This window comes from Nicotiana sylvestris, chromosome 2 (genome assembly GCF_000393655.2).
Source record: "Nicotiana sylvestris chromosome 2, ASM39365v2, whole genome shotgun sequence".
Lineage (NCBI taxonomy): Eukaryota > Viridiplantae > Streptophyta > Magnoliopsida > Solanales > Solanaceae > Nicotiana > Nicotiana sylvestris.
In genome coordinates this window covers 62,870,960-62,943,048 of record NC_091058.1, presented here as the reverse complement: position 1 = coordinate 62,943,048, position 72,089 = coordinate 62,870,960, and the positions used below count along the sequence as shown (strand labels likewise).

The following is a 72,089-nucleotide window of genomic DNA, read 5'->3' as shown; positions in this document are numbered from 1 at the left end:
TTGCTTGTGTATTTTTAATGATGCCAAAAGGGGGAAGTATAATTGAAACAGAGATCTGATTAAGGGAGAAGCATAGAGTCAGGGGGAACTTGTGAAGTTCATGTTGCTTCATCTGGTTAATTTTTCTCTAAACATGGGTTATCAATTTCTAAGTTTGTCATCATCAAAAAGGGGGAAATTGATGAGTTTATAATGTCTTAGCTTTATGTTTTGATGATCTAACAAACTTACTATCAAAGAACCAGATAAGGAACCTAACACACTTGGTACACATCACAAATTAACTGACTCTGGCTAATCTGAACTGCTACAACTTCAGAAGATAAAGAACCAACACAAGGACCTAATATCCTTGTATTTCCCTGATAGCAGTACGAAGTCAACCGTGTACAACTGGAAAGTGACTGCATGCATTGTACACAGAAACAGTGCAGCACAGTTCTACAGTCACTTGTCCTTTGACCAACTAAGTGATTACATCATTCAAGTGATGTCATCCAAGTTGTATTAACAAGAGTATTACAACAAAACATCACTTGAACACTTGAGAATTCACTTCAAGCATTCAAGCCATCTGATATTCGTGATTCAATTCTCAAGTGCATCAAGAACAAAGTTTAACACTACTACGGACCAGTTCCTAAATCTAGTATCTTGTTGTCCTTAGTTGAGTTGTAACTTTGTAATTGTTCTTCATTGTAATTCCTAATTTTCTTAGCTAGAAGCGTTGCTTAGGAACTCCCTTGTAAAACCATAAACCCTTAGTGTCTGTGTCGTGACTAGAGTTAGTCATGAGTTGAAATCTTTGTAATAGGTGTATTGCAAAGTGACTTGTAATAGGTGTATTACAAGTTAGTAAGGGATTAAGAGTTTAATTCTTAGATTGCATAGGTTGTAATCTAAAGGTTGCTCATAGTGAAATTGAAATCCTACCAGTGTAGGTCATGTTTTTTTTATCCCCTTGAGCAGGGATTTTTCCACGTAAAACTCTTTGTCTTATTTACTTACTGTTTCATTAGCTTTCTCAGTAGAAACTCATAGAGGACCTGGTCTCTCTATAGTTTGGTGGACTCATATAAACTATCAGATACATTCATAGTAATAATTTTGTCTTCTTTCAGACTTATTATATATTGCTATCACATTCTCTTAAGGGAATGAGAATGAAGCAAATTCAATGAGATAAGTTTCCACTTCTTTTGCTCATAATCATACATGAATTTGATCATGACAAGACAGAAAAATTTTACTACTTTGGTGGTTATAATTTCTTACAAACTCTGTTAGAGTTATAATCAAAATTTATTGTATTTGCTTGTATTTAAAATCAAATTATAGAATTTCAAGAATTTAAAAGAGAAAAATAAAATAAAATACTTACCTTAAATCCAGAATTTAATTATGAAGGAAGTTCATAGAACAATTGACAATCATTATGCTCAATCTCAATTGATTAGAGTCTCGTGTTGATAATGTATTATGAAATAGTAAAAGAAGAAGAGCATTGCATAGAAAAGTAGGAAGAGAGAATTCTTATTGATTTGGAGTCAATTACAATGGAATAGAACCCTTTATTTATAGGAAAATAGTGACTTAGCTACCAAGTAACAAATACTAAAATCTCTCTAAAATATAGACATTCACCATAAATAAAATACTAGTTATAACAATAATATATTTATCGTCTCATCAATTCTATTTTTCTTTCTTTCTTTTTTCATATTTTTTACTATTTTACTTTCTAATTTCAACTCAAATTCTCTAAATTAGCTATTTCTTTTTGTCACATTTGATTGATCCACACATCAGAAAGCAAGTTCTTTTGTGTCTTTTTTTTTATTAAGAAATTCCTGAGACAAATATCGTAATGTTCAAAATACGATCGATAATAGGCTCAACCCTTTTACCATTTCACTTAATGTTATATTTTTATATAGTGAGAGTTCAATACCATATAACATGTGCCTAACCCACAAATTATACATTGTTCTCTTACAATTTTTTGTATCAATATTATATAAATTTTATGAAAGAAATTTAAGGATCTTTTAGTATATTTTAATTTTAAGCCACTAGATACGTTGAGCCGCCCAGATTAATTATTAACAAGTATTTATATATCACTGTCCCATGAACGTGTTATTCAACAAGCTTCATTCACATTTGGTAACTAAATAACACATTCACTAATTGTTATCTTATCTTAATTGAGACTCTATAATTTCTTGAGAATATCAGGGTGGACATGTGGCTCAAGTAGGAGACTAGTAAATTTTTTATTTAGGTTCCCAAAATTTCTTAATAATGAATTTTATGATTTTATTTCAAGTTAGATAATATTAAAGTTTGCAAAAAAAAAAAGTAGAAGAAACTTTGGACAAAAGAAAAAAAGAAAGATTATCTACTCTTTAACACTAAAAATATTTTAGAATTTTGAATTAAATTACTTAAATCTTCATATTAGTAAATATATTCTTTTACAACAATATCAAAGTAACATATTGAAAATACATATCTAACATCTTATTTATTTAAGTTACCCCTTACTAATATAAATAATAATAATACTATGTGAAATTAAAGGTTTTATCATTTAAGAATGTTATACTATAAATAACAAGTATAAAAAATCGCAACACTAACTGTTTTTGTGCATATATGTGTATATATATACTAATAAAAAAAGTACAAGGTCTCTTATTAAAGCTTAGCTTTAGGCCATACATTTTATGGAGACGCCCATGTGAACAATGAGAATCAAAGTAGAAGGACTTTACTAGAGTTTTAGCTAAAAGGGCACTACCATTTCTTTTGTGTTTACTCAACTCCATTGAATTTTCTAATTAGTCCTGCAAAAGTTAGTTAGGCAATTTCGCCTCACTAGATTTTGTTATCTCGTGTACCTTCTTGTTACTTTCATTTTCCTTTAGTTTTTTTTTGTTTAGATTAAGAAAATGATGAGTGAAGTTGGCTCTACTAGTAAAGTATGCCGATCGTTAATTGGTGGAAAAAATTTGAGCCAGGTGGAGGAAGAGGAACACTATTGATTAGGTTTATAAAGCAAGACAAAAAAAACATAAATTTTCACATAATTTAACGTCTTTATAATTTAATATCATTAAACAAATATTGCGTAAAATTATGCATGAATTATTATAATGGCCAACCAGAAGTTCTCTCAAATAAAACATAGTATTCTTTTGTACATATTATATGTCATGATCATTTTTCTTTCCTTCCAACAAAACAACCAAATACATAGAACCTAAATTCAAAAAGAAAAATCAAAGACTAATAATTAAAGTTGAAACTGAGAGAAAAAGAATAAAGACGAAAGACTTGCGTCATAATAATTTACACTCTATTTAGATCATTGTTCCCCATCGTTTTATAATGTATTGTATTGTATTGTATCGTTTTATGAATACAATGTTTGGATAGATTGTATTGTTTGTTATTGTTAAATAATATTTTGCTGTTTGGTTTGACTGTATCATACTGTACTGTAACTGATAAGTTTATTAAAATACCCTCAATTGTTTAAATATCAAATTTATCATAAATTATGCATAAAAATAATTTAAAAAATAAAACAGAAGAAGGCAAAACACTTTAAGAAAGCAGAACAAAGGAGCGAGACGGAAGAAGGCAAAACAAAGGAGCCTAATTAGAATTGAGTTAAAGCAAATTACGAGAAAAAAATAAAACAGAAGGCGGCAAAACACCTTTAACGTTAGCGGCAGAAATTCTGGAAGAAAAAAGTAGGTTATAGGTTGGAGAACCATACCAAATTGGTTGTTTCAAAAAAGGGTACTTTTCATTATTCCGAAACAATGGATTTAACAATACAATACAACCAGTTTTAATGAAACAATCAAAACAAATATTGTTTTGGGATAACAACACAATACGATACAATGGGGAACAACCATCCAAACAAACTCTTATGGCATGTAGAATATCTTCTTCGTAACAAGATTTTTAATACCTTAGGTCGTCTGGCACAATATTTGTCGATACTCCATCGTGTGAGTTAGCTATCCCACCTTCCAGTTTAGTGTAAAATTTATCCCGAAATTAGTTTAAACTTGTAACTAAGTATAGAATAAAACAATCTCAACTTTTATCCCCGATTATTTTCTTTATCCCATGTACCAAACAATCTCTAATGGATTTGAGCGTTAACGGGAAAAAACATAAATAAAACAATAAATGGATTTAGCAAGAAGGTAAAGAAACATAGTTAGAGGAAATAAAAAGATAAATGAAAAATACATCATTTTCATAAAGAAAAATGTACAAGTCTAGCCTTTTTTTGCAGTCTACTTGTGTTCTAATCTATCCATAGGACTTGAGACCTCTTCGAGTGTTGTAGTATGCAAGTTTACCAATTTACTGTAAAAGAGTCAAAACCTAACCTAAATCAACTCTATGAAATTTGAATTTGTTTAAGAGGAATTTTCAGAAATCACTATTATTTAGTGGTTATTAATATCTTATAGCTATCATATACATAATTACTTCCTATAACTACTATTCAGTTATTCCGGTAGTGTATTCGTTGTATTCGCGCTGCTGTATTCATGAATACAGCAGCAAAAAGCGCCTAAAATCAGGGTAATTCAGTTGTATAAGCATGTATTTGCGCCTTGTATTCATGAATATAACAGCGAAAAGCACCTAAAATCAGGCAAGTCCAGTTGTACATGCATGTATTCACATGTATTCGCGTTGTTGTAATTCAGGGCAGTCCAGCTGTACGCGCATGTATTCGCGCCATGTACCCATGAATATAGCAACATAAAGTGCCCAAAATCAGGGCAGTCCAACTGTGCGTGCATGTATTCACATATATTCACGTTGTTGTATTCATGAATACAATAGTAAAAAGCGCCTTTCTAGAGGAATTTTCAGAAATCACTATTGTTTAGTGGCTATTAACGTCCTATAGCTATCATATACATAATTACTTCCTATAACTACTATTCAGTTATTACGGTAGTGTATTCGCGGTAGTGTATTTGCTGTATTCGCGCTAAGGGTGTCTAACGGGTCGGGTTGACCCGTAACTAGATCGGCCCAGACTGAAAAAAACCGGAACCGGACCGGCCCGGTACATAGAGGTCGGGTGGGGCTGGGTAGGAGGGGTAGAGAGGTTGGTCTGTTTATTTTTTTTTGAACGGTTAATCGGACCAGTCAAACCCGGTCCACGTGAACAATACCGTGTACCGGTTTAACCGGCCCGGACCGGGCTGGTACAATGGCTAAATATTTTTTATTTGTTTTTTAAATTTTTTTGAAATCTGTGGGGTCCATTAACCATTGGCAACGGTCACCCCTGGCAGGGATCCGTTGCTTAACACCCTTAATTGCATAAATAGCATCTTTTTTCATTAAAATTTAACCTTTTTCAATTTACAAAATTAACCTTCTCTAAAACTATAAATACCCCCCCCCTCCTCTTCCTCATTTCTTCACTCATCTCTCAATTCTCATTTCTCAATCTCAATTCTCAAATCTCAATTCAAGTTAAATCATGTCTCATACTTCTAGAGTGCGCTCATATGTTTGGCAACACTTTGAGGTGGTAGAAGAAAGTGAAGAAGGTCAGAAAGTAAAGTGCAAGAACTTTGGTCAAGTCTTAAATCATCGTTCAGGGTTTGGCACAGGTAGTTTAAGGAGGCATATAAAGTATTGTCTTGAGCGTCCTCCGGAAAATTCGTATTTAAGATATTAAGACAATTTGTGTTATTTTAAAATTATTAGACGTATTTATGCTTAATGTTTTAGTTTGTTAGATTTATATGAAGTATTATTAATTTATGCATGAAAATTTAGTTTTACTATTTTTGTTAATTCACTTTTTAAATGCAAACTTTAATTTTGTAATTTTGAAATAAATGTAGCACTCGCAATTTATAAGTGCAATTTTTTCCCATCTTCCTTGTATTCTTTATGTTAATACTTTATGTTAATATAACTTACAATAGTTAGACAAAATACAAAAAAAAATTAAAAAATACACTAAACCCGGCCGGCCCCCTCAACCGGTAACCCTTACAGTTCAATTTTTATCCGGATGAACCCGAATCTGTTAAACCCGGTAAGCCCCAACCCGTAACCGGCCCGGACCATAACCCGTACGTGTAAGGCCCCAGAAAATTTTGCTAAGTAATTTAGGATTTTGGGGTGCCACGTAGGCTAATTATAATATTTTATATGCTATTAACATGGTGGACATCAATTGAATTTGATAAATAAATGTACAAGTCTTATGGTAAGTAATTTGGGGCCCAAGAAAATGCCTAAGCCTAAGTCACATTGGAAAATTTCATAATAGGCTAAGATTCCAACTGACTTTGCACAAGACCACACTTTGAATAAGCACATATAAATATGTGTAAGGTTTTATGTGATGAACAACCTATCAAATGAAAGGTCTTTGAGTCTAGTTTCCAACGCTTCAAACCGTTTGTCATTTAGACATTCCTACACAAAGTTATGATCAAATTACCAAAGGTTGGAAAAATGCGATCCTGCGTCAATTCTGCGATCATAAAAACCATTATGCGGTCCGCATACTTGATCTGCGATCGCAAATCTGGTCGCAAATCGGACCAATGTAGCCCAGTTTTGGTCACTGATTCTGCGATGCATTTTGCGACCCGCATTCATGTTTTGCGGTCCATTCTGCGATCGCAAACCCAACTTCGGAGGGTTAATCTTCCTATTTTTATAACCCGGCCCCATTTTAATATATAGGCTTTGGGGTTCATTTTGGGGTCATTTCTTACTGATTTTAGAGAGAGATGAGAGTTAGAGAGATAAAGAGGAACCCAACATTCAATCATCCAATCTTGCATCAATTTTCAAGAATAAAGAACCCAATCACAAGTTCTTCATCTAAGAGGTAAGGTTCTATATCCTAGAATTTAATTTCGAGTTTGGGGTATAAGATGGGGTATTGAGGTATGATTCTTAGGTGTAATACTACTATGTATACATGCATGTACAAATTAGGTTTGTGAAAAGATTGTTGAACATAAATAAGTAAAGATTGGGTTGGGGAATGAGGAAACCTTGTAAAAGAGATTTGAAATCAAGATGCCCAACTACTATTTGATAAAATGCTCAAATAAGCTGAAACCATGAATACCTTCCTAATTTGTGCTCAATTGTGTTATGTCTCAAAGTAGATTGAGATTGCTAGAATTTTCGGAACGTTGTAGTAACTTAAGGAAAGCTTAAACAAGGTATGTATGGCTAAAACCCCGTCTTTTAGAAATTGAGCTTCATCGTTGGTTGTGTGAGTATGGTAAGATTAAATTGAATTGTTGTATTGATTGCTTTTCACTTGAATTGGTGTTGCAACCTTATATGCGTGGAAACTGTGTCTCAAATTGATCAACATGCTATTCTTGATAATTTGAAAAGGTGCAAGGACTATGAATCATGTATCGAAATGCTTAGACCTTAGATTGAAATTGAAGTGCGTTGTTGTGCCATTTACATGAAGTCTCATCTACGCCTACAACCTTATTTGCTCTTGTGTGCCATACTCTCTTGAATTACAAACCCAATCTTAAAAATGGGAACAATGTGAAACGTGAATTGTGGAATGTGAAAATTGTGGCCCCAAGTGCCGGTAAACTAATACATGTGTAACCAAAGATTGGAGTGAGATGAATAATAGAAAATGGTAACGCCTCGGTAATTCGGCCTAGCCGATCGGGCCGTGATCGGACATCATGACATATATACATGGCGGTTATACTTTAATGATTGAAACTGGAAAGTGTGAATAGAATATTGGTAACGTCTCCGGGAGACGGCCTAGCCGATCGGGTCGAGATCGGACTCCGCTCAAGATAGCGGTGGTAATGTGAACAAGATGGAATAGTATGACATGCCCAACTAAAGGCTATGGAAACATGATGTGAAGGTTGTGTAATTCTTTCATATTGATAATTTTGTGATCGTTTAAAGCTTTGGAGTGATACCTGTGATTTCTTTATTTGAATATGAATATTCTTTCTAATTTGATGGTGTTTAGTTATACATACTAGTGCTATTCGATGGCACTAACGTCTATTTTTTCGAGGGCGCTACGTCTTTAAATGGATGTAGGTGTTTCTATAGCAGGCAGTGTTGGTCGCAACTAGTGCCGCATCATCCTTTTAGCTGACTTGGGAGCCCCACTTCGTTTCGGGGTCCTGTTTCATCTGTTCATCATGTACTTTGTATTTGAGGTATAGCCGGAGCCTTGTTACCGGCATTTCCATATTACATTACTCTTCAGTTGTGTTTAAAGGCTCCGTAGACAGGTTTTGAGTAGTGTCGGGTATTGGAATTAAAGTAGAAATATTGATGTTTAGCAAAAAAATTTAAAACTTGTAATATCTTTTTTATAATTATGATTTAAGCTGCTATTGGAAATGAAATGGGAGTTGTTAATGCAATACTTACTAAGATGATTAATAGAGTCCATATCCTATTAATTTATGAATTAGTTTGGGTAGAATGAAACCTAACAGGCTTGCTCAGTCGGGTTTACTCGGTTGAGCGCCGGTCGCGCTCCTCGAATTTTGGGGCGTGATAAACTTGGTATCAGAGCCTAAGGTTTTAAAGTGTCCTAGGATGTCTCGGAGCTGTGTCTAGTAGAGTCCTTCTTATCGGTGTGTAGTCGACCACATCTATAAATTGGAGGCTATTCAGACATTTAGGAATTTCACCCTTCCTTGATACTCCAATCGTGTGATAGAGCTCAAGTTAGGGAGTTAGTTTTCTCTCCAAGCCTTACTCTCAAAATGAGTAATCATGATACCATAATCCGCGAATTTGAAGTCATGAAAGAGTAGTGATCCCACCATTGAGTTTGAGTGGACTGCCCAAGGACTTGTTAGGAGAATGTATTGAGCTGTGGAGGGATTGGTAGAACCTATCGCTAAGAGGGGAGTGCCCTTATTCCTATTAATCTCACTGTACCACCAGATAATGTAGTATATTGGTATGTTACCGACGTGTGTTAGGGATGTGGAGTCGAGGGGAATCGATTAAGTTATTGCCCTATCAACCTAAAGTCACCAAGTAAGTCACTCCCTAGTACATCATTATGAACAACCCAAAAATTTTACTCATTGCATGTGTACATCCTTATTGAAGAATTCTCATAAACAAGGTCTTAACAAGGTGTTGAATAACAAAACATTGCATGTATCGACTCTTTGAACGAGACGCATTATTCGTGAATCCACTCTATTACAAATCCTCTTATTTACATTCTCGTGGAACTAAGTTCTATAATTGTGTCCTTGAATGGAGTTATGACTCTAGGATTAGCACTTCCGACTTGCTTTCCTAAATTCTCAACAAGGGACTATACCCGATGAATTTCTTACAAAATCTTTTTTATGGACAACGTCTGCTCATTTGTGCCTATGCCTGCACCGTCGTAAAGTTTACCTATGTGGTGTCAAGTTCCATGTAAAGCATCTCAGTGTTGTGATCTTTCACAAGTCACTCTTTTACTCAGTTGTGTATATGGCTTATATGGTTGGAACAGTCAATCTACTCTCTTGCGAGTATCATCATAAAACCTTTTCACTGTCTAGTAACATAAGATCATAACTTAACACCTATCACATGAGTGCATGTCAATCGAATTGGTCACCGTGTGCATAAAGTCTCTCTAAAAATTGAGATCCTCACATCCCCTGCATAGGAAGATCTTGTGTCACCATCTTAGTATAACTTTTGTGACCACTTGGGACATCTCGCAGTAAGTAGATCACTTGGTCCTAGTATTGTGGTTTCTCGTGGCGTAGTCGTATATTGCATTTGGGGGTTGATATAGCAGAAACATGTCCAGCTTATAACAAATGTTTATTTTCTCTTTACATCTCCACAACATGTGTTAATTGTGTTCTTTAGTTAGTGAATTCATTGTGCTAGTTTCCCAACACTTATTCGATAACCATGAGAGAACATATCCTTCTATGTGTCATTGTAATACTTCCTTTCTCGTAAGGACCCTTACTACGCTCCCCATCAAGACCAAGAGCACCTTTGGAGGTTATCTTATCGTAGCGCAACGTCTATTTCTCTTGTCTTTCTATCTTTAATTAGTGTCTAGGTATTCCTCAAGTCCAAACCTATGGGGAACTCATTATGAACATCTGCAAATCTTCCGTGATCATTTTACACTATCTCGTTGGATTCCCACCTCACTTCAAGTTCATCAAGGGTTGATAGCATGCCGCAACTGCTGAGATTGAATAATCTCCTTTCGATAATGGATTATCTACATATGTGCTAGTCCAACGATCTGCTTATCAATCTAACTCTCGCCTTTTGGGTTTTGGGCTGACCAAGGAGAAATACACCTAGTAACACATTCATATGTCAAAGCTTTTCTCTCAGTCAAGTCTTATAGCATCTCCCAGTGTGGCTTGTAATAGCTGGTTGTGTAGAAGTGTGTTGTATTACTTCATTATGAAGTAGAGTTGCTAAACATAATTGGATTTTGGAATCCTGGAGTTATACATCACGTGACTACATACATAGATCTTCTTTCAAAAATTTAGCTTCCCGTAATCGCTTTATATTACCACCATTCCTAGTGGTTACAATGTAAAGGTTACTTCCATAAGGCTCTCTTACTTTCTTTTTATTTGTCTTGCATCATGTGTTGTTTACCCGTAATCTTCAATGTGATATTATCTCAGTGTCTCGACTAGTTATCCAACTATATGATCTGATTTAATTAACCTCACTTTTATGTACTCTACAAGTGCCCTGAGAGTGGGCAAATTTCCTTTTTTCTATAGACTTCTAATGTCTTTAACTCTATTAAGCTTGTCGATTCCAAGCGGTGCTCTTAGTTGTGCTGCCTTACCATCTATTTTCATCTGATAACTCTCATTGTAAAAAAAAACTCATTTTATGTTTTATGGCATCAAAGAGGAAGTCATATAGCATCAAGGGTGGGGACATATTCCTTTTGTTAGAATAAATAAATAATGTTGGTATTCCTTGTAGATGTTCTTCTAACAATCATTTACCTGCTCTGCTTGTCCCTGTAACTAGATAACCTAGGTTACTTTTCCCTGATAAATGCATTAAGACGTCTCATTCTTTCAAACTTATCCATGTGGGCACTTTGAGGCCTTGTTCTATACCAACTCGTAATGATTTTAAGTATTTTCTTGCCATTGTTGATGATTCTCTAGGACTACGATGGCTTGTCTCATAGGTTTCAAAAGTAATGATTTGCCTTAAAGTGCAAGCTTAAATTGCCATGATTTCAAACCAAAGTGCGTCCTCTTTTCAAAAAGTCTTAAATGGGTCGGATTGGATAGGTTACGTGGCCTTCTGCTCACTCGACTTCTAAAATAATTGACTACATCATTGTCATGTGAGGGGAGTTTTGCTACCCTTGGTATTGTATTCCACCTCCTTGGGTGGATAGGAGTGTCATTTGTCTTTCTCCCCGGAGCATCATGTTAACCTTTAAAACGCCACTAACCAATACATGATTTCATCCCAACATCTAGATGTCCTAGCTATGTGGTTTTACTCGTGAAAGGGTGAGATTAGATGCCTTCAGATTTTTGCACATATCATGAGCATATTGATTTGGAAGACAAGTTGTCGTATCTTTAGTTCTCTCATATAGGATTAATTGTCATGGAGGGTTAAGCGGTTTGAATTATGATAATCTCATAAGTGTTTAACTTCATTTTCATCCTCATGGGCTTATGGCATAGATTCCTTGTGTCAGCCAACGTCAGGAGTGTAATTCCACTTCATATATTTTGAATCCCATATCGCATTCAAGGTGCCAGAGTGTAAATTGATTTTTCCTACACTCTAGGAGACGACTAGGTCATGTACTTGAATATTCCTCCTTAATGATTCCTATTGCCAATGTACTACTTACCCCTATGCCTCATTTGTGTAATAATTGATGTCGTCACAATGATTAACCATGTCAGCATCGTTAGTTGTAACTTTCATGTCCCTTAGCATATAACCTCAGAAAGTACTTTTCTCAGCGCATTAATGAATTCCTGGATAACTCCAACCCAATCTTGAACTCTGTGTTCCTCATTGCATTAAATTTATTAGGTATTGAAGGTCCAAACATGTCAAATGGGGATCATCCTCCTGTGATCACATATATTCAATAGGTAATTTTATGGTCAATTTATTATAGCACATCCTAGAGTAATCGTGAAGGTCACCACGAGTTTAGTTTAGGTGTTCGCATAGAGATTTAGAATTCAGGAGGGTGAACCAGTTATTCTCAAAATTCTCCCCTGTAGAGGTTACGTGAGTTGATGATGAAGGGTACGCAAGCACATTTCCCATTAGGTCGCACTAGGAGTATGATGTTTCCCCAAAGTTGTTCCTCATAAATTGGTGTTTTCATATATCTATGTCTAAGAAGGTAGGTGGAGATCATTTGTGTATCATCCTGGTGAAAATTATTGAAGGTGAATGTTAATAAATAGTTAGCTCATGCGAGGTATCTAACTGTCTGTCACGACCCGGATTTCCCACCATCGGGTGTCGTGATGGCGCCTACTATCGGAGCTAGGCAAGCCAAATATTTAAAACACCTTTCCTGCTTTCTTTCAAACAATATAATAAACGAGACAAAATATAAGCGGAAGACTTTAAATCTAAAGCAACTGAAAACCAAAAGTGCGGAAGTTTAATACACATCACTACCCAAGGTCTGGTGTCACTAGCTCACGGACTACTACAGAATACTACAAATAATGTCTGAAAAGGAAATACATCATGTTTGTCTGATACAAGATGAACAAACGGAAAAAAACATGGATAGGGACTTCGGCCTGCGAATGCCAGCTAGGCTACCTCGAGAGTCCCTGGACTGAAGATAGCTCCCAGAATCCTACTGTTGCGGTCCGTAAGCTGCTCCCTGATCTGTGCACCAAAAATGCACAGAGTGTAGCATCAGCACAACCGACCCCATGTGTTGGTAAGTACCTGGCCTAACCCCGGCGAAGTAGTGACGAGGCTAGACCGTACCTACCACAATTAACCTGTACAGATATATATACAACAAGTGCAAGAAAACAATAACAAGATAATACAAAGTAAAGCTAGGAGGGGACATGCTATCGGGGAGTAACAGATAAAAATGAAATATCGGAAATAAGAAGAAGAGACTCCGGCTCCCATGATGTGTGTATATATATATATATATATAAGTGGACGGCGTGCTACACGATCCTATAATGTCATATATAAGTGGACGGTGTGCCACACGATCCCATAATATCATATATATAAGTGGACGGTGTGTCACACGATCCCATAATATCATATATAAGTGGACGGCGTGCCACACGATCCCAATTCATCTTTATCACAGTGCACAATATGTCACCGGCAACAGAGGCCAATAACCAAGTGGACGGCGTGCCACACGATCCCAATTCATCTTTATCACAGTGCTCAATATGTCACCGGCAACAGAGGCCAATAACCAAGTGGACGGCGTGCCACACGATCCCATAATATCATATATAAGTGGACGGTGTGCCACACGATCCCATAATATAGTTCATAATATCTGACTTCATATAGTAGACCCCTTCAAGGGAGAATAACAACTCAATACCTTTAACCCAGCGAGGGTACAGCTAACAGCCCAAATATCCCGACAAGGGAGAATAAATATATCAGTCTACACATCCCGGCAAGGGAGTATTCACAACACATTCTCCTTTTAAATCATTCTTCCTCAACCGTTCACATTATATGAAACTTATCAAATAAACAAGGAGCTTGTGTCACATTATTCGAATTAAAAGCAATCAAGACTCACGGTCATGCTAGACTCCGGTGCATAGATAACCGTCACCATGCCTATACACCGTACTCCACATTAGCAAGTAGCAAATATCATCCTAATCCTATTCCCTCAAGCCAAAGTTAGAACAAACACTTACCTCGAATGCTCCAAACTCAACTCACGCTTCTAGTATAGCTTTACCTCTTGATTCCACCACCAATCCGCTCGAATCTAGTCATAAGTTACTTAATCACATTAATAATTACTAAATGAATCATCCCCAATGCATGAAAATAGATTTTTTTAAGGTTTTTCCCAAAAAGGTCAAAAATACCCCCGGACCCACGTGGTCGAAACTCGAGGTTCGGACCAAAACCCGGTTACCCATTCCCCACGAATCCAAATATATGATTTGTTTTTAAATCGGACCCCAAATTGAGGTCCAACTTCTCAATTTGTAGAAAACCTAGATTCTACCCAAAACACCCAATTTTCCCCATGAAAATCTTTGATTTGAAGTTGAAATTATATTAAAAGATGTTAAGGGATAAAGAAATTAAGTTAGAAATCACTTACCAATCATTTTGGAGAAGAAAAGTTGTTTGGAAAATCGCCTCTTAGGTTTTGGGTTTCTTTTTGAAAATTGAAAAATGACTGAGATTTCCGAACTTGTATACCTTTTTGAGGACCTGGCGCGGACCGCACAAAAATGTGTTGCGGCCGCGCCGAGTGGGAGAAAAGTGGGGCTTCTCTGAACCCTTCCAGCGTGGACCGCACTGTTTTGGTGCGCGGCCGCGCTGGCTAACCTGAAACCCTAGCCCTTAGACTCAGCCACGCGGACCACACAAAAATGCATCGCGGCCGCGCGGCTCCAGCGCGGACCGCACGGAAATGATCGCGGCCGCGCTGGTGTCTGCAACACCTGAACCTCCATTTTTCTTAAGTCCAAGACCTCCCGGGCCCCATTCAAAACTCACCCGAGCCCTCGGGGTTCCAAACCAAACATGCACACAACCTTAAAAACATCTTACGGACTTACTCGTGCGATCAAATCGCCAAAATAACATCATATACATAGGATCAAGCCTCAAACACATGATTTTCTTTTCTTCAACTTTCATAACTCAAATTCTCCATTTTTAGTCCGAAACACGTCATATGACGTCCGTTTTTAGCCAAACTTTACAGATAGTGCTTAACACATATTTAAGACTTGTACCGGGCGTCGGAACCAAAATACGAGCCCGATACCTATATTTTCTAACTCCTTTTCATTTCAAATTTTCATATCAAATTTCAGAAAAACAATTTCTTTCAAAAATTCATTTCTCGGGCTTGGGACCTCAAAATTTGATTCCGGGCACACGCCCAAGTCCCATATTTTTCTACGGACCCTCCGGGACCGTCGAATCACAGATCCGGGTCCATTTACCCAAAATGTTGACCGATGTCAACATTATGCATATTAATACCAAAATTCATCAAATGTTTCACATAATTCACATATTCTAACATAAAAAAACTTTCCGGCTACGCGCCCGAACTACGTACGCCAATCGAGGCAACTAAAAGTGAGGTTTTCAAGGCCTCGGGAGCACGGAACAAGGAAGAATTACGGTGATGACCCCTTGGGTCGTCACACTGTCATCCTTGTTAGATAAGTTTAGAGGTTGGGGTTGTTTCCGTGAATGTGTTATGGAAGAGCCTATAAGTATAAAAGGCCACATTGAAGGCCAAGAGTATTGTGGAAATAAGGTATTTTCTCTTGATTGTATAACAGTTGGTTTTGATTTGAAAGGTACCTTATAGGTGTTATGATTTACAAATGTGTAGTCCATGTCCAGGTATCATCGTGATAATGTAGTGCTTGTAATGGTGAAACTGGTATTGTCGATGTATACATTGTGGTGCTTTGTCTCGTTGTGGAAGTGTCGTTAGGATGGTTTTGGTGGTTCTCTGACAGGTGGATAGGCCTAGTTACAAAGAAGACTCTGTCGAAATTTCTGAAAAATTTGGGAGTTGGTCAAAATTTAAGGACTTGAGGTAGGGTAGAAAAGAGATATGTTGTGTTAGGTATTTCGGTCAGGCTCTACTCCTCATTCGAGGACGAATGATCCTAGGTGGGGGAGAGAATGTAAGGCCCCAGAAAATTTCGCTAAGTAATTTAGGATTTCGGGGTACCACATAGGCTAAGTATAACATTTTATGTGCTATTAACATGATGGACATCAATTGAATTTGGTAAATAAGTGTACAAGTTTTATGGTAAGTAATTTGGGGCCCAAGGAAAGGCCTAAGCCTAAGTCACATTGGAAAATTTTATAATAGGATAGATTCCAATTGAGTTTGCACAAGACCACACTTTGAACAAGCATATTTAAATATGTGTAAGGTTTTATGTGATGAACAACCTATCAAATGAACGGTCTTTGAGTCTACTTTCCAACTCTTCAAACCGTTCGTCATTTGGACATTCCTACACAAAGTTATGATCAAATTACCAAAGGCTGGAAAAATGCTATCCTGCGTCAATTCTGCGATCGCAAATCTGGTCGCAAACCGGACCAGTGTAGCCCAGTTTTGGGCACCGATTCTGCGATGCATTTTGCGACCCACATTCATGTTTTGCGGTCCATTCTGCAATCGCAAACCCGACTTCGGAGGGTTAATCTTCCTATTTTTATAACCCGACCCCATTTTAATATATAGGCTTTGGGGTTCATTTTGGGGTCATTTCTTACTGACTTTAGAGAGAGATGAGAGCATTTTAGAGAGAGAAGGAGGAACCCAATATTCAATCATCCAATCTTGCATCAATTTTCAAGAATCAAAGAACCCAATCACAAGTTGTTCATCTAAGAGGTAAGGTTCTATACCCTAGACTTTAATTTCGAGTTCGGGGTATAAGGTGGGGTATTGAGGTATGATTCTTGGGTGTAATACTACTATGTATACATGCATGTACAAATTAGGTTTGTGAAAAGATTGTTAAACATAAATAAGTAAAGATTGGGTTGAGGAATGAAGGAAACCTTGTAAAAGAGATTTGAAATCAAGATGCCCAACTACTATTTGATAAAATGCTCAAATGAGCTGAAACTATGAATACCATCCTAATTTGTGCTCAATTTTGTTATGTCTCAAAGTAGATTGGGATTGCTAGAATTTCCAGAACGTTGTAGTAACTTAAGGAAAGCTTAAACAATGTATGTATGGCTAAAACTCCGTCTTTTAGAAATTGAGCTTCATCGTTGGTTGTCTGAGTATGGTAAGATTAAATTGAATTGTTGTATTGATTGTTATTTCACTTGACTTGGAGTTGCAACCTTATATGCGTGGAAACTGTGTCTCAAATTGACCAACGTGTTATTCTTGATAATTTGAAAAGGTGCAAGGACTATGAATCATGTATCGAAATGCTTAGACCTTAGATTGAAATTGAAGTGAGTTGTTGTGCCATTTACATGAAGTCTCATCTATGCCTACAACCTTATTTGTTCTTGTGTGCCATACTCTCTTGAATTACAAACCTAATGTTGAAAATGGGAACAATGTGAAACGTGAATTGTGGAATGTGAAAATTGTGGCCTCAGGTGCCGGTAAACTAATACATGTGTAACCAAAGATTGGAGTGAGATGAATAATGGAAAATGGTAACGCCTCGGCAAGGCAGCCTAGCCGATCGGGTCGTGATCGGACGCCATGACATATACACATGGCAGTTATGCATTGATGATTGAAACTGGAAAGTGTGAATAGAATATTGGTAACGTCTCCGGGAGATGGCCTAGCCGATCGGGTCGAGATCGGACTTCGCTCAAGATAGCGGTGGTAATATGAACGATGTGGAACAGTATGACATGCCCAACTAAAAGATATGGAAACATGATGTGAAGGTTGTGTAATTCTTTCACGTTGATAATGTTGTGATCGTTTAAAGCTTTGGAGTGATACCTGTGATTTCTTTATTTGTGTATGAAAGTTCTTTATAATTTGATGGTGTTTAATTATACATACTAGTGCTATTCGATGGCACTAACGTCCCTTTTGCCGGAGGCGCTACGTCTTTAAATGGATGTAGGTGTTTCTATAGCAGGTAGTGTTGGTCGCAGCTAGTGCCGCATCATCCTTTCAGCTGACTTGGTGAGCCCCACTTTGTTTCGGGGTCCTATTTCATCTGTTCATCGTGTACTTTGTATTTGAGGTATAGTCGGAGCCTTGTTACCGGCATTTCCATATTACATTACTCTTCAGTTGTGTTTAGAGGCTCCGTAGACAGGTTGTGGGTAGTGTCGAGTATTGGAATTAAAGTAGAAATATTGATGTTTAGCAAAGAATTTTAAAACTTGTAATATCTTTTTTATAATTATGATTTAAGCTGCCATTGGAAATGAAATGGGAGTTGTTAATGCAATGCTTACTAAGATGATTAATGGAATTCATCTCTTATTAATTTATGAATTAGTTTGGGTAGAATGAAACCTAACAGGCTTGCTCAGTCGAGTTTACTCGGTTGAGCGTCGGTCGCGCTCCTCGGATTTTGGGGCGTGACAGTATGGGCCTAAAAAATCCCAACCCAGCCCGACCCACCATGCGCATGTATTCACATGTATTCGCACCATGTATTCATGAATATAGCAGCGAAAAGCGCCTAAAATCAGGCAAGTCCAGTTGTACACGCATGTATTCACATGTATTCGCGTTGTTGTAATTCAGGTCAGTCCAGCTGTACGCGCATGTATTCGCGCCAGGTATCCATCAATACAGCAACAAAAAGCGCCAAAAATCAGGACAGTCCAGCTATACGTGCATGTATTCATATGTATTCGTGTTGTTGTATTCATGAATACAACAGTAAAAAGCACCTAAAATCATGGCAATTCAGATGTATATTCGCGTTGTATTCATAAATACAACAGTAAAAAGCACCTAAAATCATGGTAATCCAGATGTATGCGCATGTGAATACATGTATTCGCGCCATGTATTCATGAATACAGTAACGACAATCAACTTAAAAATAAGTATGTCCAATTGTCTAACAGAGAAAAAACATAAATAGCATATTTCATGCCTCAATGGTAGTATATACCATAAATATTTATTTTGCTATAAAATATAAAAGGTAACTATAGAAAACAATATTTTAAAATAATTTTAATTTATAATAAATAGGGTGTATACCTTTGCTACAGGAGGTAAAATTTCCTTTAGCATTGCAAGTTTTTTCCTTCTGTAAGGAACAAATCATTCACAGCACAAAACGATCTCACAATGACATCATATACTATGACATTTCGACCCAAACGTAAATAAAACAAAACGGATCCTTTCTGCTCCAACAAACAGAAACAGTGAGTACTCTAATAGACTAATACATACAGAACATAACATCTGTCTCTTTTCTCGTAGAATCATCAATGCTGATATAGGACGAAGCTTTTCGTAGAATTGCAGGCATCACAACATAAACATGTTTACTTTCCACAATTGAACCCCTTGCAAACTGAGAGGACAATGATGAGGATCAAAGCAATCAGGATACCTAACACTATCAGCTTGATCTTCATGTTTTGCAGCCACATTTTCCTCCGGATTTGGGTTCCAGTATTCCTGAAGTCTTGTGCCTGTTACAATCAAAGAAGACCACTGGAATTGGTGATTGCTTATATACAGATAACACAAACTTTGCTTTGGGGCAAAAGAAAACTTGGTACAACAGTCGGTTGAGCTCTGTACTATGGCTGGTTTAATAATCTTGGTTAACTACAACAAAGTTGGAAGTTTATCACACAAAAGTTGGAGGGAAGAACAACAATAAAAGTAATTCCTATTTTTATGAAAAGTGTAGTCAAACCTTGACAACAAAACTTTTTGGGGGGGGAAAGTTGACAGCAAATGTTATATTGAACAGATCAAAATTGACAAGGATACATATCATAATATCTTTAGTTGTCACACAGATATTGCCATGCATCAGATTAGTAGCTACCTATACAGCACCAGAACACATCTCACTACAACATAAAGAAGGGGCAAGCAAAATGGTAATCTTCTTTTACTTCTTTTGTGTAGGTTGAGGAAGATATGAATGCCAGATCAAGCAAAATGTCATAGATTTATGGAAAAGACAGACTAAATACGATGTCAGCAGAAAAACAAGAACAAAGATGGAAGATAGGCAGGCAACAATCAAGCAAATGAAAGGCGGCGTCAATTTGTTGAAACTCTAACCACCTCCGCCTATGGATAAAGTTAGAACACCAGGCAACACATAAAGCAAATGCCTGATGAGCCCCACCATCAGTGAAGTTAGCACCCAACCCAGAATGAGCTGAACGACATCCAAAAGCAAGTTGGTTGCACACTTGTAGCTCACTTGCAAACCACAGAGTAACATTAGCTACATGTAACCTCAAGTTAAAATGCAAAAAAAAATAAAAAATGTTCCGATCGAGGTTCTATCCCATCCTATGGGTCCATATGAAGATTGAACACCAACAAGAGTCAATCCCATTCCCAATGTGTAGGAAAATTGCACCAGCATCGGTGGTAAGATAACACAGAAAGCAAACAATAAAACAAAAGAAGCATTTAAATGTAAGATTGATAACCTGGTGATGAAGGTTCTCCGTCTTATCCACAAGAAGCTCTATCTTTTCTCCACGATCAAGAACCTAGAATTTCAAACAAAGATAACATACCACATCAACTCTCATGATGTCAACCAGCAGAGTGAAAAGCATAACATATGAAAGGAAAGATTTTGAAATGAAAAGGCAATACAAGCAAATCACAATAATCATTTCTAATATGGAACTTATGGATATTAATAATGGTTAATTGTATTTCTTATGTAGAACCACTCTCCAAACAATCGGACATATACTTAATGTAGTGCAGTGGAGTGTTAGCCGAGTACATCAGCAGCCACTACACTTAAACTCCAAGCTAGTTTGGGTCGGCTATATATCCCCGTTATCCATTCCACTCCATTTGGAGTGTTGTGGAATGATCAAAGAAAGTTACAAATTTAGCTCTAGGATTCTAGAGTTAGGAGGAAAAACATGGCAAGTTTATCCTCAGAACTTTTATGAGAAATCACATAGTTACTCCGGAGCTAATTATGCAGCTCATGATCAACAAGATTCTTATTTCTTATTACTCTGTTGTAAACTCTCTTCCCCCAGATAATAAGAATCTGCTCAATTTTTGATATGTTAAGAATTCCTAGTAGATTTCATTGTGCAGTTTATTAAATTGCAGTGAGGAGACTCCTCACCTCACTCAATTATTTAGTTATACCTTTCATAAACAGGGGATAGATATGATCTGTCTCTTACATAGCTTTCTGCATGTTCTGCATTTTCGAAAAAGAGAGGTTTTTGGACGTTTGAGGTAGTTCCGCTCTCCATGTAAAGATTTTGACATTATAAAATAGCCCACCTAGAATCCGAGGTTGGATCTAGGTGATTGCCAGGGAAAAATCTTATACCCTGTTATTTGAGTTGTCCAGAACCATAAACGAACTACAAATGTGACAATGTCAGAATTGAGATCAAAGGATAGTGAAGGACAACTACCTCTTCATTTATTCAAATAAGAGCCCCTTTTATCACCCCCTTAATCATACCCTTTCCTGTCTTGTTTCGTCTAGGTTACACAATTTAAACTAAACAACGAAGGATACAGGCTTCAAATACTCTAACAAGTCAGAAGCTATATGGAGTGGGGTTATTGAGAAATTTGAAAAGAAACTTGCTTTTTGGCAGCTGCAGCATTTGTCTATGGGTGGAAGACTAACTCTAATCAGTAGTGTCCTAGACAGCATCCCAGCCTACCAGATGCCACTCTTTCCAATGCCTAGTAAGGTCCTGAAGCAGCTTGACAAGATCAGAAGGAACTTTCTATGGGAAGGGACTAAAGATGGTCACAAGTTCCACCCGGTAAAGTGGTCTAAAGTTATCTTACCAAAGCACCAAGGTGAACTAGGGGTCAGGGACTTAGCTTTGCACAACAAATGCTTATTGATGAAATGGCTTTGGAGATATACACAGGAGGAGCAGAGCCTATGGAAGAAAGTTGTCAATGCCAAGCATGGAACCCAAAGCCATTGGTGTGCCAAGCTATCCAGAGCACCACATGGAGTTGGAGTTTGGAAGAGCATCTGCAAACTCTGGGAGGAGTTCTCACAAAACCAGCACTTCGCAGTTGGAGATGGACAGCAAATAAAACTCTGGAAGGACAAATGGCTAGGCAACACACCCCTAAGGAATGACTACCCTGCTCTCTTTCAAATGGTTAGTGATTCAGACTCAACAGTTCATCACACTTCATCAGTGCAGAGAAGGCAACTCATGGAACATAACATTTAGAAGGAACTTGCAAGACTGGGAATATGAGGATCTGCTCAGACTTCTTTCCTCACTCAACAATTTCTCAAACAACACTCTAGTACCTGACCAGTTCAAATGGGGTAGTGCGGATGCAGGAAAGTACTCAGTCAAAGCAGCCTACAAGTTAGCAGGAACTCATAATGTAATAACTGACCATTGGCCTTGGAAATTAATATGGAAAATCAAGTTGCCACCCAAAGTCATCTGCTTCAACTGGACTGCACTTAATGAGGCTTGTCTGACAAAGGACAACTTAAGCCAAGAGAAATTTTCAGATTGTGAATAGATGCTACATGTGCCAGAGGGAGGCAGAAACTCACAACCATCTTTTTCTTCAATGCCCTGTTGCAGCAGATTTATGGAGTATGTTTATATCACTCTTTGGACTTAGATGGGTCATGCCACATAATATCAGGGATGCTTTTGAGTCTTGGAGTTACTGGAAAGTTGACAGCACCATCAGGAAAGTATGGAAGATGATACCTGCAGCCTTTTTTGGAGCATTTGGAATGAGAGAAACAGCATGTGATTTTGATGGAGTATCAACTTCTCCCCAAAAACTCAAGGCTAGATGCCCCATGTATTTGTATAGCTGGGCTTATTTATCCCCTATAGACTCCCCTGATAGTTTTTTGAATTTTGTTAGCTCCCTAGTACTAGTATAAACATTTGTAAGGAGCTAACAATTGCTACACTCTCTTGTAATTTATGCATCTTCTTGATGCCAGCAATGAAAACAATTACTTCATCAAAAATACTCTAACAGGTCCTCTGGTCTGGTGAGCAGGCAGCTTTAGAATAGCATACATGCAGAAAACTGCTAGTTAAAAAAAATGACGGTCCTTGATCATATTCGAACTATTTGCCTTGATGTCTCTCTAATGTAAGGAACCTCTCCAAGGTCCAAATGATTCTTAAATTCCATTGTCCAATGGCCCCAATCTCCCATTAAATGCATGGATGGTTTTGTCTTGTATTATTTCATGTCATTATTACACAGAAAGAGTAGACATCTAATGTCAAGCTATCATGTAAAAAGTTAAACTACCTACCAGACACAAGGGTGAGCAAATGAGCAATTATTAGAAGACATTTTACCTTCTCAATGTTTTCCATCATAACACCTTTAACTTCCGAAACCTGGGCTTTCACCTTCGCAATTTTGCTAATTTCATCAGGATGGTCAGCACAATACTGCATATGCTCCTTCAACTTAGGTCTGCACTTAAGAAAGCACATCCGTTAGATCACTCGGCATTCTGCCTTTACATGCCACTGAAGTAAATATTTAATAAAATCACCCGAATTCCTTGTTCAGGCTGTTTGGAGGAGCTGTGGCAGCCTTCCCACCCCCATATTTCGACACAAAATCATCCTTAACACGCTCCAAAAATGCTATTGGAACTTGTCTTCCAACGGACTCCTCAGCAACCACACAGTATGCTGCAAGATGAATCATTAAGTTAGCATAGGTAACTCCACTAATTAACAAACTAGGCAACGTTGGTATATTTCTGAAAGTGAAAGATATCAAAAGAATAAATCTTCTAATAGCATCAGATCTTTCTCATAATAGCTTATTGAATTCCGTAGGTTAGACAGTAAGCTACGATGCTCTTCACTTGAAAGTAAATATACAATCAGCAGATCACAGTAAAGTAAGCAGCTAAGATAATGTATCTTGGAAGGTGAACATTTTCTTAAATGTACAACAAAATTAGGAAACCCCAACACAAAAATAACATAGTTCACAGTAATATATTTTTTTAGATCAGTATGGTTTCCAGTACTAGAGCTAGTCAAATCATCATATTTTCGAAAAAAGAATACTTTTTTCAATAGAGTTTACATACAGTTCTCAGAAATTTCTTCGATCCCTTTTCATATGTAAGCAAACCCCAGAAACAGAAACACAAATAAGAAGAGAAAAAGAAACAGCTACTTATTTATATAACAACAAAGAGAATTGAAAAATAGAAAAAGAGAACTGACTGAAGCCATTATCGACAAGGTAATTGAAGGTGTGACCATCACAGTTGTAAGTGAACTTGTTATTGGAAGCAGGGAGCTTCTGAAGGCACTGATAAGCTATGGAGTTGAAGTTACCACTGAAATCTGTGTATTCAGCCAATATCACATTCCCACGACCCACAAACGCATAGATCAAAGCCTTCTGCTGACCCATTTGATTTCTTGCTGGATCGCCGATCTGGGTTTTCTTTTTTGGGGTTTTTTCTTGGATTTTGCTTGGCAAGTAAACAAAGTAGAATTTCGAAGAAGAGAAAAATTGTAGACTATGGAGACCCTTCACTCTTCTCTCTCTATATCCTTGTGACTTTTTCTCTCTCTTGACTTGTGGAGAGAGAAAGAAAATGGGGGGTTTTGAGTGAAAGAGAGAAAAAGGGTGGTTTAAATGAGGGGTTTTGACATCTATTGGTAACAAATATCTTCCACCACAGTATACATATATCACTTTGGCTTTTAAGTGACTCAAAGTAGCTTATAACCATGTAAAACAATATTTTAAGTAATGAAATTTATCCTACAAATGCATAATCATGTGTAGAAGTGGTGAAATTAGTTATAAGCATTTGATAACTTTAGTAAAAAATTATTGATAAATGTATTTGTTTGAAATAATTAATATTCGGAATAAAAGAATAGGTGTTCCTGCACTACACTTAAATCACACGTACACGCAGGAGGGGCGGATTTAGGGGGCAAGGTTCACCCGAACCCCATTCGCCGAAAAAATATATTGTATATATAAGACAAAATTTATTTTTTACTTCTATATATTAAATTTTGAACCCCCTTAACACAATCTAAAAGTGTAGTTTATTGGTCAAGGAGGTTCAAAATCTACATAAGGACATGAGGTTAATTCCCACTAAATATAAAAAAAAAAAAATTGAACCCCTTCGTGAGATCTTAATTCCGCCACTGTGTCGAACCACAAAAATGACGACGTGTAAGATGCCCCTAACAGTTGGCATTTATTTGGATCTTAATGCCATACTTAATCAAGTTTGCTCTTTACTACGACTTAATACAGTTGTCAAATGATGAACGTTGTGATGATATATACATGGCACACTTTGTTAGTGTCCAATAGGAACTTCCCTAGAGATGGGAAAAGCTTATGTTTATGGTTTACAGGCCAACCGGCATATTTTAATGAACTAGTTTAGTGTACGTGCGTTGTATGTGTACCTCGCGTCAAGTAAATATATGTACAAAAATAATATTTTTGACTACAAATGCTTCATCCCAATTTTATATTTTTTTTTATCAATTTAGCATCGATATATTTGTGATAATTTTCATATATACTAACCTTAGCTTGTATTACATTTTCAATTGTTGTAACTTAAGGAGGGGCGGGGGTGAATTTAGAAAACAATATGAAAAATTAGAGTTTTGGAATAAGAAAAATGAATCTAGTCATCTAAAAAATGTAGGGTAATTCTCACCATTTTATTCCCTTCTTTTGAGTCGTCTGTTTATTCTCATCTCATAAAAGTTTGTACAACTAAAATTGGCGACAATATATAAATAAATATCAAATATGTAAATAAAGTTACAGACGAACATAAAAAATACTAAGCGACATGAAGTTTAAATCAATAATTAAAGCATAGATCATAAATTAATATGATTAAGTTATCATGCCAATAAAAAATTTACAAGAACTATGAAATACATGGCACATTAAAAAAAAAAGACTAAAAGAATTCATTCATCCTAATCTCGTCCCAAAATCATATGAATACTATATTCATTAGATAAATAAATATCAAATACAAAAATATAATAGAAGAAAATCGAACTTTTCTGTAAAAACCTATCAGAAAGAGAACTAAATAAATTTCAAAAACCTATCCAACAATTAATAACTAACCATGGAAGCTTAGGAACAAACAAAATATTGAAATAGCAATACATGTGTCGAAATAATTGAAAGTTTTAGACCGAAAAAGAGAAAAAAGAAGAAGAGGTTTCTGAATGTTAAATCAATAGGTAATTTGACTTCAAATTGTAGTCCTACGGGCAATCAAATATGTATTTGTTATATTTTTTTTCAAATAAAATTTACTATATTCGAATGTTAAAAATTAAAATTACACCAACATATTTTCGTAAAGAAATCAATTCAAATCGTTAGATCTTGTTAAATGGTGGATTGAATTTAAATTCGATTTTCTTTTCTTTTTTTTGGCAATGAATTAGAGCTTTATGTAGTTGCTATATATGTATTTTCGACAATAATATCTTCTTAAAAAATTTACTACTTTTTGAATTGTGACTGAATACAATTTATTTGAGTTATATAAAATTATAAAATAAACGTTAGAGATTTTTTTTAACATAATAAATATTGTTCTCATTTAGCTAGCTCAATAAATAAAGATATCATATACCATACAAGTTTTTCAGATGCTTTATTTGTGATTTAAAAAGGACTTATATGAAAATTTGAAAATTAAAATTAAATCTGTTGGTCTTCTAAAAATTTAGGATGAAAGTTGACATTATACCTCCTAAAAATTTATAGTGACAATATAAAGTTTAAAAAATAACTAATGTTGAATAATATTTTACTACAACTAACTTAATTTAAAAAGATAATATAGCGAGACATTGTCACCTATAAGACTGAATACCGAATGCAAGAAAGAAAGAAAAATGACAACTCATTTATAATATATTTGGTCATCTTCTATTTCATCTTTATTGCTTCAAATTCATATTATTATCAATTTGACTCTTAATTTTATATCATAAATTGACTTTTTAATTTCTTTCACCATTAATGTTCTTCCTACAAAAATTAATTTATATACTTTAAAGAGTTGTCAATGTGACAAATAAACTTACTTATATAATAAATTTTAAAAAATATTAACTTGAACTCTTTTACATTAGTTAATTCAAAATCTTAATTATTTATTTTCGACATTAAAGAAAATAAATTAACTTTTATTATCAAATTCTTAATATTAGTTCATCCCAATTTTAAAATTTAACTATAATTAGAACTCTGTTGAATAGAATTTTTGATTTCAAATAGTTAAAAACCATTAGTATGTCAATTTTGATTATGTCAATTTTAACAAAAAACTTAGTGCTTCCGAAATCATTGTTCATTAGTATGTCAATTTTGATTCGTTTTTGTGCTTTTAGAATTATTGTTTTAGTGCTTTTTTACTTCTAGAAAATATTACGATTAATTTCAAAAGTTTTGAATAATAAGAAAATCTTATAGTTTAATATATTTTTAAAGCTTTAATATTAATAGCGTCAAATAAGGACATTCATATAAGGTCTTAAAGCGTTAATATTAATAGACGTCAAATAAGGACATTCATATAAGGTAAAAAGGTTAATAATTTAAAGTGCTAAATATTAGGATATGCTATCTAGTTTAATAAGGAAAGATTTAATAAAATAAATTTTAGTTGATTTTAAAGTCCTAAAATTTAGGAAAGCAACTTAAAATTACAAATTTATCCAATGTAAAATCTTTTTTTAAAATGTAAAAAAGGCGAACGACATTTCGCTAAGGGCCTTCGTGCTTTTAATATAGTACTAATTTAGTGTACGTGCGTTGCACGTGTACCTCGCGTCAAGTAAATATATGTGCAAGAACAATGTGTTTAACTACATATGCTTCATCACGATTTTGCATTGATATATTTGTGATTTCATATATACTAACCTTGTATTATATTTTCAATTGTTGTAATTTCAAAGGAGAAATGGTTAGAAAAAAATGGAGAATTACAGTTTTTGAATAAGATAAATGAATCTAGGCATCTAAAAAAAATTAGGATTATTCTCACCATTTCAATCCTATTTTATTCTCTTCTTTTGATTCTTCTGCTTATTCTCATCTCAAAAAAAATATACAACCAAAATCAGCATGAGAATAATATAAGAAAATATCAAATATATGAATAAAGTTACATATGAACATACAAAATACTAAGCAACATGGAGTTTAAATCAATAATTTAAGCATGGATCATAAATTAGTAGAATTATATCATCAAGCCAGTAAAAACTTTACAATAACTTTTAAATACGTGGCACATTAAAAACAACATAAAAGACTAAAAGAATTTATTCCTACACGCTTTGCGCATGTACCACATATTAAAAATTTAGAACTTTAAAAAAAATATATAAATATTATTAAATTTTGTATACCGAACGTGCGATTGTTAAGTGTCATTTAGAAAGTAACTTTAGAATTGGATGTTGATTAAAGAGTATAATAATTGTAAATATTAAAATAATTTATATCTAATTATAGAATTTATTATGAGTTTTATATTTTGGTACATAAATTTTATAATATGAATCTTTGACTAAAGGCTGAGGACAGACTATTTGATACCTAGAATAATTAAACATAAATTTTCACAATTTTTTTCTCTATTCTTTATTTTTTACTAAGATAATTAAATTATATAAACTAATTGATTTTAATTTTATGATCGATTATATATCTGTAATTAAGAATAAAAAAATCGAAGGAGAGCTGATTGGCACTATCTAATTTAGTTATAGCTTCCTACTAATTACTTTTTTTTCACTTTCATTTTTTACTTAAAGATAATTAAATTATATAAAACTAATTGATTATAATTTTATACAACGAATAATTCAAACTTACAACGAGTAATAGTTATGTTTTTACTTATTCTCTGTGAAAATTTCGTTTTTGGTATTAATTTTCTTTTATAAAATTACTATATCAGCAACAACAACAACAACAACCACCCAGTATAATCCCACTTAGTGGGGTCTGGGGAGGGTAGTATGTACGCAGACCTTACCCCTACCCTAGGGTAGAGAGGCTGTTTCCAAAATAGACCCCCGACATCCTTCCCTCCAAAAACTTCCCACCTTGCTCTTGGGAAGACTCAAACTCACAACCTCTTGGTTGGAAGTGGAGGTTGCTTACTATATCACATGATTAAAATAAGGAAAGGATCTAATACGCAAGATTTAGTTGAAATATTAAATAAATTTATAAGATGTATATGTTTACATTAGTTTTTTAATTTCTTAAAGTAGTTTGAGATTGGTATTTGTAACTTTCAAAGTATTACGATTCAAAAGAATTTTGAGACTAAATCCAACACTATATAATTTTTGTGGTATTTTATTTTAATCCAACTGAATCGTGCTTTTTGTTTGGTTTTATAATTATATAAATCCTTTTTTTCCCTTTTTATCTAGTTTCAATTTTGATATTAGTTTTCTTTTATAAAATTACTATATCACATGATTAAAATAAGATAAGGAACTAATACGCACGATTTAATTGAAATATTAAATAAATTTATAAGATGTATATGTTTACATTAATTTTTTTATTTCTTAAAGTAGCTTGATATTGGTATTCGTAACTTTCAAGGTATTGCGATTCAAAAAAGTTTTAGACTAAATCCAACACTATATAATTTTTGTGGTATTTTATTTTAATTCAACTGAATCGTGCTTTTTGTTTGGTTTTATAATTATATAAATCCGACTTTTTCGTTTTTATCTAGTTTCAATTTTGGTATTAATTTTCTTTTATAAAAATACTATATCACATGATTAAAATAAGGAAAGGATCTAATACGCAAGATTTAGTTGAAATATTAAATAAATTTATAAGATGTATATGTTTACATTAGATTTTTATTTCTTAAAGTAGCTTGAGATTGGTATTCGTAACTTTCAAGGTATTGCGATTCAAAAATTTTTTGAGACTAAATCCAACACTATATAATTTTTGTGGTATTTTATTTTAATCTAACTGAATCATGATTTTTGTTTGATTTTATAATTATATAAATATGATATTTTCCTTTTTATTTAGTTTCAATTTGTAAAATAAATGCTAGTATATGAATGAATAGACTTGTCAGAAAGTTCAATATATTCTAATTTGGACCAAAGTGCTAGTATTTTACCCATGAATCAAACATTTAATTACTCAACCAAATAATATCAATCATACATATAATCTAGTTAAATATAACATAAACTTGAATTTTAAAATATATCTCATAAAGATGCTCTAGTTTTACTACCATATTAATGAGGTAAAGTTTCCATCTTTACATTTTTATGTCGACAACTCATGTTTGGAAAGATTTGAATTAGTTATAATTGTAATGCTTTAAAGTCCTAAATATTTGAACTTCTTGTAGATAGAGTAGTATTTTAAATAAGGCAGGATTCAATATACAAAATTTTAGGTGATTATAAGATCCTAAATATATTAGGTAAATAATCAAATGACTATTTTATCTAATGTGAACTCTATTTTAAAAGGATAAAAGAGTCAAACGACATTTCACTAAGGGCCTTCGTGCTTTTAATATAATACTAGCTTTAGGGTACGTGCGTTGCATGTGTTTATCGCGTCAATCAATTAAAATTTATGTAAAAGAATAAGTTATGTAAAATTGTAATGGACATTAAAGTAGATGCAAACATTTGTTTATTAAGTTAATGCGATAATTAGTTACAATAATTGGACCTACAATGATAAATAATTTGATTAAGTTTGTTATGATGCATTTACTAAAATGCCAAATATTTTAGCAAAGAATATTAAAAGTAAATATGCATGTATATTATTGTGGGGAAAAATACACGTAAATTACTAAAAACAAATATTAATCATAGGAGTAAAATATTGTATGTACATTTAATGTTAGATAAAAAAACTGTAGTAACAATATTTTGGAGAGTAAAATTTTATGTCAAATATGTGAAAGAAAATTTATTGACGATGTAATTCTAAATATTAGGAGTTTCTATATAGTTAAAATAAGAAAAAAATAAGTTTTAATAATTAAAATTTTATTTGATTTTAAAATTTTAGATAATAGAAATAATTAAATTATAGCTTTGACTAATATGAAAGCTATTTTAAAGGATAAAAAATGCAATAAATTTTGCTAAGGAGCTTCTTGCTTTTAATATAGTATCAATAGATGGAAAATACGCATTGCATCTTATTGTATGTTCGCTGGGTGTTACCTCATATTAATGAGAATAATTTTTTAAAAATAACATAAATACTATTCAAAAGATGTGTTTACGTTATAATATAAGAATTAACAAAAAATTATAAGTTTTAAATGATAATTGTGTTAATCATGTTTAGGAATTTGATCTATTCTAGTAGTTTTTCCTTTAGTTTGTTCTAATACTTGCTTTCAGTGGCGGATTTAGAATTTTCATCAAGGGGTGTCAAAATATAAATAATTAGATATATCGAAAAGTCAAGGGGAGTCAACGCATAGTAAATATACATAAAATAAAAAAATTTATCTAGAAAAATAATGTAATTTTCCGACGAAGGGGTGTTGCTTGACACCCCTTGCTTCAATGTGGCTCCGCCACTGCTTGCTTTATTATATAAAAATATCAGAGGAATAACATTCGATTGAAAGATGAAACTATATTTTGTGTCTACCCGCTTTGAAAGTTTTAAAATATAATAATTAAGACCCTTGAACCTAAAATTGTTGTTCGAAGCTAAAAGTATGATTTCAAGGCATATGACCTACGTGCCTTGGAACTTGGAAGTACTAATTTGAATTTGTAATATATGGATTTTAAGATTCTAAATTTAAAAACGTGATTTTCTTTTACAAATAAGGTATAGTACATAATCAGAATAGAAAAAAATTTAATACATAAATTTAATTAATTTTGACGTCCTAAATATTTAAGAAACAATTAAAGTCCTAAATATGCAAAAAATAATTAAATAACTATTTTGTTTAGTGCAATTTTTTTGACACTTTCTAAAGGAAAATTGCGTAAGTTTCGATGATAAAAACAGTAAAATAGTAAAGCTTCTTTTATAGAAGCATTAATATAATTGAAACAAGAAAAGATTTATGTAAGGTAAAATTATATATAGTTAAAATAAATAAATATTTTAAAGAAAAAATAGAGACTCCTAAAACAAAAAGGAGTTCAAAGTGCTTATTTTTTTTACCTAATAACTTATAAAAAATTAATCTAAAATGAGTACAAAGTGATCGAAACTTTCCTAGTATAAAACGAAAGTGCTTGAAATTTAACTGAGTCAAAATTTTATTTAAAAAGCCTCCTAAAACTAAAAGGAGTTACAAAGTGGTCACTTTCCTAGGATAAATCATGTTTAAAATTTAATACTGCTAAATTTAAGTGGAGGTAGAAAGTGAAAAACCATCATAAGTCTAAAATTGAATGAAATTTTGAAAGTGACGACAATTTTATTAAAAGATCATCTTAAACATATAAGTGGTACAAAGTTTCAGAAATTTTCCTAGTGGTAATTGAAAGTTCATAAAATTTAATACTACTAAATCTACGTAGATTTGAAAAGCAACGACTTGTAGATCTAAAAGGAATAGAAAAATTAAAGTCCTAAATAGTAGGAGAATAATTAAATGAGTATTTCTAAATATTAGGAAATCTATTAAACAAAATATTTTTAATTATAAGAGAAATAATTAAATGACTGTTTTATCTAGTGTGAGCTTTATATTTAGAGGGTAAAAAAGACGAATGACATTTCGTTTAGGGCCTTCGTGCTTTTTAGTTCCAATGAATAAATTATTTTTAAAAATTTCATAAGGTAAAATCTTAATTGATTTGAGAGTATTAAATATTAGGACTTCCTACGTAGTTCAAATAAAAAAATTATAACTAAAATTTTAGTTAATTGCAAAATCTTAAAATTTTAAGAAAAATAATTTAATACAGTTTTGTCCAATAAGAGCACGAAAAAATAGTAAAAGAAATAACTTAACTAAAGGTTAAAACATACAGTCTAATACAAAAAGGATTCTATTCAACCAAGCTTTACAATCCAGATCAACAAAATAAGATGTATTGGTTAAGTACGTGCATGCAAAATTCAACTACTAATACAAATACATGAATGCAAAATTCAACTGCTAGTAAAAAAATTGCTCAAAGAAAGAAAACCTAAAACCCTTAATTTTGTAGCTGTTGCTCCAACAAGGCAAAATTATGATGATGAAAATGTTAAATTGTAACTTCTTTTTATAGAATTATAGACGTATATAAAATTGGGTGAAAATTTTATTAAAAAAAGATTCTTATAAGTTTTCAAAGAGCTCATCTTCATCTAATATAATTATAAAAAATTCAGTGTCAAAAATTTATATCAAAACTTTCCTAGTGTGCATGAATTAGTCAAAATTTAAGAACTTTTCAAGTGTGAAATTTTAATACTCCTAAATTTAAATATAGTTGAAAGTATCAAAAGTTTCCTAGTATGTGAATTAGTTAAAATTTTATTAACTAAAGAAAAACTGAAACCTTCCTATTGTGTTTAAATTGGACAAATTTTTATTAACTAAAAAAGATCCTCCTAAATTAGAAAGAAAAATTTAATAGTACTCCTAAATATAGAGTTGGACGAAAACTTCCTATTGTGTAGAGAACGAAAATGTTTCCTAGTATGTGTGTCAATTATAAGTATTATAGGAATAGTAATTAAATAACTATTCCTAAATAGTAGGGAATTAATTAAATGACTATTTTTAAATATTAGGGAAATAATCAAATGACTATTTTGTCTAATGTGAACTCTATTTTAAAAAGGGTAAAAAAGGCGAACGACATTTCGCTAACGACTTTCGTACTTTTAATATAGTATAGATAGATGTTTATGAAAGATTTACCGAGCCTTGTAATTACATTATGAAAAATTTGATTTTGACAAAAGAATGATTTTATAAATGGAATAGTTTCGTAAAAAGACTTATTTCACCTTTTAGAGAATGGTCTCTACAACTTATATTCATCCAATTAACTTTCAAGTTTCACATGTTCGATTGATAATCCGATTACGAGACTTGAGCACAACTACATAGAGTTTCGACTGTGCACCCCACATTTGATAGATGGCTTCATATGTTATTGTTTTGATTATTAATCAATGATTAGGCTACGACACATTTCTATTTATGCATATATAATGTACTCATTAAAAGCTCCATGACTACTATGGATATGTAAACAAATGATGCCTCTCGTTGAGGGCTTGAGCTTTTTACATGTGTCTGTGGGGAATGAAGCTGACGTCTGAATACAGTACTTCACAATACATGAAACATACCATATACCTCACAATTTGATACATAACTATCAATACTGCACCCCCCCCCCCAACACACACATAAAATATAAAAAAAAAATATATTTTTTCGGCTATTATTTTGAGATCGGCTATACAATGTCATTTACCCTTTGGCATATCAGATGACCAAACTTTTCACCGAGGCTTCTTTAACACCCACAAGCATTAGCTAGAAACAATTCATCATCTGTAAATCAGGAACAACAACAATGAATTGATTAAGGAGGAGATATGTTTAACTTGTAGCTAGCAGAACAGGCTACTAAGTAAATAAGCAAAACGAGAGACAACAAAATTTTAACAAGCAGAGAAACAAAGTGAGCTCGAGTTAGCAGGCTAATGGATTTCCGTTATACATAACCAAGAGTTAAGAGCTATTTATCGCATCTTAGTACTGAGTCCTCTATAAAGCATTCAGCAACTATATCTGCTGTATAAGGCTCACTTATGCATCAGAAAAGCATGTATCTATTTACTGTAAACAATATGTGAAGCCTAAGTGGAGATTCAGGATAGACTTTTTGATGAAACACATTTTCCAAAACATTGCCAAATAAATATGGAATAAGTAACTAGGTAATCACCATCAATAATGTTAAAACATTTCCTATAAACAGTAGATTTACCTTACATCGACATCAAACTGACAACCATTGATCCGCACTCCAGTTAAGAGGAGAAAAATGCCTGCAGATCAAAGATGCCTCAGGCTGACCAGTTCAATATCAAATATGACGGTCCCCAATGTCGCTCCTTCTCCATTTGCAAGACGGGTTGGGTTGAAAATGGTAGTAAAAAGCCTTTGGCGATCAAAATACTGAAACACGGAGAACACATGTTCACTAACTCAAGTCCCAAATGAAACACATTGATGAAATTAAAAGTATTTCTAATTTATTTTTTATAAGGAATTAAAAGCAATATTAATCACGGTTTCAACTCCAAATAAATACAATCAACCAGTTCTAAAGACCTTTCTACTGCAGATTTTAAGAATTACTGAATCATCCAACAGAAAAGGGCTGGCACAAGAAAACTCCTAGCGATAGATAAATTTGAATGTGTCACAGAATAATAATTTGGATGCTTCTCGTTCCCCATTCAGTTGGCCTAATTTCTCATTTAGTCTGTCCCAGTTTACAAGACCCCTTAGACATAATAGCAAACTCTTCCATCTCCAAAAATTCAAACAGGCCACTCCATGCCCATGCATCTTAACTATTATTTGGAAAATAAGAATAAGAAACTCCAATGTGATAACACATTTAAACTTTTTTTTTCCCTCTACAACAACAACATACCCAGTATTATCCCAAAGAATGCGACTGCGACTGAGAATGACCAAATATAGATTATAAAGGAAGAAGAGCAACTTCACACATTAGGTGGCAGGGGTTCTTGGGATGTATTCTGATATCCTTGAGATGGTGGTATAATAACTCGACGAAGGCCGCCTACTTTCATCGATCTTACAGCACTTTCAATCCCTGATATAACCTGCAATAAATATATAGACGAAAATGTGTAATTAATTGCTAAAATTTTATTTGCTATATTTAATTGTTACATAATTTAGTAGGTTCGGACAGTCAAACTGATACTACTTCAAAGAGATTAAGGAACAAAGAATTCAAAATAGAAAAAAAGATGAATTCACATCACAGGGAAAAACTCAAAAGAAGATAGAAGCAAATTGAATCAACCAAAACAAGCATAGTACACCTGCTCTGAACTACCAAAAATCAAGGGAAACCAGACAAAGGAAATATCTTGTTTGAAGGTCCAATATACTGAAAAAATGTGCTCGAGATAGGTAGAGTTGAGAATTGACACCATCGATTAGTGTTTTTTTTTTAAATAAACCAAAAATAACAAATTTTGGTACTACGGTGATAATCTGAATTACAGAAGAAAAACATGCAACGTCGGCCTTTCCAATCGTATTCTCCTCTTGGATACACCTTACCCCGAACCTACTTTTGAAGTTTACCTCAGTTATAGTCCTCAACTACCCTCCAATTGTTCCCTCCTTCCCACCTTAGGCCAGATTGTCATTGTTCTTGCAGTCTTGGCGAATCTTTTCTTTTGACAAGGAATCTCATTAGCACTTGCTCCATTATGACCTCCCCACTTCAAGAACCTTCTTCCTTTCCCTCCAGCAACGGTGGACAAGTTTTTCTAAATGCATTTACTTTTATCTTTTTCCTTCATCATTCTTCTGTAAGCATTTCAAAACAACTTTATCAAGTAGTCATCTTCCACTGCTATAGGTGGTGCCAGAAGCTAAAGTTTTTCACTTTTGTAGGTGATGCTAGAAACTGAAGGACCGCAAAGAGGAAGGAATCTTGTAGCAGCCAAAAGACTAGAATCAAATAGCCTAGAAACATCATCTACAGAGGCTACTGCAATGGCAGCCTTTCCATGTGCTGGCATATTTTGTATGTACTAGTTAGCTTTTAAATCGTGAAGATGCGACGTCTAGTGAAGATCTGTTTAGAAGAGAATATCATAGGGTTATAAGGTTCCCGGGAGGAACATGTTGAAACAAGTTTAATTGAATTATAGGGTAACTATTACTAACCATCCTAAACACACACAAGCATAATTGAAGTGACCCACTTGATGCTTTCACCAACAGACTGAAGGATGATAGAAAGAAACAATAACAGACAAATGCACATTCTTACATGCTGCTCACAATTGGTGGCTATATGCTATAGGTAGCCTTTCATTTCCTCATCTTTTTTCACTCTGGTTGTCTCCTCACCACAATTGCCCCCTTCTCTGGTCTGCTCTATTTTTTAAGTATGGTAAATCCTACCCCCAAATTCCCCTGCCCAGGAGTCAACATTGGCCCTTTTCTATTTTGTTTCATTGGTGAGTGGTGACTGAACTCCCATTTTCTTGGTTGGAAGTGGAGCGCCCTTGCCTCCAGCACAACATCTATTCTCCAACCATCTATCATGTTTTGGGAAAACATTTTAGTACCAGTGTACCACCTCGACAAAGCGAACTTTTCCAGAAATCAAACATACTGGCACAGTGAACTGCTGCTAGCAGAAGAGAAGAGGAATTGTTAAGCTACAAAGGACGTAACCCACATCCATCCTTAGAGCGCGATAGACAAGACATCAATCTTTTGATTCATTTCTCAACCTAATTTCATAATGTTACACTTCCAACAAAATGTCTCTTTGGCATCGAACTTGAGAGGACAAGCTTGCTTCTCTGCCCCATATCCCTATCAGCCTGGATCATACTTGATCGCAAGCTTGGTTTGATGATTGGCTAGTTGCTGGTGAAATGACACTCAAGGCCTACTCAAGGAAATGACACTCATCTATAAATTTGTTTATTTTACTCAAGTGTGAATTTCATGTTTATTATTCATATGCTTAGCTATTATCTCCTAAAAAGGGTGTCTAAGCTTTTTACTTTATCCAAACTAATTCTATTTTTTACCAGTTAAATAAGTAGGTATAGTAACATGCTTTTTTATTTATTTACTATAAGGAAGTAGTTATAGTAACATGTTGTATTAAGAACAGCAAATCATCAGGTCAAGTTGAGCATTGGAGTTTATTAGTGGTGAAGCAGTTTTATATGCTTTTTGGCCAAGCATCAAGCAGACACCCATCAACCACATTGAGGTTCAACTAATTACCTTGAGTCCTCTTATCTCAGTTAAAAAAGCTTCAATAGACAAGTGGGAAAGACAGGTTAACTCACTTTGCCAGAACCAAGGATGAAAGAGAAGGGGATTGGTTCACCAGTTTCATCTTTGTGATCATACGTTGAGTCAAAGCGCCATCCTTGCTTTGCAGCAAGTCTCCCGTAATAATGAATTGCAACCTGTCCAATCACAGTAAGAAGAAAGCTTAATTACTTTACTCCAGAACTGTAACTGACATCATAAAGCACTACAAGTACTTAAGTTTTATGCCATGATGACTGTATTGGAAAAAAAACTGAATTTACATTGTAGGCGACGTGGCATGACACGTGGACTGGTCAAATGGTCAAAACACAATAAATAGCCAAGAGGCACGGGCGACAATAGATAAGGGAAAAAGAAAGCAACATAGGTGTGGACCGTTACTAAAATAGGTACGAGTATCGTACCTATTCGAGTAATTTAAAGACCGAGGATCGGAAGAAGTTGAAGATACGAATCTGATGACGTAAAAGAGTCTAAATACAGCATTAAATATCAAATACGTTAGAATATTTGAATTAAATAGAAATGATTGTGTAACGTTTCTTTTAATGTCATTTATTGCTCATAATTGCCTCATTAAGACAAAGACATTACATCTTCTCCTAGAATCAACTATAAAAGGAGAAGGACTCAACATCTGTAGGGACACGAAATACTATTGAGATCTTACTGAAATACAAAACTATTTACTGCTTTACCATCATTCTCAAAAACATTTTATTTTCGTCTCCTGATTATTAGTAACCCGAATTTCTTTTTAGCTTTGACCAAAGACTCAGATTTTTGGTTAAACAATGACATTAATGTGCAAGAGCACCTTCCATTCAGATATGATCCACTGATTCCTCCTTGCTTTTTCTTCAATATATTATCCTGTCCTTTTGCACAAAAAGAAACCTTATGCAACACCATTGACCTCACAGTGACAAAGTTTTATAAACAACACTTGCCGAATTCTGCATTTTGTTCCTATTAGTTTTAGAAGTCACAAAAAGAAGTTATATGTACTTATAGCATATGCCACAACAATTTAGTAGAAGGCTGGTAACTCCACATAAAAAAGAGGTTCATCTAGCCTCATATTTTACTAAACAAGGTAACAGACCAATATAATTTGATATATCGTTCGTAGACAATATATGTGCAAGAGAAACTTATTTTTCACTATGTCAGAAAACTCAACATTAGAATCTCAACCAAACTCAAATGAAGAGATTTCTTGTCCTAAATTTCTCAAACATCAATCAGCTATGCCTCAATACAAGCTAGTTGGAGTGAGCTATCTGAATCCTATAACCATTCCTACTCTAACTGGCCTCATTTCATTCCAATAATTTGTCTCTTAAGCCAAATTAGAAGTTATTTAAAACTTGATTATTTAAATACCACAGTTATTAGGACAACAATCCTTAATTCCAGCTAGTTGATAATCATTTGCTTCCACAATTTTGCAAACATATTTCATTCAAAATTTTCCAAAGATTCGATTTTTTTGGTTACCAATAAGATGTGATTGCACTATAAAGCACAAGCTAATAGTAGCATTTGGGAAAAAGAGAGATAGAAGAGTACCAACCACATCACCATCAAGGGGGATATCCCCATCACCAATACGAAGGTCCAAGGCCTTGACACCACCCGAATTAGGCAGCTCTATAAACTGTGGAACTTGAGCATTTGAACTGGGTCCATTTGAAAAGATTAGAGCAGAGAATGAAAGAGTAAGTGCAGAAAGAGAGAAAACTCTTCTTGATTTCTGGGTTGAACAAGAAGAAGCACAAGAGTCTTGGTTTCGTGTAGTACAGGAGGGGAGGGTTGTGCGGCAATGGCGTGTATATACGTATGTTGGACATTGAACTAGTTTGATCATTGCCATCTTCACTTCTGGCCTTCCTTTTTGGTGAGGGACAGATTTCATTAAATTTGTCCAAGTTTTATACTAGTAAAATATTTTCGCTGAGATATCCGCAAAATACTAATTTCAACACGTGTAAATTTTCAAAAAAGCAAAAAAAAAGGGTTACAGCTCATTAAACGCCGTCTGTGGGGATCGAACCCACGACCACGTGGTTAAAAGCCACGCGCTCTACCGCTGAGCTAAGACGGCCTGTGCAATGTGTCTATCTTTTATTTGTAGTTGTTTTCTACAGTTACTGTCTATCTTTTGCCCATCTCGTACCCTCGAGCTTCTACTAGAGTCTTGCGCAGCTTCTCGAACCAAAACTTCCAGAACCCAATATTTACAACCTGTCTTCCGCCACCATTGACAAGAACCTTAAAAAGCTTGCTTCCAAGTAACAATAAGAGAAGGTTGATTGGAAAATACATTTGATTATTTTTATTAGAGAATGGCGGGGACTAAGGAACAGATAATGGATGTTCGGTCTGTGGTGGAAGCAGTAACAGCCGCCGGAGATGATGTTGAGATTGATACTCCTCTTTATGTTGTTGAAAGCCTCTGTATGCGCTGTGGTGAAAATGTATGAAAATCTTCTTTCTCCTTTTTGCTTCTTTTTTATTTTCTGTACGAGAAGAGGTTTTTCTTGTTTATTTTTATCTAATTTCAGGAAAAAATGTAATCTTTTTCTTTCTTCTTTAGAAAAATGAGAAGTTTGCTTTAGCTGAAGAATATAGAAACTTTTGTTGGTTAATTTACTTTTACATGGATTGTTATTTGCTCTATCTTTGCTATAAAGTTGCCACTTTGAAGAGATTTTGTGTTTGTTTTAAGTCTTTTCTTTTTTGGTGTTATCTGGGAAAGGAGAAACAGTGCAATAGCTTTCTTCTTCTTGAATTTTCTGTAAGAGAATGGTAAAAGGTTGATAACATGAAAATATGCTGAATTGAAGAATGCATACGCGTTGGTTCGTCTCTTTACTTTTAGTACATAGTATTTACCCATTTTTTTCTATGAAGTTAGCTTTTTGGTAATAAATGCGGTGCATTAAGCTCTCCTTCCTCTTTTCCAATTTTTGTTAGAGCTACTTTAGTGAAAAAATCTATTTTCTTTTTTAGTTTTATGTGGAAAGGTCAGCAGGATATTGCTTTTTGTCTAAGGGTCTTATTGTTTCTTTTGACAGGGTACAACAAGGTTTCTCTTAACACTGATTCCACATTTTAGAAAGGTACTTGGCTTCCTTCCTCTCTTTTCTGAGGTGTGCTTATGCAAGTAAAGAGATGTTTAGGTTTCAACCTAAACCTGAGTTTTGATTGGTCAATATTTTTCTAGAATTGAATAATACAAATAAGAAGATAATTCTGATCAGTAAGGCATAGTGTCATTGTCTAGTATCTATTTTGTTTCATATAATCAAGGTCTAATCCTTAACAGACACTATTTTACCAGTATTTTGTTTGATATTTGAAAAACTAAAAAAACTGCAGAATGTGGTATAGATTTATAACTTCTTGAAAAATTAAAAAAATTCGCTTTTGTGTGAATCTTGTTTTCATCCTCTCTATTTTTCATCAATGATTGTTATTCTAAAGGGAAAATAATATTCTTCCAGATATTATTGTCAGCATTTGACTGCCCACATTGTAGTGAAAGGTATGGCATTTCATCTCGGAAGACATTAGAAATTGGAGTAACTTATAGCTCAATTACCTACCTTACCCTGTTTTTCTGCCTTTTCATTCCCCTTCTGAAGAAATAATGAAGTGGAGTTCGCTGGTGAAATTCAGCCTCGAGGATGTTGCTATGGCTTGCATATTCCATCAGGTGATCAAAAGGTATTGCCACGAGTTAGGATTTCAAGATGAAACTGTATTATATCTGTTGACGTTGCTATATGCTGTTAGATAATGTACTAAGTTGCTATATGCAATAGCTACAGTAGTTCTATTGCATTTCTCATCGAACGTGGACTATCCTTTCTCCAAGAAGTTCTCAGGTAGTTATTGAAGTAGTATAATGTCTTGTTGTTGCTATATAGTGTGCAGTTGCATACTTATCTTGATTCTCTTTTTAATTCGTGAGAAAAAACTCTCGCCAATGCTAGAGAGCTAGTAGACTTGATCGAAACTCGTTGAGCCATCTAGAATTGAAACATTGAAGTTGATATAAACTAGGGGTAAGCAGTTGCCTATGTTGCAATGGCTTCTGGAATAAGGGTCAGTTGTTCTCTCGTGATGTTTTTGTGATACTTTTGTTATTCTTCTTCTTTTTTTTTTTTGTCTCAGTGTTATTCTTTTAATTTTAGTTAGTGATTTGACATGCTTCGCTCAGTGAAGCCAATTGTTTAGGGTCAGTGTTTGTTTTAGACAGTTCTTTTGGATAATATTCGTGTTTTACAAGCATGTAGCTTGGTTATTTCCCTTTTCTGCTTCTTCTACATGCTCTTTCCTACTGAAAAGGGAAAAGAATTGTCTATAGACTAGTTCTTTGCACTCATACAGCATGATTAGTCCTTGCTCATGCTGTGATGTAAACCTAGGCCATCCGCTGTAGAGAGTCAATGCTATTTCTACGAGTTGCAATAGAAATCAGTTTGATCCCACGAGACGAAAGGTAGAGATGTCAATTTTGAAAATTGTGGGTAAAGTTCTGCAATATTTTTGTTCAAAGCGAATCTGGAATAGTCAATAGATGATTTGCTTTGACCCGGACAGAGAAGTGTTTGGAATTTAGAAAATACCTGGCAATTCTTTGTTCAAGCTCAAGATCATCAGAGTTGGTGAAATGGAACTAAGTTGGCTCTTGCTAAGGAGGAGAAAATCTAGTTCTATCTACCAATGTTCTGTGTGGAGAATGTAGTTTGGAGTTGAGACCTTTCTTTCTTTCAGAGGAAAATATGAGAGGATAGAAAGTACTTCATTGGCTTCCCCCTATCTACTCGTAAGACGTGCTCTTCTCGAGCCATTGTTCAGTCATCCTTAATAACATTAACCTGATGCAGACACTATATGCTGGATGACAGACTTATTCTTTATTAAAGATGGACTTAATCATTAAGAATTTTCTTTATGGAAATGCTACACACAAGCAAGAAAAGGCCCTTCATCAATCCTAACAATGTCTTCAAATTCGCTAATGAAATTGTTGATAGGGACAAACAGCAGTCACTAGGAAACTGCATGGTTCTTCAAGATTTTGCTTTCGATGAAGCCTCTCAGGCCCTTGTGATAGACCTTTTAGCAGAATTTCAAGAGCATGATTCGTTCTGCCATTCTGGTTTTTATCTATTTCAGACTGCTTTATGCATATCTTTGTGAAATAAAGAATGTTGTGTCCCAGGGTGTTTTAAGGTAAACATTGAGTTTAACTCTCCGTGAGTGTTGAATTACTGGTATTTTGAAACTGCAGATGCTCGACCGAACGGTTGTCAAATCTGAAAGTGCTACCATCAAGGTACTTTATTTAACTCTCTTGTAACTTGTTAGGGTCTCGAAATGTACACTGTAAGTAAGCGTATTAAATCTCCATGTTTTAGATTGATGCTTGTACTTCTTAGGAAGGATCAGTAAAATTTGAATAGGATCCTAAGCAAGCTTTTTTTTCCCGGAGTTACACTTATACATATATGATATATCCATTCTTTAATAATCAGTTATATGGTACTCTGTTTATCTTGCTAATTTATGGCTGTGCAGATCCCTGAACTGGATTTTGAGATCCCCCCCGAGGCTCAGCGTGGATCATTGTCAACGGTACATGGCCTTTTACTAGTTTGCCTATTCAAAAAATTATCCTGATGATTAAATGGTTATATGATTCAGTCGTGTTTGTTTTCCCAGCTGCAAATACAGCATATCCTTGAAAGGAAGAAATACTTAATTGCTTGCCTGTTGCTCTAATAAATATCTGTATGTTATGTATTACAGGTAGAAGGCATACTGGTTCGAGCTGCTGACGGTTTGGGGGCCCTTCAAGATGAACGGAAGGTGCAATTTTTCTCTTGGTTTAGATGCTCACACATTGGTCTTGACTCTTGTCTTTTTCTTTATATTTTTCGCTTTCTGATATTTCCATCTCACTGTGTCTGCAGAAAGTGGATCCCCAGATGGCTGAAGCAATAGATCGGTTCTTGATAAAACTGAGAGCTTGTGCTTCAGGAGATTCATCCTTTACTTTCATTCTTGATGATCCTGCTGGTAACAGCTTTATTGAGAACCCGTAAGAAACTCATTTTATATGACTAGTATCTATGAACGTGCGTTGCACGTTAATAATGGCACGTGATGATTTAAACATTTATTTATATGAAGGAACGATAAAATTTAATTAATGAGATAAATTTTATGTTTAATAATACAACAATCATCTAAATGCCGAAAAATATGATTACATTAGCATAATACATGAATTTAAAATAAAAGAACATCATCAAACTTACACAATGATCAATTTTATCATGTTAGTTAAATAATTATGTATTATAGTTTAAAAGTATTTAATGTAATGATATTTTAACAAACACTTCTTTGTGGACAATTTTTTTGTTGTATATGTTTCCTCCTAATGCTTTGGTTGCTCTGCTTAACCAGAACTCTTGTTATCGATCTTGATATCCCTCTTGAAAGTGCAATATACAATTGTTCGTGCAAGAAAACATATTGCGGTAAATATAGTCCAATATTTAGGATGTTTGTCCTTGTGATTTATTTATTATATTTGCAAAACATAAACATATTAAAAATTATTTTCACACAAATTAAAAAGGTTATTCCTTAGTTTCGGAAGACGAAAGTTGAATTCAGGGATAAGAATATACTTAGAAGCACATTGACCAGTATCATATTTTTTGCATGTATGGCATTATTGTCAAAACTTCTATATACTTGTGTGCTATTATATAAGCTATTCGGCGTATCTAAATTTTTCAGTAGCACGATGAGCATATTTTTCTTCAAAATTAACCTATATACAATGGAAGATCAATTTTAACTTAGTCTATTATATATACGGTGACACTAACATGTGTAAGAAATAATAAACTTGACAACAAACATGTATGGTATAAGGCCATTTGGTATTAAAGTATTAGTATTCTTCTTGGTGTCATTTTCTGCTGAGTCAAAAGCTAAAACATTTTATTTTTACTATAAAATTTTGCAATCAACCTTTTATTTAGTTGATCAATATTCATTTCTGCTAGCTAAGATATCTTTTTAATTCTATCCTGCGATTTGCACAAATTGCATTTTAATCTAATGATAGAAATATTTCTCTTGTTAAATGCACTACCATTGCCATTTGGGAACCAAGTATTCAGGAAGAACCGAATCATCTTTTATTGGATGCTCTCTTCATCTCCGACACGAAGCAAGAAAACGCTGAATACTGGATATGTTCTTACTTTATATTTCTTGTCAGTTGAATCTTTTTCATTTGAGGCCAGAAGTATAAATTTGGTAAGATAGCTTTTACAGTCTCTGCTTTTGTCGATTTTGGAACTACTGGTAGTACTTGATAGAAATCACCTCCCAAACTATTAATTTTTCAACAAACGGTTCATTAATATCCAATATATTTGTAGAACTCCGGGCAATTATTTCGATCGTTTGACACTTAGCCATAAGTGCTTCATCCTATATTATCAATTTTGCGTTATTTAGCACTATTTCTTTGCTTTGATATATTTGTGGTTGTTATTTAAGTTGTTTGAAGAGGTATACCAAATCTAAAGTGGATGGCCTCATAATAATATTGTTGGTGGTACACCACTTGCTATTATTGCTAATAGTATCATGTCTCTTAATATGATATTTGCAAGTAATGCATGGCATAGAAGTATTATTTCGATTCCGCCGGAGGCATCTACAAAGAATAATCCCGTTATACCAGAGTTGACTATTTGTATAGTCATGAAAGCTTGTCCTTGATTAGGATTTAGCTTTGATTGTGCTTCCTCATACATTTGTATAGCATTTTGATTCTTAATAATATACTATCCTTTTTACTTTGTGTTCTAACGCTCTTTTTATGGAATAAATTTATGTACGCTAAGATTTTTTTTTTAACTTGAATAAGAATTTTACTCATAAGATGTATTTAAAATACTACTGATTGGACTCTCTTGCTAAATAATTAATTAAAAGATTTAATTATTCGGTTTTAACATAAAAAATAATTTATTTTATGGTGGTTCATTAGTCATCTCTTGTTTTCAATATTTAATCTTAATTATGATTTTATCCACCATAAAATTTATATTCAAAGAGTAAAAAATTGATATGACATTTCACTATTAGATCGTTATGTTGTAGAATCATAGTGGTATTAACTTTTACTAACTATTTTTCTCTTTCTTACACATATATATTCTTAAATATTTTCTTAGTTGTTATTTAATAATTGGGTATTTTTCAATATTACACGAAAAGTTGATAAAAAAATATTATTTGAGTGGAAAAATAGTTTAAATATAAAATAGAAATATATTAATGCGGGGGTATTTTTTTACAATTTCAACTCTTTATGCAGTCCATTTAATATTAATTTTTTTTTTCTTGATATTGGACATTTTAGAGTGGTAATGTATTGCCAATACGGAGGATTCTTGTGAAGTTAATTTTATTAACCTTACTACATATTTTTAATAAGAATTTAATAGATAAAATTTTATTAATTTATAATTTTAAATATTAAAAATTAGAATAGAAGGTATTGTAGTCCAAAAAATAGATTATTACAGTTATGCCCTTTCCCTATGAGTTCTTCCGCTTAATATTTTAAGGCTTTTTTGGTATATTAATATTGCATTTATGCTTTTATAATAATATAGGCTCTCCTTTTTCTAAATGAATTTGGACTATAAAATACATTCTCAAATTAAATTAGTAATAGGACATTATAATACGTTTTCAAATTAAATTAGTTATAGAAATTTTTAAGAAGTATATCCTAAAAATAATAGGATTACATGACTAAAGATATTTACTTGTTCAATTTTATATGAATTAGACATCCCGAAAGTAATTATACTAATAGGTTTCCTAAAGATAATCATGTAAGATTTCTAACGTGCAGTATTATGTCCTAAAACTAATAGAATTATAAGGCTAATATCTAGAATTCCGTTTATGTCCTTTTATTATGAGTTATTATGCTTAATATTATAAGGTTATTTTGTAAACCGACATTCTATTCATGCTTTTATAATAATAAAGATAGATAAAAAGTTATGGCTTCTGCTGTTGCCCTATCTAGTTATATATTGGAGAGATTCATGCCTATAATGGAAAAATAGTGATGTATAATAAGATGATATATCATGCTACAGTCATGGACACTGGCACCATGTTGGACTTTGTGACCTGAAAATTCTGAACCAAATTACTTTTAGAGTGTAAATTAGGAACTAGCTGTTAATCTTCCAAAAAGGAAAAGCATTACCACATGTGAATATATAGGCATAAAATATACCATCAATACAGATCAAGAATGATCAAGTGTTAGAAGAATATGAGAACACAAATGCGACTCAAACATCTAAATTGAATATGGTGTAGTGCTGTCTCTTTTACTTTCTGATCAAGGTTTTTGTTCCATATTTATTTTGTTGTATGTTTGAGGTGTAACTTTTGACGCTTAACTTCTTCATCTAAAAGTTGAGTTTAAGCTGTAATGTACTGGTCTTTTGCTGCCTTATGCAAACTGCCTTTGCTCATTGATCAATCAATTAATGAACTATGGCTCAATGCTGGTTGGCTATATGAATCCTCTGTATCCAATGTGCTCTTTTCATGTCCATTTCATCTCAAAACAGCTTTTGTCAGTATGACAGTTATAAAAAAATATAAGTAGGTTCAGTTCACTTCAAAAGCACCTTTGTTAATACGTGTTTTAAAAAATGAGTAGGCTTATCTTTGCTAATCTCTATCCAATCGGCTCTATTTTTGTCCATTTCATCTCAAAACTGCGTTTGTTAATATGGCGGCAAAATTATAAGTAGGTCCATTTCACTTCAAAAGCACCTTTGTTAATATGTGGTTTAAACAATGAGTAATCAATTACATCCTCTGGATGATTGATTCAGTGAAAGCTTACCCTTACTTGGTCAAAAAAAAAACAAACACAATGAGTAGGCTTATCTTTGCTAATCTCTATCCAATCTGCTCTTTTCGTGTCCATTTCATCTCAAAACTGCATTTGTTAATATGGTGGTAAAAAGTATAAGTAGGCTTATTTCACTTCAAAAGCGCCTTTGTTAATATGTGGTTTTAAAAAACATACAAGTAGGCTTATCTTTGCTACACTGAACACTCTGCTCCGTTTTATTATTGTTAATCTTATGCGCAGGTGATTGCCTATCTCGCAGGTTAGCTCCATCTCCTGATCCCTCATTGAAAATCACATTCTATGAGCGAACTCCTGAGCAACAGGCAGCTTTAGGGTATCTTGCCGACCCATCACAGCTTGGAGGACAAAGTGATGAGGTATCAAGTGAGGGTATAAATAATGTTCCTCATCACCTGCTAAAGGAACCACATGGATCAGTTGGAGCAAGAGCAGGACGTCAGGCTATTGCTCAGGGTAACAGTGCAGAAATAGCTGAAGCTCTATTTCGATATTCAGCTCCTGAAGAGGTTCATTGTCCTGCAGCATTAATTACATTTATGTGTGTCCCCTTTAAATTTTCTTTCTGATAGCATCCTCTTTTCGACAGGTGATGATGTTTCCATCAACTTGTGGAGCATGCGCTGCGAGGTGTGACTGTAGAATGTTTGTTACCAGTATCCTTTTCTACATTAACACAATAGATAACCTCGTGATTTCTCCCTTCCACCCTACACAGCCCCTTGCCGCATATTAGAAAGGAAATATTAATAATTGCAATTGTTGTTATATTTGTTATAAAATTATTTTGTTCTATCAAGGCATCTGCTTCTAATTGATCCTTTGGGGTTGCAAACATTGACACTTCTAAGAGCTTAAATGGTTAAATGTATTAGCTAATAATTTTCAGTTATTTGGAGGCCCCTGGATGTCTCTGTTACTAAATCTCCGTAACAGAGGGACAACCTAAAACAGTTAAAAAATCTAGAGGGGATTTTCTACCAAGACTGTCAGCTTCTTTAGAGTGATTAAATGAGTTAAGAGGTTTAATAAATGTTTTGTTCATCATGGAAAACTTTATTGTGATTTTTTATTTTTTTTCAATGGAGTTGCATACTTTCCTTTACACTGAGAATTAATTGTCCCTCATTTTTTAATCTTAAAAGATAGAACTTGTACCAAACTACCAGTTGGTGCATGGTGGTGCTTTTTCTGTAGTTTGCCCTTAATTAATTTTTGATTTAGCATTTTGTAAGAATTGTAACTGTCATCTGCTTCAAGCTATTCTGCTTCTATGGTACTTGTTGAACTTAACCACTTAAAGATATTCCATACTTTCAAGAAGTAATAGTTATGGCATCCTCTTGTGATGCTTGTGGTTATCGCAACTCTGAGGTAATCACTGTCATGTGCTAGAAAGGAATAGCTTTTGGAATTTTTATTAATGATGAGATTATGCTCGTCTTCACAGCTGAAACCTGGTGGTCCTATATCTGATAAGGGAAAGAAAATTACCCTTCATGTGGAAAACATTGAAGACTTAAGCCGTGATGTGATTAAGGTATACTCTCCAACCTATATTTGAAGAAATACTTGCTTATTATTTGTTTTCTGAATTATTTTATTTTTATTTATTTTGGTGTTCTCTTATTCATTCTGCAATTCTCCTGTAGGAGCAACATTTGGTTTTACTTTTAGAATTGCTCTTATACTGCTAACTTTGTAGAGGTTCCATAAAAGCTGAGATCAGTAAATGACAAATCATTGAAATTATATCTTTGTCAGACTAAAGATATATTTCATTTCCCTACTATTCTAGCTTCTATTAGACTAGAAGTCCTTCTGGCCCCTTGTGACTGTGAATTGAATGAATAAATGGATAAAATCAAAAAATAGTTTAACCCAACAGTTCGAACTCAGAGACTGACACGACCTGGGACCTTGGCCTTATTCCAGAATATTCAAAATGATATTTAATAATTAATAAATAAGATTGCAATAGTTTAGTCAATTACTATGCATATAAGATTTTTGTTACGTGGGCCTGCTTAGCTCAAAGGTTAGAGCATCACATTTTGTAATGTGATGGTCATCGGTTCGATTCCGATAGCTGGCTTTTTCCTATTCTTTGTTTTTTTTTTAAAATTCAAGTATTGTATACATTATCCGATCCTTTATAGGAACTACCCGTAATAATGAACATGCAAAATGGATCTCTTTACCATATAAGATTCATCGTTCCTGACCCTGCTTCTGTGCCTTCTCTGTAGTAGAATGCTATCTGTTCACAGATATATGTTTTGGCAAAGGACCAAGCCCTTATAAAAAAGAAATTCAAAATCGATTTCAAGTAGAAAATGACCTGCTGAAAAGCGGGATATTTTACATAAAAAACTATAGTCGTTCTTCTATATCCCCAATTTTTTCTAGTTTGCCAGTCCCTACCGATAAGTTATCGAAAGGTTTATATGAAAAATGGAATGGTTAACATTACTCATTTTAAAATCTCCATGGTGATTTAATATTTACAATCCCATTCCACCTAGAATTCGAGGAATTCAATAGATTCGTAGACCCAGGTTGAGTAATTCATTTTCAATATTTGTCCAATCAAAAATGGTTTTATCATTTCGGAATCTTCTATGCTCTATAGATGGATATACCCCATCTATATGTCTCTTTCCTGTCATTTTGCTATTCAATTTGGAATATTTCAATCGTAATTTTTTTTTTTGTTTACCTTATCAAAAAAAGTTGTTTTCTTTTATCTTAACTTTCGCCTGAAAGTGGAGAAATGTCTCAGCAGATGGGTTGCTTCTCTGTTGTCGCCATTCTTTGGATCTTAATCATGTTTAATAACTTTTCTATTTGCTCTATTATATTTGACTTTAGAGAGCACATTTACATCCTGCTTTCACATGTAACATGTACTTCTCAAACTTTGAAGATTGTGATTAGTCAAAGCAAAGTTGTGCAATGATGTAAAATATCCAGCCCGTTGGCATGAGTGCCAAGATTTTATTTTTTTCATCTGGAAGTTGGGACTTTTTTAATAATTTTTTCCTTGTGGATTGATTGATACAGCATTTGAGAGCATGCTTGAATAACAAAGACGACTGAGCATCTGAAAATGGTATCATTTCATGCTTATGACCCAAGATTATAAAAATTGTTTTTAGATAGCCACAAGTGAATGCGGAAAAAATTACGTGTTGGCTGGCAAAGATAAAAACTAAAGAACAAACGACATCAACTTCCCACATTCCAACATCAGATCAAAGAACATTGATTTTTCACGAAATTAAGACTAGCAAAGCACACTGGCGCCAAAGGTAAGAGTGTGGCCTAGTGGTCAATGAAGTGGGTGAAAATTTTGGTGACCGGGGTTCAATTCCCAACAGAGGTAAAAATATTAGGTGATTTCTTCCCATCTGTCTAAACTTTGGTGGGCAGAGTTATCTAGTGCATGTGCTGGTGGGATGTAGCAATAGCAGGTACCCAGGGGAATAGTCGAGGTGCGTGGAAGTTGACCCGGACATCACCATTAGCCCACCCAAAAAAGAAAAAGACTAGAAAAGTACCCGATACCTTAATAGTTTTCTTGCAGTGGCCCGCTAGTTATATGGCGCTCCTCTGTTGTCTTGAATAGTGTTAGTCGGGGATTTTTGTCCATTTCCTCTCTCCTTATATTAGTGGTTTTGTTGTGAAGTCTCTGCGTTAATACTGATTGAATTCAACCAAGTCGTTTATAATTTAATAAAGAGAATAAGAAAGGATCTTTCCAAAATAAAAAGATAATAAGAAATGGAATGAGGGGACAGCATGAGAATAAGAAATTACCTATCAAAAAAAGAAGATAATAAGAAATGGAATGAGAGGACAGCATGAATATCATGTTCAAGAGCAGGCATCTTCATCTGATGCATAAAAGAAGTTTTGAAGGAGTTTGCACCGCTTTAGTATTTCTGTTCACTTGTTTACTATTTTGTATTCATGTCTGATACATCTCGAACTTGTAATGTTGACTGAACTTTCTAGCTGAGCGCAGGGCCTTTGTTTAGTCTTTAACTGGTATAGAGCTTGTAACAGATTTGGGTCTGTTCTGGACCAGAATCTATTCCTTCATGAAAAGGGACAGTTAACCTGAATAGACAGTAAGCTAAATGGATAAAAAAAAATATGGCATGTATTTTTGCAATATACTTTGACTAATGCACTCATCTCTTGCTTGACTTTTAAAATCTGGCTTCCCTCTGGAGCTGGGAGAATATGCATTGTCTGAAACTTCAGTTTTCTTCAGCTAAATAAAACAAATTAGAAGTGTAACTGAGTTCGTCAACAAAACTTCATCTTAGGACAGCTAAACCCCCCCCCCCCCCCGGTGGTCCCCACAAAACAACCAAAAGAAAAATTTAGCAGGAAGTGTGGAATTGCTGCAATTCGGAGGAGTGTTGAAGAAGCTGTCCTTAACTAGTTCTACTTGACAGTTGACATTTACATCTTTATGGATGCATTTCTTCTACGTTTATCGTACTTACCTTCATGCTAACCATTAAGCCTTAATTGTCTTGAATCTGCTTGACATTACGCATGTCACAAATAGGAAAATAGTTTTTAATGGCTTGGAGCCATTTAACTGTTCCACTCTGCTTCTTTGCACTCTGACTCCAAATTGTTTTATATATACCAGTCTGATAGTGCTGGAGTGGAAATTCCTGAGCTTGAGTTAGAGCTTGCTAGTGGCACTTTGGGTGGAATGGTGACGACAGTTGAGGGTTTAATCACAAAAATTAACGAAAGTGAGTATCTTCTTTTTCCTTGTTTTCTTATGCCTTGTTTCAATTTCTTGGACAATAATATGTGTGAATGCATATTCAGTACATGGAATATTTCAATGAGGCATACTTGTCAAACTCATCCAAGGTCGAGCTTCAGTTGAACTTCTGTGAATCTACAGTTGTTGTATTTAAGACTCTTTGCATGGTTCTGATTTCTTATTTCATTTATTTTGCGTCCGTTAACCTTAAGACTTTTTGTGTCAAATGACAAGTGTCTAATCAATATCTTATTTTACATGGACTATTGAATCGTCCTATTCAATCTTAATGACCTATTCTTTTGTGGTATCTGTATTTATATTTTCTTAAATTTTTGTCATTTAAACATCCTCTTGAATGAAATTTTTGTTTTAAATGTAGGTCTTGAGAGAGTACATGGATTCACATTTGGAGACAGTCTTGATGAAGACAGGAAGAGCAAGTGGTTGGACTTCCGAGCAAGACTAGACAAGGTACAGGTGGAGAGATACCTCTTAATTGCTATATCAGATATGGTTTGAGCTTATCTGTGATTTCTCTATTAAGAATTTCATATCTATTCAAGGTTATGGGATATGAATCACCTGGTTCTACAAATACGTTAACGGAAAATAATTTACCAATATTCGACAATTACCTCTAGCTTTTGTCAGAGGAGCTATTTTAGGTGGATTTAACCATTTTTGGTCCATGACTGAAATGTGAAGATACAATTTGTATTTTCAAATACAAGACCCCTTTCAATTTTCCTCTATATAACTCCATTACAATTTTTTTTTTATTTAATATATTTTTTGTTTGCATTTCAAACATTCAACAGCTTTTGAGCTTGGGACAACCGTGGACATTGATCATCGACGATGCACTTTCAAATTCTTTTGTTGCACCTGCAACCGATGATATCAAGGATGACAAACAGTTAACATGTAAGTGAGATTTGCAGCTCCGGAATAGTTCATGTAAGATGTGTGAATTGTTTTGATAGTATGCTAATATGAAATTTCGATGGGAAACAAGTATGGCTGGTAAAATTTTATGCTTTTAGCTTAATTAATACATGAGGTCATCTTTCGTCTTCATTCAATCCTACCTATTTGTAAAGTTTATACTGGATTTTGTGTTTTTTGGCCGGTAAAAATCAAGCAACCCCCCCCCCCCCCACACACACACACACACACAAAGGAAAAAAGATGGTGCGCCTTAATCAGAATTGAATGGTGTAATTATTTTTGCCAAAATGTCCACACATCCGTTTTCCACTGGAGTAATGTTTCTTTGATTTCTGTTGGAAGGATAAAGAACACACCCAAGTATGTGGATATTTGTTCTCTCTTTTACACTAACGTCCTTTAATTGACAATAGATTTTGCTAGGCGTGTTTAATTTTGCTCATTTTTGAACATATATGTTGCATCGTTACTGCAGTTGAAGATTACGTAAGATCGTGGGAGCAAAATGAGGAGCTGGGTCTTAATGACATGGACACCACCTCAGCTGATGCTGCTTACAGTTCAGCAGATGCTGCACCCAGTGAGAAAGCTGACGATTGATGAATTTATGCTTAGTGATTTTCTTTCATACTGCTTTGGCCTTAAAATCTAAGGTTTGAGCTTCCTTTCGCCCCCATGAAGTTCTTTTTCAAGTGGTGAAATCGCCTTGATTACATTTTCTGTGTTGGTCTTTCTTTTAGCTTTGTAGATGTAAAATTTCCCAAGTCATTATTTCCTTTTACCTTTGGACATGTACAACCTCATTCCAGCAGTGTTGATTATGAATGATGAATTATCATATACCTATTTCTTGTACTTGATGCAAAATTATATGTAGTTTATTGGCCTATTTAATTTTGCAACAGGTAAGCGTTGATTGTTCTTTCATATGACTGTAGAAGAGATCTAGAACCATAAAAGATTGCCAACGCCTGCAGCCATGTCTACATAGTGGCCTTGTGACTAGAACTCCTTTAAATAGAGAGACAAACATTTTAATTAGCTATACGGGTTCCTTTAATCAAACACTTCAGAGTTATTAACAATGCAATTTGTTTTAGAAGATAGTTTGCAATGCAATGATTTTTGACTTGTAAAAAATATTAATTTTAATTAATGTTAAAAAAATGACTTTTGATACTGGAACTAGCAGTCTGATTTACTTTCAGGTGTACCAAGAACAAAATTTAAGGTAGTTCCTATCTACCTAAGACTTGGTGGGCATGAGTTACCCGGTGTTTGTGCTAATGGGAGTTGACATGTATCCAGTGGAATAGTTGAGGAGCCGACACTGAGCTACTTTGTACCTTTTTCATTCAAACGGGAATGACTCCACTCTTAGTCCCAGTGTGGCTTAGATTAGTAAGGCATGATTTTCGTCTTGATGAAGTGTATAACGGGATTGTCTTTCCATTGAGTTGGGGAGACAATCCAAATCGTAGTCAGTGTCCATTATTTAATTGAGCACGACGTGGTCTGCTAGTCGTGTTAAATCATCCATAGGAGTACCGTCATGAGCTGGTTGGGACACTGTAGTTTTAAAGAAAGGAACAAATTAAGCAAGGGTGTTAAAAGCATTCCCGAGGGGAAATTGGATACGCAATAATCCAAATGCTAAAGAAATTCATAGACGTCTCTGATTTAGGATTTTTAAGTTAAGCATTATTATATTCACTATTTACAAACTTAATTCAAGTATAATTTTCTTATTTCACTATAAATAGAGTATAAGTCAATTGTAATGTGAGGAACAGACACAGCACATTCGCCGTTAACACCAGTACCACCATATTCTCCACAATCATTTGATCCTTCAAGATAAGAGTAAATGTTCACTATAGAGTCACCTACCTCTTCCAACTGTTATATAAGGGAGTGAAAAGGATAGAAAAGTATTATGGTGTGTCTCAGTCTCACACAGCTGATGTTAGTTGTGTGAGGCTTCTTTTCATCGCACAAATTTGTGGACCCATATCTTACACTTTTGGGTTCACAAAATTTTGAGTCCACAAAATTACGAGAGTAAAAAAGAGGCCTTACACCACTAATTTCAGCTGTATGAGCCACAAAACAAAAAATTTCAAAAAGATATATTACCCTGTGGAAAAAGAGATAGAAGATAAGGGTACCTGTTGCTTTGATATTCGCTATGGCACGTAGCACACTCATTTGTGAACGAAATTTGTACATATGAATCACGTTTCTGCCATATCGTTCGTAAATGAAGCAACAAATTATAATGATAATTGTTTAAAATTATAATGACAAAATCTTTTTTAGGTGTAATCGGATCGAGGTCTGGCCTAGGAAATTATGAAAACGTCAAGTTCTAGTATATAATCTAAAAAAGACTGTCGTAACAAATGACAGATGAGCTACACTGGAATGATGAAAAATACTTATCCTTCGAATCTTGTGCGTGCAACAAAGCAGGGAGAACATCATAGTTGTTTTTTCTTTTCCGCATATTTTTTTTTTGGTTTCCAATCCGTTGTCCAGTACTTGCATTGGAAAATTCGGATTTGCACCGAAAAATCCTACATTAGAGATTAAGTGCTCCTAACAAATGCGACTCCTAATAAAATTCTGTTGTAAATCATGCATTATGCACATGTATACTTTGCATAAGATTTCACATATATTAGTGTGCATGAAGTGGGAACAAGTATATGAAATTTGTAATAGACTAAGATTTACTTCAAAGAATAACGAAAATGAAGAAGACAACAATAAGGAACACAAGCTTTTATTATTCAACTGTCAATGGAATTGAATTACAATAGTTCCACCATAGCTATTGTACAATTGATGCATGTAAGAGAGAAGAAGAAGAAGTTGGTCAGGGAATTGAGAGAGAAAGAGAAGAGAGAAGAGTAGGCAGTTAGGAAGTTGTAACAGAATAATACCAGTAATTTTGCTTGAGTCCTCAGCTCCCTTGCGTGTATTTATTGTTAAGTACCATTGGGCTTCTAATTCTAACTGGGCCTTAACTAAAGAATTAACCGGAGTCCACTACTAAAGAACTAACCGGAGCCCACTTGTTTATATGGCCCAAGCCTTACACTAAGGTAATATAGAGAAGAGATCACTTTCCTAATTAGTGAGCTAGGATTCTCCGACATAACACTCCCATCCCCTTCAAGAAAGACCTTGTCCTCAAGGTCGTAGTTGAGCCACAAAATCTGAAAATCGATGCTTGACATAGCCCCAATCTTCCCAAGAAGCTTTCTTTTCACTTAGATTAGCCCACTGAACCAATACTTTTACATCAACACCATTGTTGACTCGTACCATCTTTCTCTGAAGAATGGTTGTTGGTTGAATCAAGACCTTACCCTCCATATTGCAGAGAGGAGGTTGCTGTGCTGGGACGATGGTAGGACCTATTCGACATTTCAGCTTCGAGACATGAAACACATGGTGTATTTGCGACCCTGGTGGAAGTTGTAATCGGTAAGCTACAGATCTAATTTTTTGTTCAACCTTATATGGACCATAGTATCTGGCACACAACTTAACATTTCTGCACACATATATAGAGGATTGGCGATAGGGCTGTAGCTTTAGGTAAACTTGGTCTCCCACTTCTAGTGTTCTTTCTGACCTCAATATATCTGCATAGAACTTCATGCGAGCCTAGTCAAATTGTCCTTTAGTGCTTGTAACATATGCTGTCATTGAGCTACACTCACTCCTGCTAGTGATTGGCCAGTATTAGGTAAGGATCCTGTAGGTAGTTGGGGTGGTGAATAACTATTCAGTGCCTGAAATGGGGTGGTCTTCAGTGCACTATGGTAGTTGGTGTTATACCACCATTCCACCAAATGAAGCCGCTTGGTCCATAGCTTAGGATTGTCAAATACCATTGCTCGTAAATAAGTTTCCATGCACCTATTTAACCTTTCAGTCTGCCCATCTGATTGTGTATGATCGGCTGTGCTCATGTTCAATTTGGTACCCATAGTCTTGAAAAGGTGTTGCCAAAAATGGCTAGTGAATAAAAGGGTCTCTATCAGATACTATAGTCCTAGGTAGCCCATGTAGTCTATAGACTTCCCTGAGGAATAGTCTGCTACCTCCTGAGCTGAAAATGGATGTTTGATAGCCAGGAAGTGACCATACTTAGTGAACCTATCAACCACCACTAATACTGCATTCTTACTCCTAGAGTTGGGTTGTCCCTTCACAAAATTCATGGATATGTCCTGCCATGCCTGGTCTGGTACTGGAAGTGGCTGAAGCTGGTGGTGGACATTTTCAGCCTTAACTCTTTGACAGACATCACATTCCTCTACCCATTTACACATTTCTTTTTTCATATTTAGCCAATGAAACAGATGTGATCTATGTAGGTACCTTGCTGACCTGAGTGTCCACCAATGGTAGAATGATGCATAGTTTGTAGGATTTTTTCCCTTAGATCAGTGCCTTTTCCCACATAGATTTTTTGTTTGTACCTGACGACCCCTTGGTGCAAAGTATAGTCAACCTTGCTATTAGGAGCTATGGTCAACTCTCTCAGTAGTTTTAAGGCTAGTAGATTACCTTCATAGCTGTCAATGATATCTTGTAGCCAAGTAGCCTGTGTGCTGGATTTGGCTAACAGTGTAGAATCCTCCTCCTGTCTTCTTGAAAGGGCATTTGCCACCTTATTCTCACTACCCTTCTTGTATTAAACCTCATAGTCAAGGCCCATCAGTTTGGTTAACCCTTTCTGTTGCAAGGCTGTAGTTACCTTATACTCTAGTAGGTATTTCAAACTTTGATGATCAGTCTTAACAATAAAGTGCCATCTTTGCAAGTAATGTCTCCATCTATCTATAGCTGATAGAACTGTCATATACTCTTTTTCGTAAGTAGATAACCCCATATGCTTGAGTGCTAAGGCTTTGCTGAAAAAGGCTATAGGCCTGCCCCTTGCATCAACAGAACCCATCCCAGTAGCACATGCATCAGTTTCTATCACAAAAGCCTTGGTGAAATCAGCTAACCCAAGCACTAGTATTGTTGACATAGCTGTCTTTAACTGTTGAAAGGCTGACTCTGCCTCCTCATTCCATTGAAAGGCATTCTTCTTAAGCAGATTAGTTAATGGTCTGCTTATGATTTCATAGAATTTAACAAACCTCCTATAGTAGCCAGTCAACCCCAGGAATCTCCTTAAAGCTTTCACAAATCTAGGTACATGCCAGTTTATCATTGCCTCAATTTTAGCAGGGTCAGTGGACACCCCTTTACCTGAGATAATGTCCCAAGTACTCCACCTTATCCTGTCCAAAAGCACACTTAGACAGTTTTGCATAAAGTTGTTCCTTATGTAAGACCTCCAACACCCTCTTGAGGTGTAACATATGAGTCTCTATAGAAGAACTATAGACTAGTATATCATCAAAAAATACCAACACAAACTTCCTTAAAAAGGGTTTGAACACCTGATTCATGAGGCTTTGAAAAGTAGCAGGAGCATTGGTCAAGCCAAAGGGCATGACTCTAAATTCATAATGCCCTAGATGTGTTCTAAATGCAGTTTTATAGATGGCCCCTTAATTTTTATTTGATGATAACCAGCTCTTAAGTCAATTTTTGAATAAATGTAAGAGCCATTAAGCTCATCCATAAGGTCATCTACCAAGGTAATTGGAAACTTATCCTTAACTGTCATCTTGTTTAGCTCTCTGTAATTAATGCAAAATCTCCAGCTTCCATCTTTTTTCTTTACCAATAGTACATGGGAAGAGAATGGAGAGTGGCTAGGTTGTATAGTACTATCGTTAAGCATTTTACTAACTTGGTTTTCTATCTCATTCTTTTGAAAGTAATTATACCTGTATGGTCTAATACTGATTGGTGCTGCTTCAGGTTTAAGTGGAATGTGATGATCATGAGTTCTTCCTGGTGGTAGGCACTTTGGTTCAGCAAACACTCCTGGGAATTCAGCTATAACTTCTTGAATCTTGTCAGGTATGCTCCTTTGCAATTTTGTAGTTTGCACATTAATTGTGAATAAATGTGCCCATAATAACTGTCCCTTCTTCAGTAGTTGTTTCACCCAGTAGCTGTTACACTCTGTAGTTTGCCCTCCTCAGAATACCTTTTTAAACTACCCTTTTTCCTTTCACACTCACTTGTAGCCTATATCCAATAAAGTCAAATAGAATTGGATTGTGTTTTCTCATTTAATCCACCCCCAAAACTACATTACATCACATCCCCCAATATCCAATGGCCTCAGTTTGTGTTCAAATTCAATGCCCTGGGTTTTCCACTTGAACTGAGGACAAGAGTGATAACTCATTAAGTGTCCTCCATTTGCAACAGCTACCCTCATTGGTACATCCTCTTGAATTGCACACCCAAATTGCTTGGCAGTGCTGCTAGGTATTAAGCTGCGAGTATTGCCACTATCCGCTAGAATTATCAGCACCTGTTTACCAAATACTCCCTTCAGCTTGATAGTTGTAGAAGTAACAGTTCTTGATAATGCATTGAGGCTGATTGCCTCATCTATGATAGCTTCTGGATTCTCATCGGAACCTATCTCATTCTCCAATTGATCTACTATCTCCAGTTGTTCAGTGGTTCCTGACAATATATTGAGTTGTTTGCTCTTGCAAACATGCCCAGGGAAGCATCTTTCCCCACACTTGTAGCATTCTCCCCTAACTTTCCTAGCTTCAAATTGTTTAGTCCCTGAGATTGATGTCTGAGGACCATTCTCCTTCTGTATATAACTAGGAGGTCTACTCAATGTAGTATTAGCGTGAGTACTCGACTGAGTGGACTGTCTTCCTCCATACCCCTTGTTCTTCCTACTCATTGACTCCATTAGCTCCTCCTTGTGCCTAGATTTTTCTACTGCATGACTTAATGAGTAAGGATCAAGCATCTTAACAGTCTGCCTAATCTCTTCCTTAAGCCCCTCTATAAAAAATCCCAAAAAGAACTCTTCAGGTATGGTTGGATGTTTAATTAACACCCATGCCTTCAAATCTTCAAACCTCTCCAAATACTCATTAACTTATCCATTTTGTTCCACTCACTTAAACCTTCATAACAAGTTAAGGTTACTATTATCAGCATGATTGAATCTTTTACAGATTTCTTCCCCGAAATCAACCTATCTAAAAGTACCTCTACTCAGTTGATAAGAGAAATACCAAGCCTATGCTCTACTATTTAAATGTAGTACATCAGTCTCAAATTTATGTTGTGGGTCAATTATGTGATTGTAATGAAAATACCTCTCGCATTTTCACAGCCAAGATTTTGGATCTCCCTCTTCGAAGTAAGGACATTGACCTTGGGATTTGAGTTGCTCGAGTGAAATCTCCCAGCAGGATTCTTGTGGTTCTCCATGATTCTTCCCCTACTACCAGATCCTTCTATTGTATGAACAGCTGTTAGAGCACTTCCCAAGATTCCATCCTTGCTTGCGAAGAATTTATCCATCATAAGATCGAATTTGTGATTCAATTCATTCATTTTAGAGTCATTCGACTCCAGCTTCTTACTAGTTTCTGCCGTGTAATTATGCAGTCGACTTTATAATTTTTTGACGCTTTCTTCTGTAACTTTTGCTCTGGTTTCCGGTACTGTCATGATGCCAGGAATTGCTTTGATACCAACTTTTAATAGACTAGGATTTACTTCAAAGAATAATGAAAATGAAGAAGACAACAATATGGAACACAAGCTTTTATTATTCAATTATCAATGGAATTGAATTACAATAGTTCCACCATAGCTACTGTACAATTAATATCTGTAAGAGAGAAAAAGAAGAAGAAGAAGTTGGTTAGGGAGTTGAGAGAGAAAAGTAAGCAGTTAGGAAGTTGTAACAGAATAATACCAGTAATTGCTTGAGTCCTCGACTCTGTTGCGTGTATTTATTATTAAGTACCATTGGGCTTCTAATTCCAATTGGGCCTTAACTAAAGAACTAACTGGAGCCCATTACTAAAGAATTAACCGGACACCACTTGTTTATCTGGCCCAAGACTTACACTAAGGTGATATAGAGAAGAGGTCACTTTCATAATTAGTGACCTAGGATTCTCTGACATAACAAAATTATTGCTTTGAATCTCAAAATGTTGAATTAACTGTTTCAAATAAGTAATTATTGAGTGTCTGTAGTATTTATGCATTTGTTTTAATAACAATTATAATAAAATTGTACTCTAGTATATTCCAATTTCCCATCATTCCTTTTAAGGCAACTCCCAGTAGTTTGTCTTTAGTTTCACAAACCCACTAAAATTCTCTTTTTGCTCAAATCTGTAATCATTTAATTTATTAAAATTATATAAGATCAGTCGGTCAAGGTTACATGTTATGTTAAAAAGCATTCAAATTGAAATAACTTTAGTACAATTAAGTTGTTAGTAAACTGTATTTGTTAAATAATTCTGGAGAAAAAAGTAATGTATAAACAGAAATGTAGAAGAAACAGAATTTAATCCGAGTCCACTGAATTCATAGTGTTTCCTTAAGGAACTTAATCCCCTCCTAGTACCCGAGGTTCTGGATTATTTCCTCCCAGGATAGAACGAATTACACACTGGTGTAGCGGTACTTCAAACCCTAGTGTTTCAGCGAACACAATGATCGTAGCAAATCACACTTACTGTTGCTTTCTTTGTAGTTAAAATAATACGGAAGAAAGGAGGGGAATTCATAATTTTGTATGAAAAATCTAAGAGAATGGACTGCTATTTCTAGCCCACATGTTGATTCAAACGAAGAGGTGCAACTCTTCAGAGGTCGGTTATAATTGTTCACGTAAAATGGCCATAACGTAAATGGCCATTTACACAAATTAAAACGGGAATTCAAAACGCAGAGGAAAATTATTTTTTCGTTACAAAAAACGGATAATTTGGATTTAATATTAATTTATATTTACTATTAATAAATAAATTTGGTCAAAAAAATTAATTAATTAACCGATCATGTGACCAAACCCAAATCCAAATCCGAATCTGAATCTGAAGCCGAAGTCGAGCCGAGCCGAGCTGAGCGAGCGACGACGACGGCGACGCGAGGTTTGCCTTCTTCTTAACTCTTTAAGATCTAGAAGAAGAGCAATTGTATACATACCCATCAAAAGTCTTTTCCTCCTCCAATATGGGACAATGTCCCTTTGTCAATGAGGGAAACTTAAATATTTCATTTTTCTTCAATTTCCCATTCACCCTCTTTTAAGCTAAAATAAGCTTTAACAACCTAACAATCGCCCACATGAATAGGGAATGGCTATATCACGGAAATATGCATGAAAACTGTGTGATTCGTAAGCAAGGATTAATCGCATCTGGATAAGTAGGTTTCCCTTTGAACTTTTCGTAGTGAACTTATGTCGAATGTACTCGATCAATTGGTAGATTTGATATCTTTGAACCGTCGAACTTTGGTGTATACCTAGACAACCATAAGTCACACAATCAACCCTTAACCGTCTTTGGTTCTCATTGTTGTGTTCATTTCAGCCATGAATACCGCCTGGTTTCATAAGTGCGTAGAGAACTAGCCTTACAAAATTCTCCTTGAAGCGGCTAACACTTCACACTTATATAGGTGATTCCTAAATGTGTCATCCCGTAGATAAACTATTTTATATACCCTGTATCAAATTTAAAAATCATTAAATAGCTTTAATCCTTTATCCTTGGTACTAAACATTGTCTCATCACGAGAATGGACCAAAATTTTAGTTGACAATGTTGAACCGTCATTAATAACTTGTTTGATCTCTTTGCATTTAGATGTTGGGATCTCCAGTCTTCTAGGTAGAGTTACTGCCACAATGACTTGTCCTCGGCCATAGTCCCATTCTCCTCGATGATTTCTCAACTACCTCTCCAGTTAGGCATTTTGTAAGTGGATTCGACACATTATCGCTTGACTTTACGTAGTCAATAGTGATAATTCCTCTAGAGAATAATTGCCTAATGGTTTTATGTATTCTTCGTATATGACGAGATTTACCGTTATACATAACGCTCCCAACCCTTCCAATTGCCGTTTTACTATCACAATGTATGCATATTGGTACCAATGGTTTGGGCCAAAATAGAATGTCTTCCAAGAAATTTCGGAGCCATTCAGCTTCTTCACCGGCTTTATCTAAGGCTATGAACTCAGCCTCAATTATAGAGCGGACAATACAAGTTTGTTTGGACGACTTCCAAGATATTGCTCCTCTACCAATAGTGAATACTTATTCACTTGTGAACTTAGAATCAGTTGAACCGGTGATCCAATTTGTATCACAGTATCCCTCAATCACCGCAGGATATTTACTGTTGTACAAAGCAAAGTCTTGGATATATTCTAAATATCTCAAAACTCGTTTCATTGCTGTGAGCACGTGATTTTTGCCTCATATGAATTACTCCAAAATAATACCCAAAATTAGGTTTTTTCTTTTATTATGTGTTATTCTAGGAATTACTGTGCGATTTTCCTGATTGTTTGCATATCTTTATGAGCATATTTAATTTTATTAATGCATTAAAAAATACAAAAAATATAGCATATGCACTTAGGATTTGATTTTACATTTTTTGGTTAATTTAGTAAAATGTTGTTTTACAAAAATGAAGAATTCACAAAAATAACGTATTTTTGCATTTTAGTGTTTAATGTCAAAATTTTGCGATTTTCTTTTAATTTGGTATTAATTATGTGTGATAATTATTATTTAGAGATAATTAGTATTTTAAGATAATTTGGGTTTTTATAGCTTAATTTAGGATTTTTAAGTTTTAATTTTTGAAAAAGAAATTAGAAAGAAAATTGAAAAGAAAAAGAAAATAAGAGAGAAAATCTGGTTTTGAGCCAACTTGGCCAAAAGGTCCCCAAGCCCAAACAAAACCCGTCCAAACCCACCCCAAACCAGCCCATACCCGTTTTCCCCAACCCGGTCCGTCTCCAGCCTCAATCAAAAGACGTCGTTTCAGGAGTTTCAATCTGGACCGTTGAATCAGCCTGATCGAACGGTCCAAAGCCTTCCTCATTACCCGAACCTGACCCGCCCCTGAACCGGTCCAGCCCCAGTCAAATAAAACGACCCCGTTTTGTTTAAAAGCTTTGATCGGAGCCGTTGGATTTCAATTATCCAACGGCTCATATTAAATCACCCATTTTAATATACCCAAAACCTTACCCCCACCCCTCAGAACCTCTCAACCTCTTCGTCTCTAACAAAACCCTAGAGACGCTGCCACCGTACCCTCACCGCCTTAGGGTGGCGGCGCCGGCTCCGTTCTCCTCCAAAATTACACCCTAGAACCACCACAACCCCCTCTTTCCAAATCCCCGATCTAATTCCCTCGAATCTTGCCAGAACCTCTCGAATCTCAAATCTAAGATCGAGCCCTAAAAGTTTATAATCGGTTTCCCATGAACCTAATAACATGCATCGATCCAGACCTCTAATCTTCATCATTAGAAGGATTGATTCACTACAAAATCGATGCTGCTCATTTTTTCTTGACAAAGAACAAATGATTGGCATCAGTTTCGGATGAATCAAAGTATCGAGTGTAATTTCAAGTTTAGCCGGTAAGTTCCCTTCATTATTTCTGTTCGTTTAGTGTTTGTTTCATCTCTATCTCTTCTTCTTTTCTACTTTGTGTATCTTAGTTGTTTGACTTTGGATTGAAATTATAATAGTATCTTCCTATTAGGTTAATTTGTTTGTTCATTCATTTCTGTCCATTTTTAGCTTTTATTTTAATTCCTAAAAAAAAGGGATTGTGCCCTAATTTTGGTTTATCCGTTCTGTCTAGTTTTAGCCAGATTATGTTTTAGTTGTTTAAGCTCATGAGTTTGTCATTGCATCAGTAGGTTTCCAGTTTTCAATTTATGTTTATATTATTCTAATAGGCAACATATTAGTATCCTCGTGATGTTTTGATTCCTTGTTAAAATGATTATGTTAAATATGTCAAAGGTTGAATCTCAAATAGGCTCTTCATTGTTCTTTTCTTGCTAATGTCAATTCAGATTGTTCATATGAAGGGTTATTGTTGACTCTGTTTCAATGCTAAACCTATTTAGGTTTCAGAAACTGATGCCCTTTGGTTCTGGTTGCCTAGCAATTCTGTAAATGTTTAGAACTTTCAGAGATTCTAATTGAATAATTAGGAACTTAAGGGGTAGTCTGGGAATTATTCAATAAAGGAGATTGTTTACCTAACTTAGGAAGCTTCTCAATAGTGGTAGGGTAGAAATTGCATTACTGAATTAATTAAAAGCACTAAGTTAGTGGATAGTTAAGAAATGAAAAGTAGAATTGATAATGGGAATGACACTAATTGAATGCCTATTTAAAGGCTGAAAATCCTAAAACAAGGAGAAGCAGAACATTCTGAGAGACAGAGAGATAGGCATTGCGTTCATATACACAACAGTCTGATACTCTGAAAAAAAAGAAGATAGAGTACACAAATACACACTAAGTTCAAAGACAAGGAGATCCAGAAATATTGAAAGAGTTAAAAGAACATTTTGAAAACTCTAAAGAATAAAACTGTTTCATTGAGTTACTGGTGATTTCTGAAGTTTCCTTAGTGCTGAAACAATTTCTGGATAGCTGATAGTTGAAATAAGTTGAAATCAAGTCAAGTTTAGGTCTTCTGGTTCATTTGCTTGGATTGAAACTGTTTTCATGGGTTGTTATTTCATTTTTTTTTCTGGGTTTGAAACTGGTTGAAAATTGCTGTTGATTGTTGTTCTTTGGGCTGCTGATTCCTCACCCTTCTTCCTCTATTTTTCTGCATCCAGGTACTTCCTTAGTTCACGATTGAGGCCTGATTGTTAAGCATGTAAAAGGTTTGAAGTTTTGTTAAATGAAGACTCCACTTGAAGCTGACTTCCCCATTTCTTTTTACGATTTCTATGTTCCATAATTAGATCTCAAGTTATATATGTTAGTTAGGGTCTTTTCCTTTGAAATTGGGTATGTGAAAGTGACTTGATGTGGTATTTTGCATCTGTATTGATGAGTAAACAATGGACTCTAATTATTTATTCTCATGTTTGATGTCGTATGTCATTTTTATTTGAAGTCGAACCTGTTTAAGTGTAATAACTTAGGCTGTTTGGACTGTTAAATGGATCACCTGATTAGGAAATCGTTTGGCGGATTTGTTCTTTCATGGTTTGAAGTATAGTGTTTGGAGATTATGTGTTACTATGCTTTGTGAAAAATCATTGATGGTTTTGAGGTCATGTGTTAATTTACAGTCACTTGATTAAAATAGCTTGGCTAATGACCTTAATGGTCCAGCCATGTACAAAAATTACTTTGACATAGTTGTGAGCATGTTTAGGTTAATTTTAATGTTAAATTGTCCACTTGAAAATCCCTAAAGTTTGGTTCTACTGTTGTATGCATGGAAAAGGGAATGTAATTGAATTTGGAGACTCATGCAAATACTAGTTGAATTGTTTCATATTTGATGGGATGTATAACTGGGCTTGTTGCAATTAACCAGTCTTGATGTTGGCATCCCTCTTAATGTTTCTACACAAAAATGTGCGCCTGGACTCGAACGTGAGTCTCGTCCTTGTGTTCCCTTTGGTTCGCCAAAGGTGAAGGCCAACTTTAGGCCTGAGCCTTGTAAATTGCTTTTTTTGGTCTGCAGGGGTTCGATCCCTGGGCAAGACCCGTTACTGCTTTCATTTTGCTCGGACTGGGCCTAATACAGACCCAAAACTTTGAAAGCCTTGCCCTGTTCGTTGTTTTCCTTTGGTTTAATAGTTTAAAAATGAAATGTGAGCGACTGACTTCCGAATTGAGTTGTGAATTCGAGCTAAGGACCTCTTCATTGTTTGAAACAGTCCTTGTTTGAGTTTGGACTTGACATTGGGCTTAGGCGTGACTGTTTCCCCTTTAAATGAGACTGGGGTCGTTTCCTCTCTCGTTGGACCCAAAATTCATTTTGATTGTTGTGACCAATTGGGTTAAAAAACAAACTTGGCTCAAGGAAATTAAAATGCAAGAAGAAGCTCAGTTATTGATTTGTACTCAATCAGTTAAGACTCATATTTGAGAATATTGATTTGATGCTATGCTTCTTGAGCCTTAGCTGATTTGGTGTTTTAATTGATTTTATATAGATTATTTGTTCAATGAATTAGTTTGACTTGGGCCTAGTCAGTGGGAGGTTTTTAAACACTTGGGTTACCGTCACTCAATATTTCTCTTGGGCTTATTCTAGTCCAGAAGCCCAGCAATTTTTTTAAAAATAACAGTCATGCGATCAACAGCTTTTAGTGAAGGATTTAGAAAGGATATTTTGTTCATTTAGATGAAAGTGAGTCATGTTAGTAACACAAGTAGTTTATGGCCCTCCGAGTTTTAGTTTTGAATACCCTTTTACAATGGAATTGAGGTGCACCACGCCAAACAAAAAATGACAATTGCATGGCCCTCGTTGTAATTAATCTCGTATTTATCCTTAGAATTCGAAGTATGCCATTTAGAAAATTTTCATGGCCCTTGCAAACTTGAAAGCATATAGGTGTTTCAGGCACGTAATATTAAATTAACTTCCTTAAACTCGGGTGCGCATTTATGTGACCCAAATCCAAATCTCAACAATGTTAAAATATGTCGAAGACCGCGGGTGCATTTATGTGACGTGGTTCAAGGCGTGTTTTAGGTGACGTTGAATCTTTCCTAAAAAAATAATTAAATAAAAGCGGTTTAAAAAGGATAAAATGCACATAGGCTAGAACATGAATTAAAATCAAGTAAATAGGCCAAATATAACAGTTAAACGACCGTGCTAGAATCTCAGAATCCGGGAATGCCTAACACCTTCTCTCGGGTTAACAGAATTCCTTACCCGAATTTCCGTGTTTACGGACGGTAAAACAGAGTCAATCTTTCCTCGATTCGAGATTTAAACCGGTGACTTGGGACACCATAATTATCCCAAGTGGCAACTCTGAATCTTTTAATAAACAATTCCGTTTCGATTGTCATTTAATTGGAAAAACTCCCTTATACCCTTCCGGGGTGTAGGTAAAAAGGAGGTGTGACAACTCTGGCGACTCTGCTGGGGAGGGAACCCAGAATCTCTGGTTCAGGGTTTAGAATTCGAGCTTAGATAAATTGTTATATTTGGCTTTATCTGATTTTGTTACATGTTTGGGCCTAATGTGCTAAATGTTGCTTTTTACTGGTTTGATATTATCTGAACTGTATATATAAACTGCTACGAAATCCCTCTCTTCTCTCTCCTGAGGAGTGCACGCTGGTGGTGACTTCTTTCTGTTAGTGTCCTATTCCAAATAGAACGAGGTTCAGACAAGTTGCAAAGCCGGATGATCTTTTGGTTACCGGTACGCAGCCCTCCTCGGCTCGAGTTGTCCGCTCGGGTAAGCTAGGTCTAGAACAAATAAACCCAAGTTTTAAACCTAGTATAACAAGACCTCATGCCGGATCCCTAGTAGGAACGTTTGTCTGCATCACGTGCATTTTGACTTTGGAGACTTAACACAGGGGTTGGGTCTGTCTAGGACAAGTGTACCAAAAATGAAAAAGACCATCCTGATGCATCTTACTTGTTACTTGTGCATTTATTTGCTTCGGATTTGCATGCTGGCCGGCTTTTGAATAAAAGGAAGGAGTTTGGAAAAGAAAATAGCAGTGTGAGGGCTAAGGGAGGTAACTACCTGTTTTGAAAACCTATATCCCAAAATATACCGAAACTCTGCTGAAAATTTGAAAAGAAAAAAAAAGAGAATTTTTATTGTTTTCAAGAAAAAAAATTGGTCTTTTGTTTTGTCAAAATTGCCCGAACTACGCCAGTTTGATTCTCACCGGATGTGGAATACGTAGGCAACCCTCATCGGGTCCAACTGCCCTTTTTGCAAAATAACCCAAAAAGAACAAAAAATTTATTTTTCATTTGAAAATAATTAAAGTAATGTCATTCTTGTCAAAAATAGCCGAATGTCCCCAAAAGGGCGCCAGAAGGTTGCTTTTGCAAGAACATCCACCTTTGGCCATTTTTCAAAGTTTTGGCTGGTTAGCCGACATAGCCTTAAAATCTTCGTTCTCGTAATACTGAAAGGCTGTATTTGCAAAACCGGGTTTTTATTTTATTTTGAAAAAAATGTGTGTTAATTTTATTTTTGAGTCAAATAAGTCTTAATTTTGCCTAAACACCCTAATAAACATGCGGAATGAGCACGAGTCAGAATTTGCCGGCAACAGTTATGAACAAAATCTCTTTAGAGTTGCGTATGTGGTGGGAAGATCTGGGCAAGTTAGAGCAAGATAAGGTCAATCTGCATTTGGGAGGTCTCACCAGGTTGATGAAGATAAGGCCTAGGGGAGACATCATAAAGGCGTTGGTCACATTTTGGGACCCAGCTCACAGCGTTTTGCATTTCTCGGATTTTGAACTCACACCCACCTTGGAAGAGATAGCAGGTTACATGGGAAGTACTGAAGGGCTGAGGCATAAGTATCTGATCGCTCCAAGAGCCGTTAACTCTCACAAATTCATGGATTTGTTAAAAATAAGCAAGGAAGTCCCATATTCCAAGTTGGAGGGTGGTTTTTCCACTCTACATTTTATATACCGGAGGTACGGGCATATAAGAGGGTTCAACGATCCGGAAAGCGGGGTTTGTAGCAAAGGGAACCAAACAAAATGGGATGAACATAGGCGTTTCGCTTTCATGGTAGCTTTCTTAGGCCTTGTGGTGTATCCCCCGAAAGATGGGAATATCGATCTGCGGGTGGATGGAGTCGTCAAAGTCTTAATTACCAATGCCAAGAGCACCCTTGCCCCTATGATAATATCTGAGATATACCGAGCTCTTACAGCTTGTAAAGCTGGGGCAGATTTCTTCGAGGGATGCAATTTGCTACTACAAATGTGGATGATCGAACACCTGTGTCACCACCCTCAGTATATGAGTTATGGGTCTGCAGAGAAAAGTTGCATTGAAGAGTTAGACACAAGGATATTAGGGTTCAAGTTACCGGAGGGGTTTGGAGAATGGATAGCCCACCTTCGCGCCATCACTACGGGACAAATAGAATGGACACTAGGTTGGCTTCCTGTTGAAGAAATTGTGTATATACCCGCCACTGGTCCTTACTTCCTCCTAATGGGTCTTCGAGGTATTCAGCCTTACGCTCCTTACCGAGTGATGAGACAATTGGGAAGGTGTCAAGTGATGCATCCAGATGAAGATCTCAGTATTTACGCGGTTGAGATTAGCTCTGACGGCTAATTTTACGAAGAAATAGTTCATTCTATTTGGAATGAGTGCCAGTATTTGACGTCGAACACTCGAGTGCGGGACTTATCTAGAGGCGAGGTCTCACTCGCCTATCTTTCCTGGTATAGAAAGAAGAACACTGCAAGGTCCGAACAAGAAAGACCGGCCAAAAAACCGCACATTCAGGAATTTGTCGAGGCATCGCAAGAACCGTGGGCTTGGTTGGCCAAAGAAAATGAGTACAGGGCCACAATAGAAAAGCTGGAAAAGCAAGTCAAAGACCTACAATTCGAGAATGGCTTACAAGCAGCGACAGATGAGGGTGAAAAGAAAAGGCTAGCCAAAGAAAATAAGGCCCTTCGAGCCCAGATTCAGAAAATGAAAATAGCGACAGAAAATCCCGCCAGAAGTGCCAAAGATGAAAATCTCATATATAACCTGAGGCAGAAAGTGGGTGATATAGTTTTGATCTGAACAAAGCAGAAGGTGAACTAGCCAGTGCTCGAAAGCAATTGGCTAAAATTGCGGAAGAACGAGCACGCTCGGTTAAACAATTAAAAGAAAGATACGACAATGAGGTTGCAGGGTTAAAGAAAAGGGTCGTCACCATTGAGGGCAAAATGATCAAATAGGCGAAAGAATTCAACGCTGAAAGAAAACATTTGGAAAGAGATTTGCAATAACTTCAAGAATAAAATCAAGCAGCCGAACAAACTCTGGAAGCCAGGGCACGACAGATTGGGTGTTTGTTGCAAGAAAAGTGTGTCATAAGAGAGAGAGTTAGAAAGATCACCGACTACATCACAATGAAGTGCAGTAGTTGTGAGGATATGAATAGATCTATGTTTTTCGCCACTGTGATGACCTTTGTCCACTGGATAATGGAAAGTCTCTACCACCTCCAAGGGGATTTAGC

General features: G+C 35.1%; 3 protein-coding genes, 1 long non-coding RNA gene and 1 other non-coding gene across 9 annotated transcripts; 2 read left to right on the top strand and 3 right to left on the bottom strand.

Annotated features, from left to right (window-relative positions):
- Positions 1–18,969: 18,969 nt before the first annotated feature.
- On the bottom strand, positions 18,970–24,608 carry LOC104211969 (vesicle-associated membrane protein 722-like). Its single transcript, XM_009761126.2, has 5 exons — positions 24,214–24,608; positions 23,523–23,664; positions 23,320–23,440; positions 20,440–20,502; positions 18,970–19,452 (listed from the first exon to the last, which is right to left on the bottom strand). The coding sequence occupies exons 1-5, from the start codon at positions 24,404–24,406 to the stop codon at positions 19,303–19,305; spliced, it is 669 nt and encodes a 222-aa protein (XP_009759428.1). The 5' UTR covers positions 24,407–24,608; the 3' UTR covers positions 18,970–19,302.
- A 9,629-nt stretch (positions 24,609–34,237) lies between these two features.
- LOC104211968 (peptidyl-prolyl cis-trans isomerase FKBP17-1, chloroplastic) lies at positions 34,238–40,031 on the bottom strand. Of its 4 annotated transcripts, none has more exons than XM_070167413.1 (5): positions 39,691–40,031; positions 38,126–38,248; positions 35,777–35,893; positions 35,023–35,213; positions 34,238–34,583 (listed from the first exon to the last, which is right to left on the bottom strand). In XM_070167413.1, the coding sequence occupies exons 1-4, from the start codon at positions 39,988–39,990 to the stop codon at positions 35,091–35,093; spliced, it is 663 nt and encodes a 220-aa protein (XP_070023514.1). In that variant the 5' UTR covers positions 39,991–40,031; the 3' UTR covers positions 34,238–34,583; positions 35,023–35,090. The 4 variants fall into 4 exon arrangements, with proteins under 4 accessions (XP_070023514.1, XP_070023515.1, XP_070023517.1 ...); XM_070167414.1 differs by having other exon boundaries at positions 35,028–35,213; XM_070167416.1 differs by having other exon boundaries at positions 39,687–40,023.
- Positions 40,032–40,149: 118 nt separating this feature from the next.
- Positions 40,150–40,221, bottom strand: TRNAK-UUU (transfer RNA lysine (anticodon UUU)). Its single transcript has one exon. It is a non-coding gene; the product is annotated as a tRNA-Lys (tRNA).
- A 54-nt stretch (positions 40,222–40,275) lies between these two features.
- LOC104211967 (uncharacterized) lies at positions 40,276–55,060 on the top strand. Of its 2 annotated transcripts, XR_707274.2 has the most exons (17): positions 40,334–40,594; positions 41,195–41,239; positions 41,624–41,664; positions 41,765–41,846; positions 43,420–43,464; positions 43,707–43,763; positions 43,938–43,997; positions 44,102–44,229; positions 48,377–48,644; positions 48,725–48,791; positions 49,439–49,509; positions 49,586–49,675; positions 52,805–52,913; positions 53,313–53,404; positions 53,752–53,857; positions 54,357–54,534; positions 54,787–55,060. XR_707274.2 is itself a non-coding variant. In XM_009761124.2 (16 exons), exons 1-16 carry the CDS (start codon positions 40,463–40,465, stop codon positions 54,479–54,481), a joined length of 1,518 nt encoding a protein of 505 aa, XP_009759426.1. In that variant the 5' UTR covers positions 40,276–40,462; the 3' UTR covers positions 54,482–54,748. The 2 variants fall into 2 exon arrangements, 1 of the variants encoding a protein (XP_009759426.1); XM_009761124.2 differs by lacking the exon at positions 54,787–55,060 and having other exon boundaries at positions 40,276–40,594; positions 54,357–54,748.
- A 1,959-nt stretch (positions 55,061–57,019) lies between these two features.
- On the top strand, positions 57,020–61,661 carry LOC104211966 (uncharacterized). Its single transcript, XR_707273.2, has 3 exons — positions 57,020–57,373; positions 59,780–59,881; positions 61,179–61,661. It is a non-coding gene; the product is annotated as an uncharacterized lncRNA (long non-coding RNA).
- Positions 61,662–72,089: the final 10,428 nt, after the last annotated feature.

Coding starts and splice junctions, on each gene's coding strand:
- LOC104211969 (XM_009761126.2), bottom strand. CDS start 24,406: ATGGGTCAGCAGAAGGCTTTGATCTATGCGTTTGTGGGTCGTGGGAAT. Junction 23,441..23,522: donor AGCCTGAACAAGGAATTCGG/GTGATTTTATTA, acceptor TCTTAAGTGCAG/ACCTAAGTTGAAGGAGCATA. Junction 20,503..23,319: donor TGATGGAAAACATTGAGAAG/GTAAAATGTCTT, acceptor TTGAAATTCTAG/GTTCTTGATCGTGGAGAAAA.
- LOC104211968 (XM_070167413.1), bottom strand. CDS start 39,990: ATGGCAATGATCAAACTAGTTCAATGTCCAACATACGTATATACACGC. Junction 35,894..38,125: donor TCATCCTTGGTTCTGGCAAA/GTGAGTTAACCT, acceptor TATTTATTGCAG/GTTATATCAGGGATTGAAAG. Junction 35,214..35,776: donor AAGAACCCCTGCCACCTAAT/GTGTGAAGTTGC, acceptor TCCGTGTTTCAG/TATTTTGATCGCCAAAGGCT.
- LOC104211967 (XM_009761124.2), top strand. CDS start 40,463: ATGGCGGGGACTAAGGAACAGATAATGGATGTTCGGTCTGTGGTGGAA. Junction 41,665..41,764: donor TGCCCACATTGTAGTGAAAG/GTATGGCATTTC, acceptor CCCCTTCTGAAG/AAATAATGAAGTGGAGTTCG. Junction 43,998..44,101: donor CCCTTCAAGATGAACGGAAG/GTGCAATTTTTC, acceptor CTGTGTCTGCAG/AAAGTGGATCCCCAGATGGC.